A 67,270-nucleotide genomic window follows, 5' to 3' on the forward strand; every position below is an offset into this window, starting at 1 on the left:
GGGTTCTCTCCCCAGCTCTGGGAGAGGAGTGGTGTGGAGTGGATCTAGTGTTTAGAAGTGGGGGGAGGGCTGGGAGCCAGGACTCCTGGGTTCTATCCACAGAGCTGGGAAATGAGTGGGGTCTAGTGGTTAGATCAGAGGGGAGCCAGGACTCCTGGGTTCTCTCCCCAGCTTGGGGAGGGGCGTGGGTCTAGTGTTTAGAAGCAGGGGAGGGCTGGGATCCAGGACTCCTGGGTTCTATCCCCAGCTCTGGGAAGGGTGTGCGGTCTAGTGGTTAGAGTGGAGGGAAGCCAGGCTTCCTGGGTTCTATTCCTATGACTGGGAGTCTGTTTGGGGGGATGTGTTGGGCATGGGGGGAGGTGAGTGCGACTCAGCAGCTAGGTTGACACTAGGTTTGTAGGGTGTGTGGCTCCAGTTGTTAATGGGGTAGCTGCATCTCCCACCAGGGCTGCCCACGGCTGGTGCTAGAGGGGTCTGGTGGTTTTGGCACTGGAGGATCTGAGCAGGATGAGTTGGGCCTTCTGCTCTTCTCATCCATAGATCTCAAAGTGTTGTACAAAGGGGGAAATGCAGACCTAGGTTGCCGAGATTTGTCTCAGATCAAACAGCGAGTCCCATTACGCCCATTCTCACCTCTTCCTGTGCTAGTTGCTGGACCGTGCTTCCTACCAAAGACAGGATGAGAACCCAGGAGTCCTTATTCCCCACCCCCAACCACTAGACCCTACTTTCCTCCCCAAGTTGGGACCAGAATCCAGGAGTCCTGACTCCCAGCATGTCCTCCCTACTCCAACCACTAGTCCTCACCCTGCTCTAATCCACAAACTCCCTCTTCCCTCCCAGAGGTGGGGATAGAACCCAGGTGTCCTGACTCCCAGGCCACGCTCCCCCACTCAGAGCTGAGAGTAGAACCAAGACCCCTCAAAAGCTCGCTCCCTTTTATCACATTCCCTTCTAGAACTGGGACTAGACCCCAACAGGGGCTAGGCCCACCGTACGTCTGTATTTTCCCGGACATGTCCGGCTTTTTGGTTTTTAAATCGCCGTCGGAGAGGAATTTGTAAATATCTAAAAACATCCAGGATTTTGCCACGTTGGTTGGGACACGTTTTTTCCTGATATTGGGGGCCGCTCACCTCACCGCGTGCATCAAAGTCCCAGGGCTGGCGGTGCTTCCTGAGGCAGCTCCCAGCGCCCCCCCGCTGGCAGGAGCCTGCAGCGTGGGGGCCCCCTAGGCACAGAGGTGGAGGGGTTCTCCATGTGCTCCCACCGCACCCCCCACCCGTCCTGCCCAGGCTATGGCCTGGCACCTCCCCCTGGGGGCTCCTGCAGTGGATGCATGCGGGCGGCAGCCTCCATGAGCCCCCCGGCTCTCCCCTTGCCACACTTGGGCTCTGCGGCTCCTGGGTGTGTGAGCCGCTGTTGCTGCCACGGCCTCTCCTAGAGCAGGCTCAGGGTCCCAGGCCCCAGCAGTGGTGGCGGCTCACACACCCAGGAGCCGCAGAGCCTGAGCGTGGTGAGGGAGGAGCCGGAGGGCACACGGGGGTCTCTGCCCACATGCATCTGCTGCAGCCTGCAGGCACCCCTGCGGGAGGGGGGGCACTGGGCCGCAGCCTGGACAGGAGGGGCAGGGGGTGCGGCAGCTCCCTGCTAGCAGCGTCACCACCTTTGCAGGGCTGCTGCCCCCCTGCGCCGCACCGGCTCCTCCATGGCTGGGGCTCGCTGCTGCCGCAAGCAGGATCCTCTGGCTCTCCGGTGCCTCCAGAAGGCGGCTCCTCCCTGCCGAGCCAGGGCACCACTTTTTGGCGCCCCCAACCACTTGGCGCCCTAGGTGACCACCTAGTGGTTGCACTGGCCCTGGCCCCAGGTAAGCACTGCCGGGACTCCCTACCTCGCCCCCCGGCAGGGTCGGGTCAGGTCAGGTGGGGTGGGGGCTCTCTGCATGGGTCACTGTTTCTGTCCCTGTAACGTCACTTTGAGCAACCCTCCCGTTTTCCAACTAGCTTCAGTTTCTGCCACATAAGGAAACCATCTGTGCTCCTGCTCAAGAATTGCTGCCGCCTGGTCCATGAGGTTGCAAATCGGGAGGGATGGAGTTTGTGGTCTGCAAGCCCCGCTCCATGGCTCTGGCAGCTTCCACAGGCGCTTTTCCCCGGCCAATGGGAGCCACGGAGCTCGCGCTTGTGGGGGACGCAGCATATGGAGACCCCTCGGCTGCCCCTGATCCTAGGAACCAGGGGGAGCTGCGACAAGAGGGTGAGTCGGTGAGCGGGGCGGCGTGAAGAGGGGAGCGGTGAGCCAGCAGCGGGTAGAGGGGCAAGTAGGCAGGTGGGGCGGGATGGTGAAGAGGTGAGCGGCGAGGGAGCCAGCAGCGGGCGGGAGGGCAAGGCCATATCACTTTTTCTTATATATACTCAATATAGCCGACGTAGCGCACAGCATAGCTAGCAGTATAATACGTTAATGCAACGCGAGTTGGGAGATACTGGTGCAAATACCCACCCCGTGGAGTGTCCTCTTTTTTGAATGTTCAAATATGGCCACACTAACAGGGGCGGCAGAAACTTCCTCAAAGTGTGTGTGTCTGTGTGCGGGCTCTGGCACCTGAACCATGGTCCTGCCCCATCCTTCTCCCTAAGGCCCACCTCATCACACCCCTTCTCCCTGAGGTCCCATCCCCACACCGCCTCTTCCCGTGAGGGCCCATCCCCATGCTCCCCCTTCTCCCTGACCGCCCCCAGCCTCGCCCCACTCCTTCCTGACTCCTGCCCCGCCTCTTCCCCCCAAACCCCACTCCCTGCACACTCTACTTCGCCCCTCCTCTGGCCGGTAAAAGGTGGGAGGGCCATGGCTCCCTGACCCGCTCTGTTCCGGTGGCCCTGGAACCCAGGTGTCCTGCTGGAGCATACTGCCCCCTAGTGGTACACACACCACATGCGGACACTCACATCCCATGCCGCTAAGCCACGGAAGTTCTTCCAACTTGGATGCATACAGTGGTGGTCTGATTCAGGCGACCAGATAGCAAGTGTGAAAAATCAGGACACTTCCCCGGGGTACAGGTGCATATATAAGACAAAGCCCCAAATATCAGGACGTCTGGTTACCCTAGATCCGATCGTGTTACAGTTTATTCATATGACAGCAGTTTATTCATATACAGCAGCTGCTACTTATTAAAAGAAAACATTAGAATCCTCCTATAATCAAACCTCAATAGACAGATTTCCACCCTCCTCGGATACACCAATAGCTGCTCAGGGACCACCCCATCCCTCAGCAGAAATCCAGCTCTTCAGAGTGGATGGAGAAAGCACAGACCAGTGGAGAGACAGACAGACAGGGATCCTGTGTAGACAGGATTACAGGTGGTGGGGAGTCTATGACCTCAGTTCTAACTGCTGGGGTTCTGGGCACATGATGGAATATCGTAGGATCAGCCTGTGCTGGATGCTAGATGAACCCACAGCCTCTGCCCCAAGGAGCTCACAGTCTAAACAGACAAAGGGAGAGAGGGGAAACTGAGGCATGGGGCAGGGTACGTGTCTTGCCCAGGTCTCCTGATTTACAGGCCAGTCCCTGACCTGCTAGGCCACACTGTTCTCTAAGAGGCAACAGTGCAAACGCTTAGAGAAAGTGGAGTTCAGTGATCCAATTGCTAGTGGCACCAGATAGTGCAGCATTAACCCCTTCTCTGCCAGCAGGTGGCCTCATCAGCAGGGGGCAAATCACAGCAGCCTCTGGGTCTCCAATCCCAGCTGAGGCTTTTATCCCCCCGGGGCAGGTTAGTGGGGGTGAATGGGACACAGATAGTCTCTGTCATCCCCACCCAGGACAGGTGACCAGCTGTGCTAAGTGACGGGACCCAGCCTAGATTCAGGACCCACTAAGGGGCGTCATCTCCCCCCGACTTCCTTCTCAGTCCCGCTCAGGGTCATCCCCTAAGGATTATGGGATTACTCCTCCCAGGATGGTCTCCCAGCCCTTCCCACACTGCAGCCGGCCCCGGAGGAATCTCCTGCCTCTCACCTGTGCACTGAGTTAACAGTTCTCAGTCACCTGGTCCCCAAGAACAAACCTGGCGGTGTCCCTATGTCATCCACTCGGTGAGTGTTCATTCCCAGTCCCCCTCTCTGCCAATCCACAAGGCATGAGTTGTGACAGAGCCAGACTCAACGCTTTAACTCAAGCTGTAGCAGCTACTCACACTTTTAACTCTGGCTGTCCCTGGTTCAATCCCAGCATTTCGACCAGCTCTTGCCTCCCTCCTCCTCCTACCTTTCCTCCTGACGGCATCAGGAACCACTAAAGGGATCAGGGTCTTGCTTTCTTCCCCCCATTTCAGCCTCTTTTCTCCTAGTCTTGACTACCAACGTCGGCATCGGCGTAAATCCTGGATCCTGCTTTGAAACGTGCCCTGACACAGCAGCTCTAAGAATCGGTCAGCTAACGGGGAACGGTATAAAATGTGGTGTTCCGGCTAACAGGGAATGGTGTAAACGCAACACTCCGGCTAATGGGGAATGGTATAAATGTGACACTCCAGCTAATGGCATAAATGTGACATTCTGGCTAATGGGGAGTGGTATAAATGTGATGCTGCGGCTAAGGGGGGATGATGTAAATGTGGCATGCAGCCCCGATTGCTCCTGGGACTTCGAGCTCTTTGCCTGTGAACCCTTGCAGGAAACCATCCCGACATGCGCCCTTATCCTGCAGCACTGAGTCCCCTGGGTCCGATCTGCCTCCCAGTTCCAGGGGTTCTCCGTTTCGACCTTTGCAGCCTGGCCTCCTCTCCTCCAGAGTGCATGAGTGCTGGGTGCTGCCTGCTGAGAAGCGGCACCTCTGCCTTTCCCCGCCTCCCATCTCGTGCCTCCTCTGAAACCACCACTGGGTCCCGGATTGTTCTGTGCGACAAGCTTCTCTCTCGAGCCTTTATTTCATCCACGGACGAGCAGGAGGAGGCCCTGATGCCTGCCCGGTGGAGGGGAGATAAAGACAGGGGAGAGGGCCTGCGTGAGGGTGGACGTCAGGGGCAGGGCTGCCCAGAGGTGGGGGCAAGTGGGGCAATTTGCCCCAGGCTGTGGGTCCCACACGGGCCCCCACGAGAATATAATATTCTATAGTATTGCAACTTTCTTTTTATGGAAGGGGCCCCGAAACCGCTTTGCCCCAGGCCCCCTGAATCCTCTGGTGACCTGGGTCAGAGGTCGATGTGCGGTAGGGAAAGTGACAGCACCTCCCCCATCTCCCTCCCTGCCCGTGCTGCTTCCCATCCAACTTGGGTGAGAGGAGGAGATCCCACTTCATGGCATGCCGGCCACCAGGGATCACTGATCAGCGGCTGGGGGCAGCCGAACACGCGTGATGGAGGAGTGTTATCCCTGGTTAGCGCGTGGATTGGATTTCTTAGCCCTGAAAGGCTTCCCCGATGCCTAATACGGCTCAGACTCAAAGGGGTTCCTCTCCCAGGTGGACTCCTTGTTATCTCATCCCTGGCAGACACCTTGCCCCTTTGGCAGAAGGGTTCCTGGGGTTGGTTCCCCTGTTGTCTCATTAGGGTCCCTTCCTGATGGTCACGTTCCCCTTTACTCAGCCCCTTGGGAGGAGGGTTTCTCTCCGGGGTGGTTCCTCTGATGCCGGTAGAGATGGGAGCTACGGCCGAAGCATTTCCCACAGTCGGCGCACTGGAAAGGCTTTTCACCGGTGTGGATGCGCCGGTGCCGCTCCCAGTGGGAACTCCAGGCAAATCTCTTCCCACAGTCGGCGCAGTGGAAGGGTTTCCCCCCAGTGGCGTGAAGCCGCCGGTGCCTGGCCAGTGCTGGTGTCTGGCTGAAGCTTTTCCCACAGTCCCCGCACTGGTAGGGTTTCTCCGCCGCGTGGGAAGGCTGGTGCCGGTTGAGGTCCGTGATGCAGCTGAAACTTTTCCCACAGTCGCCACAGCGGTGAGATGTGTCCTCTTTGCCAGCCCAGTGCTTGCCCAGTGCCGAGCTGTCCCCGAAGCTCTTCCGCTGGCCTGCGTGCACCCGCTTGTGTTTCACCAGGTGAGCGCTCTGGCTAAAGGCCTCCCCGCACTCGTCGCAGGTGTGGGGCCGCTCGCCGGTGTGGATGTGCCGGTGCCGCTCCAGGTGCGAGCTCCAGGCGAAGGCTTTCCCGCAGTCCCCACATCGGAAGGGTCTGTCACCCCGGCGATGCTTGGCCAGCGCTGTGCTCTGTGGGCACCGGTGGGGCTGACCCGCTGTGTGGAGGAGACGCCGGTGTCTGTCCAGCTGGGAGCCTCGAGGGAAGTTTTTCCTGCAGTCGGGGCAGGGATGGGAGGAGTTCTCCCCCGTGGGGCTTGTCTGGGCGGAGCTCACCCCATCGTCGGGTTGCCTCTCCGCGTGGCTTTTCCGGTGCCTCACCAGCGCCGCGCTCCGAGCAAAACTTTTCCCGCAGTCGCCGCACCGATGGGGTCTCTCTGCCGTCAGGCTTTTCGCAGCCAGGTGGCGTCTCTCCTCACGGGCATGGCACCCCCGGTGTTTGGCCAGCGCTGAGCTGTCCCCAAAGTTCTTCCCGCAGTCTGGGCACCCGTAGGGCCTCTCGCCCGTGTGCACCCGCTTGTGTTTCACCAGGTGGGCGCTCTGGCTGAAAGCCTCCCCGCACTCGCCGCAGGTGTGGGGCCGCTCGCCGGTGTGGACGCGCCGGTGCCGCTCCAGGTGGGAGCTCCAGGCAAAGCCTTTCCCGCAGTCCCCGCACTGGAAGGGTTTGTCGCCCCGGTGGCTCCGGCGGTGCCGGGCGAGAGCGGTGCTGCGGGGGAAGCTCTCCCCGCACTCGGGGCAGCGGTGGGGCTGCCGGGGGGCGGCGTGGGCCCGCTGGTGCTTGTGGAAGAAGGCGCTACTGTTGAAAGCCTTGCCGCAGTCCGGGCACTCCAGGGGCTTCCCGCCAGCGTGGGCCCGCTGGTGCCGGTAGAGGTGGGAGCTGCGCCCGAAACATTTCCCGCAGTCGGTGCACTGGAAGGGCCGCTCGCCGGTGTGCAGCCGCCGGTGCCGGGCATAGTGCGAGCCCCAGTCGAAGCCCTTCCCGCAGTCGGCGCATTGGAAGGGCTTGATCCCAGTGTGGAGGCGCAGGTGGGTGGCCAGGTGGGAGCTGACCCGGAAGCGCTCCCCGCACTCCGAGCAGCGGTAACGCTTCCCGCCGGGGGCCTGGGGCCGGCGCCGTGGGCTGGGTTCCTGCCCCGCGTGGGACTGCTGGTGCGTAAGGAGGGCGGAGCTCTCGATGAAGCTCTCCCCACACTCCAGGCATGGGTAGGAGCCCTGCCCCACGTGGGATCTCTGGTGGGTAAGGAGGGCGGAGCTCTCCGTAAAGCTCTCACCGCACTCCGGGCACAGAGACGGCTCCTCTCCAGCAGGAAGTTGCCTACTGTCCACACTGAGCCTGGCTTGGGAGCTCTCCCCCAATCGGCCTCTCCGCGGGGCCGCCCCATCCCGGACTTTCTTGAAGCCTCCATTGCATGGAGCTTCTCTGCCCTGTCTCTTCCCCGGCGGCTTTCCCTGCTGGCCTCCGGACCTGCCGGCTTTGCCCCCTTTGGGATTGTGGCCCATCTTCCCCCAGCTGCTTCCCGATGATGCCGTCTCGGGGCCTTCTGGCCGTGGAGCTTCCCCCTCAGTCTCGCTCGCGGTCCCTGGGGTAAGGAGAGAGTCTGGACGTAAGCCACGCTGTGTGCCGCGGGGAGTGTGTGGGGGCAAGCAGGACGCTGGAGTGAACCAAACCCATAGGGGGCCCTGGGTGAATGTCTCTGGCCTGGGCTAGGCAGGAGGTCAGATGACAGGGTTAGGATGGTCCCTTCTGGCCTTACACCAAGACAATGTCTGGGGGAGGCTGGACAAAATCAGGAGCTGAACCCCTCTCTGCCCTGCCCATCAAGCCCTTCCCCAGGGAGGCGAGAAGAGGGGACCCCTCGTGCTTCCCTCTCCTGCCTCAGCCACCAGAGGGCAGGTGGAGGGAGGGGGGTGCCAGGCAGGAGCGGCTCCGTCCTCCAGGAGGAGATGACTGGAGGGTCTCATGCTTTGCTGCTCCTGTCGGCTGGGCTCCTTGCATGCCCAAGGGGCTCCTGGCCTCTCCCTACCTCCATCGCAGAGACTCCTCACCCCCTGTCCTCACTCTTCCCTTCCCTCCATACTCCCTGTTCCCACTGTGGCAAGGGCTCTGTGTGCACCCCCAATCTCGCTGTGCCCTCTTTTCTAGGGGCTGTGAATGCCCCTTTTCTTTCTGTCTGAGAGAGAAGTCATTCTGGGGGCCAGTGGGAGGATGGGCAGAGAGGAGACCAGGCAGCAGTTATGCTAGAAAGCGCCCACAGCACCATCAACCAGCGGCTTGATCTACACACAATTGCAGAGATGCTGGAATCCGTGGCTGGCTGCACAGCTGGCAGGGGCTCCGTGTGTGTGTGCCCCGCCCCATCCCCCTGCTCCCCCCATTTTCGGTTGTCTGATTTTCCCAAAAGTCGATCGGGTTCTGACCGCTCGTGCCGAGAACACGCCCCGAAACTTTGGAATTGGGGGGACGTGGCGTCCCAAAGGTGTTGCAAACGCCATCGTGTTGAGTGGAAGGGCCCCTCAGAAAGCTTGGCCGTCAAGCCAAGGGGCTGAGCCGGAAAGGGGAGAGCTCCCGGGGGGCTTCCTCGCGAAAGCTCCCAGATGGTTTCGGAGCCGGTCGAACGGGTTTCCTCACCTGGGTTGGCGCCTCTCAGGAGGGCCCGTCCCCCAGAGCCCTGGAGATCCGGGGGGACCCACGGCTCTTCTCCTTGCTCCAGCCGGGAGATCACATCCGGCTTAGGGATGGGATATTCTGCACACGGGTAGGGGACAGAAGCAGGGAGAGATTAGGGTTTTTCAAGCCATTCACCCGGCAGCCTCCTTAGCCACCTCTCAGCGAGCAGGGGCTTTCCCAGTCCCACCCCACCCCCAGCCTGTCTCTCCTGCCTTCTCACCAGCTGGGCCTGGCGTGGTGTGTGAGTGTGTCTCTCCCTATTGGCTGGCCCCGGTACTACTACTGGGTCAATCCCTCGGGATTTCCTGAGGCAAGCTGAGTTCCTTAGACGCGTGAGCAGGGCACCCACCGGCTGCTCCCTGTGGCCCCGCCCCCCTGCTCCAGCTCACCTCTGTCTCCTCCACAAACGCCCTGCCATGTCCTGCTTCTCCTCCCTCCCTGCCAGCGCTTGCTCTGCGAAACAGCTGCTTCCCAGGAGCACAGAGGTCCATGAGAAGCAAAGAGTAACTTAGAGCAGCCTGGGAGCTGCTCTTACGCACGCTGACCAGCAGACAGTTCCTTACTGAGGGACATCAGGGTCTCGTAGCTCTCCTGCATGACATCTCTGTACAGGGCCCTCTGCCGAGGATCTAGGAAGAGCCACTTCTCCATCGGGAACACGCGGGCGGCTCCTTTAAAGCACCTGAAAGAACAGGAGAGCCCCGCTCAGCACCTGCTGCTCCTGGGGCGATCCCAGCCTCCCCCTAAACCCCATATGCTGTTCCCAGGAGTGCTGATTGCAGGCCTCTTATGTTCCAGGTTAGACGCCCCCTCCTGAATGGAACTGAGTGCTTTGGGGAGCAGCTCCCCTGTCCCACGGATGGGGAAATTCCCGCCTCCTCCAGCTTTTGTCTCTTCCAAACAATACGGCCTCAGATGACCTGAGTCACAGAAAGTTTGTCCCCAAAAGAGTGGGAGGAGCGGGCAGAAAAGGGTGACTGGGGAGCAGAACGGGCTTGAGTCCATGTCATACCTCAATCTCCCCCTGCCCTCTCCCTGCGGGCAGATGGACTGGGCTGGGCTGGGCAAACACTGGGTCGCTTTATCCCAGCGCAGACCCGGCCCCTCCCAGCAGCATTAAACCCACCCAGTGACAGTGTCTTGGAACCAAACGCTAGCAAAGAACAGAGTCAAAGGGGCCGCTTTGGGGGACACCCCCCCCCACTGTCCCCCAGGACTCAGGCGAGACAGGACTTGGCTTTTCCTCCCCCGGCTCCTCACCTGGGTCCCAGGAAAGGCAGCTCTGCCCAGGGATGGATTTGGCCAAAGCTGGAAGCCGGGAACCTCCTTCCCTATTTACTGTTCCTGCTGCCCCTCCCCCCCGCCGCATTTCTGCCTCCTTCCCCCTCTGCCTGGGAGACGGTCCTGCCTCTTGTTCCCGAGGGCGATCGCTCTCCAAGCGCTGGATCAGCTGCTGAGAGCCGGGGTGGCGGGGGAGCAGCTCTGGGACTCTCAGACCTCCTCCCCCCCGGGAGCAGAGCTGGAGCGAGAGGGGCCCTGGGTGCAGAGTCACTTTCCTGCCCGGCCCTGGCCCCCGGCCCCGGCCCTTCCCCCTGGTGCCCCCTCACCTGCAGGCTCCGGCTCGGGGCTGGTGCGGGCAGAGCCCGGGGCTGGCTGCAGCCGCAGCAGACGGTCCCCACCCGGGCTAGGCACAGCGGGGGCCTGGCTCTGCGCTACGGAAGCAGCAGCCGCTAACCTGGGAAGTTCAGCCCCCTGATCTGCTGATCACAGGAAACACACTGCCCGGGGAGGGGGAGAGCGCTGCCGCCTCTCCTCCCTGAGCCAGACCCAGAGCCCTCTAGCGGGGACAGCGCCGGGCACCCCCTTCCCAAGCTTCCAGAGGGGCTGGATTAACGGCTGCTGCTGCCCCACCGGGCTTGAAGCGGTTCCCAGCATCTGCAGGGTTTGCAGTTTGGTTCAATGGGTCTCAGCCCCCCCCAGTGCAGATTGTTCCTGCTCCCCTGTAGGACTGAAAGTCTCTATCCAGGGAAAATAGGGCCTGGCTGGGGCCAACCCTCGGCCCAGCAACCCCATGTGGAGGAGAGACCCCCCCACTCCTGCACCCCGTGCTCTGTCACAAGTTACTACCCTGCCTCCAGCTGCTTGACCCCCCAGCCAGTCAATTTCTGCCCCCTGGCCTCCCACCCCCTCCAGTTTGCCCCCTTTTAGCCCAGTCCGAAGAATCTGATGCCAAGTAAGGGCAGGGTGAGGGCAGCGGCTTCAGCAGATGTTACCGATCATGCGCAGTTCATGTGAGCGTGCTCAGTACACACCCTAAGTAGCAAATGATGTCAGATAGCAATTTGGGACCCTACATCCCTATCTAATTCTCCTTTCCACCGAGCGCTGGCCAGCCTGGGGCATAGGTCGGTTTAACGATGACGCTCAGGGGAGTGGATTTTTCACACCCCTGAGTTATATCGACCAATTTCCTGGCGTAGACCAGCCCTTTGTCTACCCGCCACATTAACCCCGGGGCAACGACCGAGGGTTGAGTCCAAGCCCCCTTTTCTGTCCACACACAAATCAGTCTGTCTCGGTTTAGCAAGCACTCTGGACTCAGGTCCTAGGACCTCACAGTAGGGGTGGGTAGGAGCCCCAGTACTGCTGTGATTCGGCTTCAAGCCCTGTCATTTGGCAGTGTGGACTTGGCTCAAGCCGTAAATCCGAGTCAGAAGGCCTGCGTGTTGCCATTAGCAGGGCAGGGAGACCCGGGTCTGGCAATCGTAAGGCCAGGTTTACAATGCAGTGTGGACGCTCCAATCCCGGGTGCCACCAGTCCACAAGCAAGTCCACAAACACCAAGTCCACAAGCCCAGGCTTAATGCGCCGCTGTGTAGACGTAACCTGGCCTAGCACTGTCAATGTCTGGGGCTATGTCAGGAGAACCGTGTTGCTCAGGGAGGGGGATTTTTCACACCCTTGAGCAAAGTATCTGAGTCGACCAGGCCTAAAACTCATGAGCTGCAAAGGGTTACACTGAGCCTGACCATGTGCAGACAGAGGTGCCTACTCGACGTAGGGAGTTTTAACTGCAGCTGCAACTGTGAAAATGTAAAGAGAGAAAACTGCTTACAGATAAACACGGGTAATTATCCGTTGAAACTGTAAACCAATAAAACCCCAATTCTGCCAAGCCGGGATTGAGCAGTTTGGTGCACTCCCGTGCTGAATAATTACACAACACCCAGATCTGTCTGTTGGTCCACTGATCCCGCAGATGACTCTAGCCCCGCATGGCCCCAGCTACCCATTGCCATTCATATAGACCTGAGCTCATCTAGGCCAGTGGTTCTCAAACTTCATTGCACTGTGGACCCCTCTGCTGACAACAAAAATTACTACACAACCCCGGGGAGGGGGATCAAAGCCTGAGCCCACCCCAGTCCCGCTGCCCCGGGGGGCAGGGGTGGGAGGCAAAGCTGAAGTCCTTCTGCCCTGGTCTACACGGCTCAGGCTTTGGCTTTGGCCCTGGTCGCAACAAGTCTAACACCGGCCTTGGTGACCCCATTGAAAGGGTCTTTTAAGGTTTGAAAGCCCCTAATCTTGGCCAGTATGTCCTGCCTTGCGCTGAGCTGTGCGCTCTGCGGTGTTCCCCAGTCCCGAGGCAGGGCTCTGGGAAGCCCGTCTCTCTCCCCAACAGAAGCTGGTCCAGTCAAAGCTCTCACCTCCCCTACCTGGGCTATCATCTAGCTAGGGCATCTCTCCGGCTGCCCAAGGGGGAAGTCCCTGGGAGCAGGGCCGCCCAGAAGGGGGGGGGCAAGTGGGGCAATTTGCCCCAGGCCCCGCAGGGGCTCCCACGAGAGTTTCTCGGAGGCCCTGGAGCGGGATCCTTCACCCGCTCGGTGGGTCCTGGAAAAGTCTGACGGGTCCCCGGCCCCCGGAGCTTCCTCTGCTCGGAGTCCGTGGTGGTAATTCAGCAGCGGAGGCCCCCCCACGGCCGAAGACCCCAGGCCCCCTGAATCCTCTGGGCGGCCCCGCCTGGCGCTGGGGCCTGGGGGTGCTTTCCCACCAGCCAGCCCCGCTTGCTTTGCCCCTGTTGGCTGCGGTGGTGGGGCGAGGGGTCTGCAGCTGTGCCCTCCAGAGGGCTCTGGTGTATCGCTCGGGGCTGGGATCCTGCTGCCTCTCTGCCTTTCTCCCATTTCCTGTGAGCCGCGGATCGGCGGCTGAACTGCCCGGGTTAGCAGGGAGCCGCTTCGGGAGCGACCCCGGGGGGAGCCGGAGAAACCGCTCCGCAGAGCCCCCTCTGTGCCCAGCCGGGTGGGGGCTCTGGAGCCAGCCCCAGGCTCTGCAGGGGGGCGACTGAGAGGGGAGGGGCGGCCGGAGCAAGGAAAGGGGACGGAGGTTCCCAGCTCCCAGCCCTGCCCGGATCCATCGCTGCAGCGGCCCTGGGCAGACTGGCTCGCCTGGGCTCGAGGTAAGGAGCGGAGAGAGGCGAAGCCAGTTGCTGGCCCTGCCCGCTGAGTCCCCGGCGGGGTGCTGGGGGGGGCAGGGGGCAATGTCAGGGGGCTTCCCTCCTAGGCGCTGGGACTATGGGGCTGCCCGCACCCCCTGGCTCGAAGGGGTTCTCATCATCTGCAGGGTTTGCTGTTTGCTTGTACAAATTATTCCCGCACCCCTGTAAGGTGGAAAGTCTCTATCCAGGGAAAATAGGGCCCATCTGGGGCCAACTCTTAGCCCAGCAACCCCATGTGGAGAAGAGCCCCCCCTACTCTGAGGGCACTAGGCTACGTTGCAGGTAGGGGCCACCTAGTTGCCAGTCTCTTGGGGAGGTGGAATTATTATGCGGACACCTTTGAAATGCCCCCCCCCCATAAAATATCCAGCACGCAGCCCCCAACCATGAGGCAACTCCACAACCCCCACCCCCCTTCAAGGGTCACTTAGAGTGACTCATGCCTTGAGACCTACCAGATTCATGATCCATTTTGGTCAATTTCACAGTCATAGGATTTTTAAAATTCTAAATTTAGTGATTTCAGCTATTTCAATCTGAAATTTCATGGTGCTGTAGTTGTAGGGGCCCTGACCCAAAAAGGAGCTGTTGGGGGCGGGGGGTGGGACTGCTACCTTACTTCTGCGCTGCTGCTGGCAGGATGCTGCATTCAGAGCTGGGAGGCTGGAGACAGTGGCTGCAGGCTGGGAACCCAGCTCTGACAGCAGAGTTGCCGCCAGCAGCAAGGACGGCGTGGTATGGTATTGCCACCTTACTTCTGCGCTGCTGCTGGTAGGGTGCTGCCTTCAGAGCTGGGCACCCAGCCAGCAGCCGCTGCTTCCTGGCCATCCAGCTCTGAAAGCAGCAGTGCAAAAGTAAGGGTGGTAATACCGCACCCCCCCTAAAATAACCTTGTGACCCCTCCCCCGCAACTCCCTTTTGGGTCAGGACCCCCAATTTGAAAAATGCTGGTGTCCACCGTGAAATCTGTATAGCATAGGGTAAAAGCACACCAAAGCCCAGATTCCATGGTCCGTGCTGCGTTTTTCATGGCTGTGAATTTGGTAGGGCCCCGCTCATACCCTCTCTCTCACACTTCTGCAGCGTGCTTGTGTCTGCATGGCCAGACAGGTGCCGTATTTTCCACAGTTTTGATCTGTTGTTGCTTAAACTGCGGGAAAATACAGATGGGAACATTGCTGCACCTTTAGCTGGACACAGAAACTTTTAACAGTGGATAGCCGAGTGTACTGTGAAAATAAAATGAAAATCTTTAGACCCATGTTAAAAAGAAAGAAACAAACAAAAAGCCTGGCAGATTAAATTATTTTTCTGGCAACTAGCAAATCCATAAAAAAACTGGCCAGGCCAGTCAATTATGAGCCTGGTGGTAACTCTATGCCAACAGAAGAGTTCTCTCTCCCGTCGGCACAGAGTGTCTTGACCTAGCCCTCCGAGAACTTTTGGCATCTGCACTAGGACTTTCTCTGCCCTGTGCTGCTGGCTGTTTGCACCAATCCTCCCACTCCCCTCCTGCCTGGTCTACACTGAAAAAATGTCACTCCCTCAGTACCGTACTGAGCTTGAAGTAACTCCCGGTGCGGACGCGGCTAGGCTGATGGAAGGATTAATCCCCCAATTTAGCTGCCGCCTCTCGGAGAGATGGAGGGACGACCGCGATTGGGGGGGGGGGGACACACCAAAACAAAGATAACGTTCCAGGGATGTAGGAAGCGGCAGCCTAGCTGCAATGCAACAGCTGGATGTAGTGTAGCCGTACTAGGGATATAAATATTGGTTTAAAAAGTTAACCAGTTAAACTATTAAAATTATATCATTTAACTGGTTAACCTTTAACTGAGCTAGCTCAGGGGGCTAGCGCAGGGGAGGGAGAGGGACACTTGGGGCTCGCTCTGACCCGGCTGGGGCTGGGGTCCTGCCAGCGCAACCGGGGCTGGGGTCCGTCTGGCTGGCCAGCCCGACGCAGCTGGGGCTGCTCCAGCCAGCACGGCTGGGGCTGTGATCCCTCCTGCCAGCCCTGCATAGGGCCACCTTGGTTAATGGTTAAGGTTGGTTAACCAGTTAACCTTTTATATCCCTAAGCCATACACACAGTCTCTTCATCTCAGCATCGCTCCACGCCCCTCTATTCCTCACCACCTTCCCTTTTCTTCCTTTTCCATTTAGCCGATCCCCACCTAACTGACTCCTCCTCTGCAAAAAAACCCAGCAACCCATTTGCCGCCACCACGTTGTTGCTCCGCTTGTGTGTTGTACCCCTTCCGCACACTGTGTCTGTCTGGTCTTTTTGGACAGGAAGGTCTGTGGGGTAGGGAGTAGCCTTTGGTTCTGTGGTTGGACAGCACCAAGCCCAGTGGGGGCCCCAGTCCATGCCTGGAGTGGATTTATTTTGGAGCATTTGAGGCTAAACTTCTTAGGCTTTGTTTTGAGCAGGGGCCATGGAGATGAGGAGAATCACATTTTGCCATTTTAAAACTGTTAGAGTTTGACCAATTCCAGCACCTTTGGGACTGGAAATTTTACATTTGACAGAGAGAATTCCTAGGTCAGGTGCTTTCCTCTCCGTCGTCTGGTGAAACTCTGTTTGGACTCAGATATGTTATGAGAGTTGAGTCGGTGTCTCTTGTGCGGGAACACAGATTATTTCCCTCTTTGATAAGGTTTGTTTCCTCACAGAGGAGCTGGGCCCGGTAACGTGCACACATTTGTTTGGGATTGTGTGAATGGTCCCATTAACATTGTTTAATTTAATGAGAGAGTTTGAAAATATCTCAGGCCTGGTGTGGGAACGGCGTTGTGCTGGAATAAAAAGACAAAGGCCGGGATCTTTAAATTTAGGAGCCTAAATTTAGGCTCCTGAATCCATATTCAGGCACCTGGGTAAGTGGCCTATTATCAAAAGCTTGGGGCACTGAGAACTGAAATCCAGTGATGCCCGCTCAGGACTTGCAAAAACAAGGATTCGTATTCAGGATACGGCTCAAGGAGGTGAACTTTTGATGGTATTTTTTAAAATCACGTCTTGCGCGTTACGTCCGAGTCTTGAGTTTCCGTCTGCAGGGAGCGCGAAAGGGAAATCAGTGCAAAATGGACTAAAGCTGCTGCTTAAACATCCCCATTTCTGCTTCTCGTCTGACAGGCTGCAGAAGAACGTCCGTGTTTCGCTCCAGGATGTTCCGTCCTCCCAGAGGGCAGGAAAAGGGAATGGCTGCAGCAAAGGCAGTGACCTTTGAGGAGGTGGCTGTGTATTTCACCGCGGAAGAGTGGGCTCTGCTGGACCCCGCTCAGAGAGCCCTCTACAGGGACGTCATGCAGGAGAATTATGAGAATGTGACCTGGCTGGGTAAGTCACTATGGGCGTTTCCCATCTACTTGGGTTGCAGGTCCTCGCTGGCAAACATAGGGCTGGGATCTTCCCAGCAGCTTCTGTGTAACGAGGAAAGTGGGACTCTGTAACCAGCCCTGATCGCTCCTGTTCTCTCTTCCCCGTGGCAGGATTCCGCATCCCTAAGCCTGACCTGATCTCCCATATGGAGCAAGGGGAACAGCTGTGGGTGCACCAAGCAGGTATTCCCTCCCTTTCCCCATCCCCTGTGCCATGGTGTCGATGCTGAAGCTTCTTAGTTGCCAGTTGTGGGGAGGAGTTTGAGGAAGATTCAGCTACTGAGTATTCAGCTGATCCTAAAGCTTCTGCCTATGTGACAAACCCTTTGCCGATCCCCTTTCCCCAGGGCCTCTCCCTCCCCAGTGCAGGGAGTAACTCATGCTGGGTTCTCTCCTTCCCCCGGCAGGTGATGAGATAGCCAGTGAGAACAAGGAGGAGAATTCCCAGCAGGGAGGCCCTGAGTTGGCAGAACCACATGGGAGGTTCACGGGAAGGTCCCAGGGGAACATTTGCCACGGAGAAGCTAGTGAGAGTCAAGGCAGGTTGGAGGAGCAGTGGGGAAGCCTGCCCGCGGAGAGAGAGGGTAAATCCTCTCCTGGAGAGGAATGTTTCAAGAAACTCAAACAGCTATTGGACCTTAAGGGGAAGCACAACAGAGGATCGGGAAATGCAAGCGCTGAACGTGGGCAGGGCTCACGAGAGATGCTCTTTCCGGGAACCCTCCCAGAAGATGCATCCCACGGGTGCGGGCGAAGCCTCCAGCAGAGCTTGGTGCCTCCAGAACATCTGAGCAGGACCCCCCATCGATGTCTGCACTGTGGGAAAAGCTTCCACTGGAGATCACATCTTCTGAGACATCAGACGGTGCACAAGGATGGGAAAAGCTCCAGCCCCGGTGCAGCCCACGCCATCCAGCAGAGAATCCTCTCGGGGCAGAAACCCTGCCAGTGCCCCGACTGCGGGAGAAGCTTTGGTCGGCGGTCGACCCTCATGGCACATCAAAGCCTCCACACAGGAGAGAGACCTTACAAGTGCCCCGACTGCGGGAAGAGCTTTGTCAAGACCTGGAACCTGAGCAAACACCAGCGCTGCCACTCGGGGCAGAGACCTCATCGAAGTGCTGAGTGTAGGGAAAGCGTCCATCTGCGCTCACACCTGTCTCACCAGGAGGGACCTGATGGCACGACCTTGCCGGAATGCCACAGAGCAAAGAGACTCTACCGCTGCCTCGACTGCGGCAGGACGTTTAGCCGGAGCACGGACCTTCTGGTCCACCAGAGCACCCACACAGGTGAGCAACCCTACAAGTGCCCAGACTGTGGGAAGGGCTTCATCTGGAGCTCCAGCCTCACGGCTCACCGCAGAGTCCACACGGGTGAGCGTCCCTACCCGTGTCCTGACTGCGGGAAGGGCTTCAGCCGGAGCTCCAACCTCAAATCGCACCGGAGAGTCCACACAGGTGAGCGACCCTACCCATGTCCTGACTGCGGGAAGGGCTTCACGACCAAAACGGCCCTGAGCACTCACCGCCGGAGCCACACGGGTGAGAGACCCTACAAATGCGCCGAGTGCGGGAAAAGCTTCAGCCAGAAGGTGCATCTGGTGCAGCATGAGAGGACCCACCTGCAAGGCAGACACTATGAATGTGCTGAATGCGGGAAAAGCTTCCGCCAGAACGTCTACCTGGCCAAGCACAGCCGGATCCACTGCAGGGAACGGCCCTGCATCTGCACGTACTGCGGGAAGGACTTTGGTGACATCTCCGCCCTGCTCCAACACAGGCGCACCCACACAGGGGAGCGGCCTTACCAGTGCGCCGAGTGTGGGAAAAGCTTCAGATGGCGGGCGCACCTGGTGCAGCACCAGAGGACGCACTCCGGGGAAAAGCCCTACGTCTGTGCCAACTGTGGGAGAAGATTCACGGAGAACTCCACCTTGATCAAGCACCGGCGGATCCACACCGGGGAGAGACCCTACAAATGTGAGGTGTGTGGGAAAAGCTTCCGCCAGCACTCCAACCTGGCCCAGCATGCCTGGGTCCACTCAGGAGAGAGACTCGGCCAAGACCACGGCGGCAGCCGCATGGACAGCACGGCCCTGCCGGAGCGCCACGCAGCAGAGAGACCCTACTGCTGCCTTGACTGCGGAAGGACTTTCAGCCGGAGCACGGATCTGCTGGCCCACCGGAGTAACCACACGGGTGAGCAGCCCTACAAGTGCCCAGACTGTGGGAAGGGCTTCAGCCAGAGCTCCAGCCTCACGGCTCACCAGAGAGTCCACACGGGTGAGCGACCCTACCTGTGTCCCGACTGTGGGAAGGGCTTCAGCCAGAGCTCCCACCTCAAATCGCACCAGAGAATCCACACAGGTGAGCGAGCCTACCCGTGTCCTGACTGCGGGAAGGGCTTCAGCCGGAGCTCCCACCTCAAATCACACCAGAGAGTCCACACGGGTGAGCGACCCTACCCGTGTCCCGACTGCGGGAAGAGCTTCAGCTGGAGGTCCAGTCTCACAGCTCACCAGAGAGTCCACACTGGGCCAGCTGATTAAGGGCTGGGCAATACCTTTGGCTGTTACCCTTGGATACAGGTGAGACAATTACGGCGACAACCTGTGAAATCCCGGACAAACCTTACTGAATTTCGGTTTAACACCTCTGGGGTTCATGCAAATGGAGTTAAAAAATGCAAATGTTTCTGTGCCCAGTGGAGTTGTTTGGAACTCCATTGTCAAGAAGACCAGAATAATACAACTGCTGGGACATACACGGCCCTTGGAAGGAACTTTTTGCAATGAGGGTAAAGCGGATTTTCTAGGAAATCTCTGCGGGTGAGGAGAATGCATGCCACCCTTTGGAAGGGAAGCCCTGGGGAAAGAAACCAGTTGTCTGCTAATTACCTGCACCTGGAAACTCCAGCTCAGCAACCCCTGGACTGTATGAAGGGTGAGCTAAACGTGTCAGAGGCGGGCTTGTGAGCTGAAGCTATGATGAGCTTGAAGGCACGAGCCCCCTTTGGTGGGGGCTCTGAAGGATTTCTCCTACCAGAGCCCACATGAGGGTCGGGGTCAAATCTGGAGAGCTTATTTGCAGGCGTGTAGGCTCTGTGATCAGTTTGACTGTTTCTCTGCAGTGGAATAAAATAGGCTTACACAGGAAGTGCTGTCTGGTACCTTTATAACTGGGCAATTCCATTGGGTACAATCCCGGAACGGGAAAGCAAGTGGGCCCGTTTAGGCAACACAGGTGACGGATGGAGCCTCCCTCTGCTCCTTCCGCCCATGGCCTGAGTGCCCACACTCCCCCACCTGGAGCAGCCGAGTCCCCTCCCTGCTCAGAGGAGCCCCAGGCCAGCCGGAGTCTCCCAAGCTGCGCTGCACCTCCCCAGACCCCAAGTCGCTCTGTGGGAAAAACTCTTGCCTCTTCTCTTCTGGAAGAAGAACCTGAGCTTTTGATATGCACCATGTAGGTTCCCGGGGCGGCTGAGCGGGTGGTATGTGTTACTCAGCTTCCCGGGTTCATCAGTAATCTCTCTGGAGTCAAGGAGATTACTGATGAATCCAGGAAGCTGAATAGCACATACCATCGCCTCCTCGGCCGCCCCGGAACCTGCATGGGGCATAATAATAAGCAAAAACTTCCCATGCCAAACCCCGTAACTGGCGTTCGTCGGCAACCTCCCCTCACGTATTATACCCACCACCCATGTTAGGCAGTCTGTCTGTTCTGGGAATTACACAGGGTAGCGTTTGGCCTGGGAACACAGGCTCGGACTTTTGGTTTTGCCGGTGGATGCTTCTCTCTGCCCCTCCCATCCTGTGTGAGCAGTGGGCTGGGCCTGCAGGGGAAGAGGCTGAGCAGGGTGGGACCTTGGGGGGGAAGAGATGAGGCAGGGCAGGGCCTCAGGGGGAAGGGGCGGAGTGGGGTGCAGCAGGGCCTTTGGGGGAAGGGGCAGAGTAGGGGTGGGTCCTCAGGAGAAGGGGCAGAACAGGGGCAGAGTGCCAGGGCCCACAAAAGATTAATCCGGCCCTGGGTGCTGAGGCATTCCCTATTTTTTTTCAGGGGGTGCTTGAGTCTTGAAGCACCCACACAGTTGGCATCTATGCCTGGGAACACCCCAGTTAGAAGGGAGAGAGACCCAGAGCCAAGACAGGTGCTGGCCACGGAGGGTGGAAGGTTGAAAGTGGGTGTCCTCGCTGAGTTGCTAAGGGGCAAGAGAGGTGCAGTTCATAGAATATCAGGGTTGGAAGAGACCTCAGGAGGTATCTAGTCCAACCCCCTGCTCAAAGCAGGACCAATCTGACAGATTTTTACCCCAGTTCCCTAAATGGCCCCCTCAAGGATTGAGCTCCCAAACCTGGGATTTGCAGGCCAATGCTCAGACCACCAAGCTATTCCTACCCCTGAGCTGCGACAACTGGCTCTTTGACTGCTGTCCCTTTGGGGGTAGGGGATGTTTGTTTTGTGCCTGTACAGCACCTAGCGCAGTGCGGTGCTACGCCATCAGAAGGGCTCCTCGGTGCTCTAATTAACTTCTCTGGGAGGTGGTGGGCAGCAGCAGGGATCAGGGAGGGGATGGATAACCAAGTGGGGAAGATGGGACGTCACATTGAGGACTAAGCAGCAGGGTCCGGCAGTCAAGGCGGTGGGTTGGGCCCAGGACAGCTGGGCTCTGTTCGTGTTCTGCTGCTGCTGACGTCCATGTTGTCCAGCCCAGGTGGGTCATTAATTGGCTGAGCACAGCATGGTCTAACATTTGACTGGATGGCATTTGTCTCTCTATGGGAATGGTGTGGGGGTGGAGAGCCTACCCAGGATGGGGGGTGCATACAGATTTCCTGGCAACGGGGAATGAGGGCACACAAACATCGAGCATGAGGAGGATGGGAGCTCATGGGGAGCTTGGAGCTATGCAAGGAGCCTGCAGTGGGTGCTTTTCACTTGGCCTAGAGGAGCAACGAAACATGCAACCAAATGGATCCCTAGTGCGGTGTCTACACAGTGGAAGCCCAGGTGCAGACTCAGGTTTGAGTCCAACCCCCCCGTCCATCTACACACAAATATCTGGGGCTCGGACCTGGGGTCCTAGGGCCCTGCAGGGCTGGAAGGGCCAAGCCCAGCCAAGATCCAGGGTTCAAGACTCCGATCCCAGAGAGACTTTCCCAGAGGCCCTGTTTCAGCCCAATCCAGGCCCATTGGGGTGACTCCTCTTCCTTCAGGGCACAGGACTCTGGGAGTGGGAGGACCCCAATGACCCATCACGCCCCCGCAACTCGCAGCCCAGAGCCTGGCCTGTTTCAGGCAGAACTAAGCCCATGGGGCCACCGCAGCTGTTCTAAGGGGATGGAAAAGCACGAAGACACTATGACCCCACTACTCAAGAAATCCCAGGGTCAGGGTTTAGCGGGAGTTAAGAAATCAGCTGTTGTGGTTACAGGGTGTCATCGTGTTAACCCCTTCTCTGCTAGGGTGACCAGATGTCCCGATTTTATAGGGACAGTCCCAATATTTGTGGCTTTATTACCCCCCACCCCCATCCTGATTTTTCACACTTACTATCTGGTCACCCTATTCTCTGCTGGCAACTGCTATCTCAGGAAAAGGCTGGTTTCTGCAGGGTTAGGGATGCTGATCCCAGCTGAGACTTTAATTATCCTCTGGGAGGTGGTGCATGGTGGAGGGGGGCAGACAGTCTGTCATCTCCATGCAAGATAAGGCAGATAAAGAGGATGCCTGGGGAGGTAACAGAGTCCTTGTCACTCTCTGGCTTCAGTGCTGGAGACTGAGGGGGCATCTGGATTCCCAGCCCATCGGGTGGGGCTTGTCTCATGCAGGTTCCTTCCTTCGGAGGGGGCCGATTCAAATGTATCTGTGCAGTCAATCCAACTCGTCCAACCTGGGAGTGAGCCGGGTGAGGTTCCACCTCGTGACACACAAGCCAAGGTTTAATACCCATTCCTGCTGTATCAGTCAGTGGAACCCCCGGGGGGTATTAACAGCCAGCCCCTGAATTTCTCCCTGAAAGGGAGAAAATTCTCTTAATTGTGCTTGGTCTCCGGCCACTCCTCGCAAGTGGGGGAAAGTTCCCAGGCTTCATCTGCAAAGCCACTGGCTCATGCCTCTCCTCTGCAGTGGTGGAGACAGGCGACTGCAGACTTGCAGCTGTGTGGTCTGCTCCCAGCTGGCTGAGGACCATGCACATCCCATTAGATTTCCCCACCTCCCATCCAACCTGCTGGTTTGCCTCATCCACCTGTTACCCTGTCATGGTATAACCCCCACTCTGAACCTTAGCGTCCAAAAGATGGGGTACCAGCATGAATTTTACCAGCTTAATTACCAGCTTAGATCTTGTAGTGCTGCCACCAACCAGGACTTGCAGTGCCTGGTACACTCTGGTCCCCCCAAAACCTTCCCAGAGGACCCCAAGACCCAGACCCCCTGGATCTTACACAAGGAAAGTAAACCCTTTCCCCCACCGTTGCCTCTCCCAGGCTTTCCCTCCCTGGGTTACCCTGGAAGATCACTGTGATTCAAACTCCTTGAGTCTTAAAATAGAGAGGAATGCACCTTCCCCCCCTCCTCTTTTCCCCTCCCTAAGAGGTAATACAGATTCAAGCTCTGTGAATCTAAAACCAGAGGAATTCCACCTTCCCCCTCCCTTCTCTCTCCCTGTCTCCCACCAATTCCCTAGTGAGTACAGACTCAATGCCCTTGAGCCTTAACAAGGGGGAAAAATCAATCAGGTCTTACAAAAAGAAAAGCTTTTAATAAAAGAAAGAAAAAAGTAAAAGTTGTCTCTGTAATTAAGATGGTAAATGTTATAGGGTCTTTCAGCTTATAGACACTAGAGAGAAGCCTTCCCCCCAGCACAAATACAAGTTAAAATCCTTCCAGCAAAATACACATTTGCAAATAAAGAAAACAATCAAAAAGACTAAATGGCTTTTCTACTTGTACTTACTACCTGAACAGAAAATTAGAGAGCCTGTAGGTACGTATGGTCACTCTCAGAACCCAGAGAGAACAACAGACAAACAAACAACACAAAACAAAGACTTCCCTCCACCGAGATTTGAAAGTATCTTGTCTTCTGATTGGTCCTCTGGTCAGGTGGTCCAGGTTCACTGCTTGTAACCCTTTACAGGTAAAAGAGATATTAACCCTTAACTATCTGTTTATGACATACCCCTTGTCTTTTGAATTGTAAACTCTTTGACTGTCAGCCACTAAGGACCTCAAGATACAGATTGTGGTGCATCAAGGACTGCGTTGGGAGGGCAAGCTAGCACTTCAGGTGTGGTGGGGGTTTCTGGTCCTGCGAGCAGGCTAGGGGCTCTAGGGAAGCTTCCAGTCAGAGTCAGGCCGCAGAAAGCCAGCTTAGTGCAAGGGTGAGCTGTTCCTCTCGGTCTCAGAGAGCAGCCTGCTTTGTCTCTCTCTCTGTTTTTGGTTTGTTCTGTGTAAGCCCTACTGAATTCTACGAAATGAAGTTGTGTTACAAGGCAACCTTCCACTGGGAGGATTTATGCTTTTATTGAATGTATCAGCATGTATGCCCAGAATATAACACAGAGAAGTGCCTAAGTCCCATTGAAATCAAGAGCAGAGACCGTAGTGTATCATGGGCGAGGCAGGCTGACCAGGGAGACGGGCCTAGAGAGGAGAATGGGAGCATGTGTGAACTACAACTCTGATGAGGCACTGCAGCAAAGATTTCCGTTGTTGGCCAAAATGTTTCTGCATTAGAAATTTCCTTGAAAAGTTAAAATTTTCCATGGAGGAGGGAAAAAAAGCCCAAAAGAGAACCCTATTTTCCAACCTGCTCCTCTGAAGACTGATTGACGTGGAGTCTCAAGTGCACCATGAGGTAGGACCTCTGGTTGAAGCTGCTGCCTGAGTTGGAGCATGGATTGCGCTGCTTGCCAGCATGGACTCTCCCATGCATCGCAAGGTTGAAATGCAGGCTAAAGCTCTTCCCGCAGTATGAGCACCTGTAGGGCTGCTCGTCAGTGTAGCCACACCCGTGGGAGAGCAGATTGGTGCGTCTGCTGAAGGTCCTGCCGCAGTCGAGGCAGCGGTAGGGTCTCTCTGCTGCCCGATGTTTTGGCAGGCCTGTGCCTTTGCAGCAGGGCCCCTCCTCTGGGGCTGGAGAGCGCTGGGCCAGGTTGGAGCACTGGCTAAAGCTTTTCTCCCCCTCGTGGTGTTTGTCAGGCCTCTCTCCCATGTGGCCCCTCTGGTGCTCAATCAGAGCAAAGGAATTGATGAATCTTTTCCTAGAGCTGGTGCAGACACGAGGCTTTCCCCCGCATGCGCTCTCCCAGGCTGCTCCAGGGGTGCTCACCGGCTGAAGCTTTTAGTGCAGTTGGGTCGCTCCCCCACATGGGCCCTCTGGTGCATGGTGAGCTTGGCTCTCAGGTTGAAGCCCATTCCACAGTCAGGACACAAAAAGGGACGCCTGCTCGTGTGGACCCTCCGATGCATCGCGAGGTTGAAGCGTAGGCTGAATCCTTTCCCGCAGTCTGGACATGCATAGGGGCTCTCTCCCGGGTGGAACTGCTGGTGTTTTGTCTGGGCCGAATTCTCGGCAAAGTGTTTCCTGGATTCTGGATGCGGGAAAGGTTTCCTGTGCAGGTCAGGGCATTTGTAGGGCTTCCTTCCCGTGTGGAGCCTCTGATGTGCCCTGAGGGTCGACCTCCGAACAACGCTTCTCCCGCAGTCGGGGCACTGGCAGGGTTTCTGCTCTGAGCGGATTCTCTGCTGGATAGTGAGGGCTGCGCTCTGATGTTGTGGAGGCACCGAGTTCTGCCAGGGGCTTTCCCCGCATCCGTGGGATGCCTCTTCCAGGGGGGTTCCCAGATGGAACATCTCTCGTGAGCTCTGCCCACGCTCAGCGCCTGCTTTTCCCGATCCTCTGTTGTACTTCCTCTTAAGGTCCAGGAGCTGTGTGAGTTTCTTGAAACATCCCTCTTCAGGAGAGGATTTATCCTCTCTCTCCCCGGGCAGGTTTCCCCACTGCTTCTCCGACCTGCCCTGACTCTCGCTAGCTTCTCCGTGGCAAACGTTCCCCTTGGACCTTCCCACGAACCTCACAGGTGGTTCTGCCAACTCAGGACCTCCCTGCTGGGGATTCTCCTCCTCGTTCTCACTGGTTGTCCCATCACCTGCTGGGGAAAGGAGAAAACCCAGTATGAGTCACTCCCTGGGAAAAGGGGATCAGCAAAGGGTTTGTCACATAGGCAGAGGCTTTTGGATCAACTGAACAGTCAATAGCTGAATCTTCCCCAAACTCCTCCCCACAGCTGGCAACTCAGGAGCTTCAGCATTGATACCATGGCACAGGGGATGGGGAAAGGGAGGGAATATCTGCTTGGTGCACCCACAGCTGTTTCCCTTGCTCCATATGGGAGATCAGGTCAGGTTAAGGGATGCGGAATCCTGCCATGGGGAAGAGAGAACAGGAGAGATCAGGGCTGGTTACAGAGTCCCGGTTTCCTTGTTACACAGAAGATGCTGGGAAGATCCCAGCCCTATGTTTGCCAGCGAGGATCTGCATCCCGCGTAGATTGGAAATGTCCATAGTGACTTACCCAGCCAGGTCACATTCTCATAATTCTCCTGCATGATGTCCCAGTAGAGGGCTCTCTGAGCGGGGTCCAGCAGAGCCCACTCTTCTGCGGTGAAATACACAGCCACCTCCTCGAAGGTCACTGCCTTTGCTGCAGCCGTTCCCTTTTCCTGCCCTCTGGGAGGACAGGACGACCTGGAGTGAAACATGGATGTTCTTCTGCAGCCTGTCAGGCGAGAAGCGGAAATGGGGATGTTTCAGCAGCAGCTTTAGTCCATTTTGCACTGATTTCCCCTTTGCGTGCTCCCTGCAAATGGAAACTCAAGACTCAATTTGGATGTAACACACAAAATGTGATTTTTTAAAAACAGCATCCTCCTCGAGCCGTATCCTGAATAAGAATCCCGGTTTTTATAAGTCTCGAGCGGGTGTCACTGGATTTCATTTCTGACTTCCCAGAACTTTTTGACGATAGGCCACTTACCCAGGTGCCTGAGTATGGATTCAGGAGCCTAAATTTAGGCTCCTGAATCTAAAGATCCTGGCCTTTGTCTTTTTATTCCAGCACAACACCACTCCCACACCAGGCCTGAGATATTTTCAAACTCTCTCATTAAATTAAACAATGTTAATGGGACCGTTCACACAGTCCCAAACAAGTGGGTGTGCGTATTACCGGGCTCAGCTCCTCCGTAAGGAAACAAACCTTATCAAAGGGGGAAATAATCCGTGTTCCCGCACAAGAGACATTGACTCAACTCTCATAACATATCGGTGTCCAAACAGAGTTTCACCAAACGACGGAGGGGAAAGCGCCTGACCTAGGAATTCTCTCTGTCAAATGTAAAATTTCCAGCCCCAAAGGTGCTGGAATTGATCAAACTCTGACAACACTTTTAAAATGGCAAAACGTGATTCTCCTCATCTCCACGGCCCCTGTTCAAAACAAAGGCTAAGAAGTTTAGCCTGCATGTGGGACCCTTGACACGCTGAGAATCAATCTGTTTGTGAGTGTCCACGAAACTGACCCCCTAAGTGAGGAAACAATTCTGATCAAAGAGGGAAAAAAATTCAGTGTGTCTGCACAACAATCTTTTATTCAGCTCTGACAGCAAAGCTACAGCAGAACAGGTATTTATGAGCCAACAGAGAGCAGGTGTCTCACTTGGTAATTCTCTTAGTGCCAAACATAAAATTTTTTGTCCCAAGGTGACGGAAGTGTTGAAATACTGACGCAGGTTGTAACTTGACCCGCTACCCCGGCTGCTTCTCAGGAAAAGGCTCAGAGGTTTTATCCTGAAACTTTGCCAAACTAAATTCACGCCCTGGGCAGAGACTTTCAGCCTGAAAGATGAACCTAAGCAGTGCCAGGCTGGATCAGAGTTGAGTCCCAGCAAGTAGCATTGAGTGTGGTGTAAACCAGTGGCTCTCAACCTTTCCTGACTCCTGTCCCCCTTTCAGGAGTCTGATTTGCCTTGTGTACCCCGAGTTTCACCTCACTGAAAAATGACTTGCTTACAAAATCAGACATAAAAATACGAAAGTGTCACAGCCACTAGTACTGAAAAATTGCCGCCTTTCTCATTTCTACCATGTAGTTATAAAATGAATGGATTGGAATATAAATATTGTGCTTACATTTCAGTGTATAGTCTATAGAGCAGTGTAAACAAGTACATTGTCTGTCTGCAATTTTAGTTTGCACTGACTTTGCTAGTGCTTTCAATGTAGCCTGTTGTAAAACTAGGCAAATATCTAGAGGAGTTGATGTGCCCCCTGGAAGATCTCTGAGTACCCCCATGGGAGGGGGGGAGGCACGTACCCCCGTTGAGACCCACTGTTGTGAGCAACTGGACAACTGGCTTCACAATTTCAGCCCAAAGTTATCCGTCCGTGCGGCAGTGCACTCCAGCTAGAGCAGGTTCCAAGGAGTGGCTGTGGAGGAATTGGGCCATTTCAGGAACTGGGGTAAAAATCTGTCTGGAGATTGGTTCTGCATTGAGCAGGGGGTTGTACTAGATGACCTTCTAAGGTTCCTTCCAACCCTAATCTTCTAAAAAAATGGGGGGAGGGATAACTCAGTGGTTTGAGCATTGGCCTGCTAAACCCAGGGTTGTGAGTTCAATCCTTGAGGGGGCCATTTAGGGAAGTGGGGATTGGTCCTGCTTTGAACAAGGGTTTGGACTAGATGATTTCTTGAAGTCCCTTCTAACCCTAATATTCTGTGACTTTCTTTCCCTGAGGCTGACCTGTGACTAACGAGAGGCAGACCTGGTTTGTCCTCTCTCTACACTGACACCTTGTCCCCAGGAAAGCCAATCAGGCCAGGGATGATGCAGGGAGCAGATCAGGGTGGGTTTGGCAGCTGGGAACCACCCTCTCCACTTATTATTCCTGTGGCCCAGTGGGATCTCTCCCCCTTTCCCCTCTAGCTCAGAGATATGATCCCTGGCCTATGCCCTTGGGGCATTTGCTCTCCAGTAGCCAAGACCCAGAGTGGGTCAGGTAGGGAAGCAGTTCTGGGACTTGCCGGAGAGGGGTGCAGAGATGGGGTAGTTGGTGCAGAGTCACTTTCCTGCCCAGCCCCAGCACTTCCCCCCGGGTCTCCCCATCACCTGCGGTTGTTCCAAGGCTGCCCTAAGAGGCCAGTTCCCACTCTCAGCTGTAGGGCTCCTTCAGTCTCCCTCCAGCTGTGCCAGCCCTGTCCAATCCAGGAAGTCCGGTCATCTCTTGATCAGATCATAGCAGGAAACTCGTGGCCAAGGGAGAGAAAGAGCAAGTAGCCCAGCCTTGCTTTGTGCTGTAACTCAGAGCCCTCTAGTGGGGGCAGATCAGGAAACCCTCTTCCCTAGCTCCTCCTGGGGTTACCACATGTCCTGGTTTTATAGGGAAAGTCTCAATATTTGTGGCTTTGTCTTATAGAGGCACCTATTACCCCACCCTCATCCCCACTTTTCACACTTGCTATCTGCTCACCCTATGCCCTCCCCGGGACAGACCCACGACCCAGAAAGGATCCGTCCATGAGTGTTAACAGCTCCGTGCCCCCGCGTTGACTTCCTTTCAACACAGATGTGGTCCCAGCCCCTGCCCTGGAGCCAGCCGGCAGGTGCAAACTCTCAGATTGCTGCAACTCTTGACTTTGGGGAGGCCCACATGGTGCAGGCCCCATCACCCACCTGTTCCATTCGCAAACCATCTCCTGGGTTAGTGCGTTCACCCTGTTAACACTCACTTAGCCTCCTGCAAAACCCTCCTTAAGCCTCTCATGTGCCCTGGGACCTGCAAAATGCTTGACAGCAATGAGGCTGCAGGTGTGTGGAGACCACATCCTATCGTGCTGGGCAGTGGCGTTCCCATGGGCTCCCTGGTCTGCCTGTCATGGATACGGATACAGAGATCAAGAGTAGCCAGTGTTATGATGGTTCTGGCTAAGAAATACGGTGATCATATTTTCCCAAAGGGAAAACTGGACACCCCCTGGGGTCAGCCCGACGGCCCCCTCCCTCCTGTGTGCGGGGCTGCTCTGAGCACCCGTCAACCCCTGCAAGTGGGGCTGGCCCAAGGCCCCCTCTCCCTTTCCCCACATGCAGGGCCAGCCTGAGATCCCCTGCCAGCCGCCTGCACATGGGGCCATCCCATCTCAAGCTGCTCTCCTGAGCTCTCCCTGCCACGCGGGGGTGGTGCTGCTGCTTTCCCCCTCCCCCCATCATGTTCCTCCACACCCCGCTAGGGATTGCACCCCGTTTTTTTTGGCCAAACCATGCATTTGTCCCGTTTGTTCTTGCCAACTGATGGCAAATGCCAAGTCCCCCCCGCCCCCCCAAAAGTGTCAGGATGGCTGGGACAGGGCCTCTAACTATTAGAGCCCAAGCTGACAGGCAATGGAAAAGAGCGGTTTAAACGCATGGTATTATTTGTTATTACCTCACATCTGCTACTGCAGGTTTCTGAGCCCTTCCTCTGCCTCGTCTGGGACCGATCACTAGCAGAGACTGAACTGGAAGGACCTCAAGGCTGAGCCAGTCTGGCGATGCCTGTGCTCCTCATGGAAAAAGCATCACCTGTTGGCTCAGAAGGACGTGCCCTGCCATTCAGCGGTGGCTTCAATACAGTCCCTACTTCCAGCGTTAGGTTTTTCTGGCTGCAGCTCCGAAGCTGTCCCCACCAGAGGGCTCTGGCTGTGCTAAGGGGAGGCGGCTCCCTCGCTCCGTGTCTCTCTTTCTCTTCGGTTCAGCACAAATTTCCTGGCTGAGACGGATGCAGCTGCGGCTGAGCAGCTGCTGCGCCCTCAGTGGGGTGTGAACCAAGGGAGACCTTCGTCCAAGCCCCCTCTGTGCCCACCCCAGCTGGGGACTTTCTCCGGTGGCTGGAAGCAGCCCCCTGGGGCTCCCCGGGCTCTGCCGACACCAGCTTCTGAGCCGGAGCCTGCAGGTGATGGGGAGACCTGGGGGAAAGAGCTGGGGCTGGGCAGGAAAGTGACTCCCAATCTCATCCCCCCACCCCACTCTGCTTTCCATGTCTCTGCCAGTCCCAGAGCTGCGGCCATCCCCGGCAGACATTCCCGGTCCCGCAAGCGAAGAGCCATGGGAATGGGTCAGCCAGTGGGCAGTTCAGAGCCCTGACAGGGCACCTCTGGGCTGGGTAGTTCAGAGCCCTGACAGGGCACCTCTGGGCCAAGCAGTTCAGAGCCCCAGCACCTCTGGGCCAAGCAGTTCAGAGCCCCAGCACCTCTGGGGTTGGCAGTTCAGAGCCCCAGCACCTCTGGGCCAGGCAGTTCAGAGCCCTGACAGGGCACCTCTGGGCCAAGCAGTTCAGAGCCCCGGCACCTCTGGGCTGGGCAGTTCAGAGCCCTGACAGGGCACCTCTGGGCCAGGCAGTTCAGAGCCCCAGCACCTCTGGGCCGGGTAGTTCAGAGCCCCGGCACCTCTGGGGTTGGCAGTTCAGAGCCCCGGCACCTCTGGGCCGGGCAGTTCAGAGCCCCAGCACCTCTGGGCCGGGCAGTTCAGAGCCCCAGCACCTCTGGGGTTGGCAGTTCAGAGCCCCGGCACCTCTTTCATTACAAATTAGCCTCCCAGGCCAAGCGGGAGAGACCAGAGCAGGAGCCATAAATGGGAAGAGAGGTTCCCAACTCCTAGATCCATTCACTTGGTTCTTTCTCTTGATCCTTATTGATCGATGATGGATCCCTCGCTCTAATTATTTTCCATTGATTCTAGTCTGCTAATTTATCTGTTTACCATCCCTCTAGAGCAGTGGATCTCAACTCGTTTACCATTGTGGGCTGCACATGCAGCTCTCTGTATGTTAAGTGGGCCCCATCCACACAATACATATACTACCCCATGGCACTGAGGATGGCACATAGGCCACAGCTGTGTGCTGATTCGCCACCAGCAGCCCACAGGTTGAGACCCACTGCTCTCGAGTGATTATCTCCTCAGTGTCCAAGCACTGCACATCAGGTGACCAGCTAGCAAGTGTGAAGAATTGGGACGGGAATGTGTGGGTAAGAGGTGCCTGTATAAGAGAAAAACCCCAAAATTGGGACTGTCCCTATAAAATTGGGACATCTGGTTACCCTACCTGCACAAATGCATAAAACATCAGAGAAAATGTCCTTTTTCTCTCTCCTCCTAATGCCCAGTGGCGAGGGAATGGTAAGCCAATTTGAATTATTTGTGCTACGGCCGTGGCTCTCAAACTTTTATACTGGTGACCCCTTTCACGTAGCAAGCCTCTGAGTGCAACCCTCCTTATAAACTAAAAAACACTTTTTTGTATATTTAACCCCATTATAAATGCTGGAGGCAAAGCAGGGTTTGGGGTGGAGGGTGACAGCTCGTGACCCCTCCATGTAATAACCTCATGACCCCCAGTTTGAGAACCCCTGTGTCACGGTCAATAAGACTCCGTTGTGGGAGGCACTGCATAACTCCAGCCCTACTCCTGCAAAGACTCACGTAAAGTTAACAGATGCTGGGGCTAGAGTCTTTGCAGGAGTAGGGGTGGAGTTTGTACCGTGCCTAGCGTACAGGCCCCTCCAATATTGTGTGGCGCAAATCATTGCCCCAGTGAGTTAGCAGTCGGAGAGGAAGACAGGCAGGAGACAGATGAACGGAGGCCGTGAAGTACGTACAGGCAGAGTTGTGTCACATATGGCTAGATGGTTTTGTCAAAGAGCTGATTTTTCCAAGTGCTCTAAAATCCACACAGGTGCTCAGGTTGTCTTTAAAATTGCTGTGCGTAATGAGGGCTGAGGGTAGGGTTAGCAGTGTGAATTTGGGGACATTTGATCCCGTGGTTCCTGAGATTAGGGGGAGCAGAGAGAGGAGAATTAGGACACAAGAAGGGTGGCCCAGTTTGGGTCAGCACCAGTTTGAGGCTCAGGAGTTCCCTGCTCCATCATAGGCTGCATGTGACTTTGGGAATTAGATGCCAAAATTCCTTTACAAATCTTGCCCACTTCCGAGAGGTGTAGCAATGGGAAATACACAGGGCTTAAATTCTCCCTGAGTTTTTCCCAGGGCCCCTGCCCCACAAAAGATGCTGGGACTCCCTCCGATTTGAAAATAATTACCAGAGCTCTGTTCCAGTCAGCTCCAGCTGAATTTAAGCCCTGGCAATGCACTGAAGTTTGTGAGGTGCTTATATACTAGGGTCACGGGACTCTATTAATAACTAAGAGTCACTCCAAGTGCTGGGGGAAGAAGGGAAGTTGCAGAGGAGCTGAATCAAATCACTGTAACTTTTTTGCAGCCCCTGATTTTTCAACCTGATTTCTCCAACCTTTTCCTCAGATGCAGAGATCAATTCTGCATCGACGTGGAGAGAAAAGAAGGGGGGATAGATACATGGCCAGGTGGTGACTTGTACTAGGTATGCACCTGCCTTGGAACATCAGCTTGTCCTTTGAGGGTTCTTGACAAGGAAACTCTTAGTCCAGTGCATGATCTGGCTTGGTCTGGAGAGATCCCTCAGAAGCCCTCCGAGCTTGTCTTAGGGCACTGTTAGAACATGATCTTGGACTACTCTGTAGTCAGTGCAGACAGGGACAGGCTGTGATCAGTATCAGGTCAGCAGGCTGTGGTTAAGGGTTTGTCTACATGAGGAATTTGACCAGAATGGATACCCCACAATAGCTTCCTGTGTGGACACGCTTATCCTGGAAGAATTCTTCCAGTGTAGACTAGGCCTACGTATAAGACGAGACAGATGAACACAAGAAAACAATGAAGTAAAAGCAGTCAGCGTGATAGGTGGTGTTCTCAGCACACCAGCAGCCTAAACCATGCCAAGTTTGTATCCTGGGAAATGCCCCTAAGGGACAGCCTTTACAACATGTTAATAATGTTGTGCTAATTAGCAGTCAATTAACTAACTAATATAGACAAGTCCTTTACACAGGCTGGGCCTGTGTAGCAGTTGGGGCCTGATTCTGATCTCAACTGCACTGATGTAAACTGGGGATACGTCTCGACTACGTCGTCGTAACTACACAGGCATAACCCTGTAGCGTAGATGCAGCCTGCAATAACGGAAGGGGGTTTTGTCAGTGTAGGAATTCCCCAAGTTGCATTCTTCCATTGACAGCTGTGTCTACACAGGGCCTTAGGTTGGCATAAGGTTTTTTTCACACCCCTGACTGACATAGCTACACCAAGCTAACTCTTAAGTGTAACCAGGCCTTGGAGTGGTTCCATTACAGAGAGCAAAGGGAGAAGCAAATCATGGCATTAGAGTGTCGGGGGTGGGGGCAAATCCTTTTTAATAACCTGAGGCAATGTCTCCCATGGAAGAGAGTTGTGTTCTTAATTTAGATTCATTCTCAATTTCAAATGACCTTGAAAATTCAATTAGAACCCAACCACCTCTCTCTGTCTGTGATACTTTTGGGTTAACTGGGTAGCTACAGGGTGTTATACACTTTGAGAACATGAAAGTGAAACCTGTTTTCAAGCATGACCCTAATCAAACACAGCTTGTTTACCATTGCTACTGGTAACAGCTACAGAGAACATTCTGTTCCTAAAGCCTGGGGTGCCACTTGAACTGTTAACCACAGTCAAAAGCCGAGTTGCTGTTTGCAGCTGTTTTCACCCAAGTTAAGAACACATCTCTTTCTTTGTTCTGAGGACATACCCAGGGAGAGCAGTAGGCCAGGCTTCTAGGGCTCTCTAGTCAGTGGGCGGGAGGGGAGGGGGATAGAAATGGCCAAGAGATTTAATCCTTGTGCTGGGCTGAATCACTAACTCCCACCTGTGTGGAGATCTCTGAATCCCTTACTTGGACCACTGCACATCAGCTCCCACATGCTGGGCTTTGCGAAAGGGCATCTCCATGTGTGTTTCCCATCTGCTTCATGTTACATATCCTCTCTGGCAACCATAGGGGCAGGGTTTAAAATCCCACTGCCTGTGTAACAGGGACTCCAGGCATCTGTAGCCAACCCTGATCTCACCTGTTCTCTCTCCACTGAGCAGGATTCCCCATCCTTAAACCTGACCTGCATGGATCCGGGGAAGAGCTACGGGCACTGGATCTCCAGGGGAGGCACCAGCCCAGGTGAAGAACCAGTTAAACCAGCTCAGAGACCATCTGGGAGAGAAGCCCAGCACCTGGATTTGCATTGAGCCCTTGTGAGCTTTCCCAGGTCTGCCCTTCTCAGGTAGCTCATCACCGAACTGGAAGGGACCTCGAGAAATCATCTAGTCCAGTCCCCTGCACTCAGGGAAGGCCTAAGTACTATCTAGACCATCCCTGAGAGGTGTTGCAAATGTCTGTCCTAGTTTCAGGGCAAATGTTGCCTAGGGCTTTTTACCCTTTCTGCCTGAAAGCAGCTACCAACCCTTGTTCTGCCTGTTGAGATGGGAAGGGAAGCAAAGCAGGATGGGTCCCCTGTGGTGAAGGACTGGGGGGAACCTGGCCAAAACCATCCCAATACATTATCTTGGTATAATAGATTCTAAAGCCAGAAGGGATCATCTAACCTGACCTGCATAACACGGGGCAGAGAATTCCACACAGGAATTTTTTATTTTTGCCCTCTTCCTCCCCCCGATTGGGGGGGGAAATGTCTTATATGTGGAGTCTCTCCGTAAACCAGGGATGGCAACAAGTGTGAACGAGGAGGCAAACCTGCTGTGGGGAAGCCCTGAGTCAGCAGAAGCCGAGAAAGCAGAGGGGCACATTTGCCCGAGAGAAGCCAGTGAGTGTCAGGGTGGGTGGGGGAAAGAGGAGGAAGGAAATCTTCCAGGGGGGAGAGAGGATAAATCTTTTCTCCAAGGAGGAGATGTAAGGCAACTCTGGGTGCAGTGGAGAGAAGGGGAAGGTAATGGGTCCAGGGAAGGATTCACTGAGAGTGCCCAGCCTGATGCCCAGTGGAGCACCCACAAGGCAGAGAAATGCCACCAGTGCCCTGACTGTGGGAAAAGCTTCAGCCGGAGCTCGACCCTTAGTGCCCACCTGAGGATCCACACTGGGGAGCGCCCCTACATATGCCCTCACTGTGGGAGAGGCTTCAGGCAGCTGGCTCACCTGACCCAGCATCAGGGGACACACTCAGGAGAGGAACCCTATCGCTGCGCTGACTGCGGAAAGGGCTTTGGGGTCAGCTCCCGCCTGGTGGCACATCAGAGGAGCCACACAGGCGAGCGCCCCTACAAATGCCCCGAATGTGGGAAGAGCTTCCGGGTCAGCTCAGTCCTGGTGGTGCATCAGCGAATCCACTCCGGAGAGAGACCCTATAAATGCACCGATTGCGGGAAGAGCTTTAATGTCAGCTCCAACCTCATTAAACATCAGAGGATCCACACAGGGCAGAAGCCCTACAAATGCACGGAGTGTGGGAGGAGCTTCAATGAGAGCTCAGCCCTGATTGCCCACCAGCGGCTGCACAAAGGGGAGCGACCCTACAAATGCCCTGACTGCGGGAAAAGCTTCAATGTCAGCTCCAACCTCCTGGAGCATCAGGGCACCCACAGGGGCCAGAAACCCTACAAATGCCTTGAATGTGGGAAAGGATTCGCCCGCAGCGCCCACCTCTCACAGCACAGCCGGACTCACACGGGTGAGCGACCCTACAAATGTGCCGAGTGTGGGAAAGGATTTGCTGTGAGGTCCCATCTGGCCCAGCACTGCCGGGTCCACACCGGGGAGAGACCCTACAAGTGTGCTGACTGTGGGAAGGGCTTCACGGCCCGTTCATCCCTGACCACCCATCGCCGGACTCATACAGGAGAGCGACCCTATAAATGCCCCGAGTGTGGGAAAAGCTTCAATCAGAACTCACACCTGGCTCAGCACTGGAGAACCCACTCGGGAGAACGACCCTACCGCTGCCCTGACTGCGGGAGAAGCTTTGGGGACAGCTCTGCCCTCATTAAGCATCAGAGGATCCACCTGCAAGAGAAAGCTCGTTAATGCCACCCTGCGGCTACCGGAAAAGCTTTGCTTGGAGCTCAGTGCTTATTATTAGAACTGGGCAGGTAAGGGCTTTCTCAGTGAGGTGGTAATTCAAAGAGAAAAAAAGTCATCTTGAGTTGACCCCAAAACAAGATGTTCCAACATTTTGGGGGTGGTGGGGGGGAATGGAAAAGTTGAAAATAAAAATCCTTTCAAATTGAACTCTTGTGCTACATGAAACATTTCATTAGGATTTTGAGTGGCTTTAATGTCTTTTTTAAAATTAAATTGAAAAAATTTCAAACCCCAAAATAATTTTGATTTGAAAATGTTGAATATTTTGGTTTTCAGATTATTTTTTTTTGGAAGGGGTCAGTTGAAACAATTCAATGAAACAAAGTTTGCACAAAACATTTGGAAGTGAGTGGATCTGCATTTTTCCACACAGAAAAGATGTTTCCAACAAAGTTTGCTCAGGTCAGTGTATTACACTTCAGAGAATCCGTGCGGTGCTAACCCTGACTGATGGGAGTAATATCGGTGACATTCAGCTCCTCCCACTGGGAGCAGGCCACCTCTAGCCGATCCGTGACTCTGGTCTGGCTGCTGAGACCTTGTTGCAGCTCTGCAGGCTGAGCATAGAATGGGGAAGAGAAAATACCTGCAACCTTGGTTGTTCTCTCTTCTGGGACTCAAGATTCTCCTCCTCCCCAGGCAAGATTCATTCCCTGCGCTGCCCACATTGGTATCAGAGGTGGGTAGGAAATTAGGTCCAATTCCATCCCCAGCACTGCCTCCCCACTGCAGAAATTGGATGCTTAATCAGTGCTCCAGGTCTCATGCCCCTTCAGGCAACCTTAAAACTGACTGTGCCCTAGACTCCCTCCATTAGGGGGAGCAATTTCCTGGGGCGAGGGACTCACCTGCTTTACTAATCCCACCCACCATCACCACCAGCTAGCCCCAGCTCTCTCCTCATCCCAGGTCTTCTCAGGGCACATCTACACAGCCGCTACACACCCAGATCAGGCTCATGGGACTGTTTCATTGCTGTGTAGCCTTCTGGACTCAGGCTGGGGCCGGAGCTCTGGGCCCCTCCCACTCATCAGGGTCTTAAAGCCCAGGCTCCATCCTGAGCCCAGACATCTACACAGCAATGAACTAGCCCTGCAGTCCAAACCAGCTAGCACAGGCCAGCCATGGGTGTTGAGCTGCTGTGTAGACATACCCGCAGAATTCTGGCCCCCTAGTCTGATCCGTCACTTTGCTGCATTGGGGTGGGGAATGGTGAAGGGTGGGGCTGGCTAATACAGAGTGTAGCATGATTAATTTGTGATTGGCCTCAGCAGTAGAAGTACAGAACTGGGTCTTCCACCTGTCCAGAGTCCTTTGCTGGGGGAGAGGACAAGTGAAATGAAGTGGGAGGCACTCTATGCCTCCATTTGTGATACGAGAACCTGAATAGGATAGAATTTAAAGCCAGAATTTGACAGAGATTGAAGATTGGGATGGCTCGGTGTAGGGCTTTCCTACAGTTGGAGTTATTCTAAAACTGCTATGCTTGAATTACTTCATGTGTGGACATGCTGAATCTGGAAGAAGAGCGCCTTTTTCTGGTTTAGTTTAATCCACTTTCAAGGGGGATTTGAATTAGCGTAATCCATTTTGGAAGTAGATTAAAATAAACCTAAAAAAGATACTCGTCTTCTGGAATAAGTGTCCACACAGAGCTATTCGGGAACAGCTATTACATTTTAAAATTCACTCCCCACCTTATGCCAGAGTAACTTTATCATGTAGACAAAATCTTAAGAGGAAAATAAGAGGGAACATGACAATATATAGAAATATGACAAAAATGGAGAAGGGAGAGAGCAAGGGCACACCGAGGGCACATCTACATTTCAAACATTGCATGCATGCAGCTGTAGCATCCAGTGAAGCTGTTCCTATGCCAATAGGAGAGAGGGCTCCTGTTGGTGTAGTTAATCCACCTCCCTAAGAGGTGGTAGCGATGTCAATGGGAGATGCTCTCCCACTGATAACAGCACTGTCTATATACAGGGTTAGGTCAGTATAACTATGTTACTCAGCTAGTATGGCTTGTTCATACCCCTGAGCAATGCCGTTGAACTGCTATAGGTCTGTAGTGCAGACTAGACGTCAGGGCTGGTCTGCGTGAACCATTTAATTCACAGTAAGGCGTGTGCGTGAATGTACCCCACACTAACCTGCTAGGAACTCTCTCCATGTAGACATTGCTGATGTGCATTAAGTTTGTTAATGTCTTTTCAACTAGTCTTCTTTGAAACAAGACGAATCAAAGCCCATTAACTACTAATGCACATCAGTGGGGTCCACATAGACAGTCCATGGCAGGTTAGCATGGGGTAGAATCACACACACCCCTTACTGTGCACTAAATATTAATGCCCTCAGTAAAAATAAAATGTAGGAAATCCAAAACTGATCAAAGGAAATTCTTTTAATTGTACGTGAAAGACTGGGGAACTCATTGCCACAGGAAGTAATTCAGGCCAAAACTTAGCAAGAGTCCCATCTCATCCTTTAGGTTAGGGGTCAGCATACCTTGCCTGTGAATTACAGCTAAGAGCTTTCATTCCAGCATCCCTATTCCCATATTATAGAAAGGGGGTGACTTGTCCAAGGTTATGCAGCAAGTCCCTGGAAGACCTGGCTCTGCCAGTCCTGAATCGTATCTACTGGACAATTCTGTTTTCATGAAGGTTCTTAACTCTTCACTGGCTACACACAACATTATGCAGCAGGGCTCACTGATGTAATGGGCTTAGACTACAGAACTTAAAAAATGCAATTTTCAGCAGTTATGTTTAGCTGGACTTTTTACCTTAGGGTTTGTCTGGACAGGAAGTTACATTGGTATCATTAAATTGGTGCAACTGCCAGTATGGACATTTATTCTGGTAACAAAAAGTGTCCACACAGGGATTTATACCAATTTAACTATTCTGGTTTAAATTCACACCTTACCGTATAGTGCCGTAGCTTCCCAAACAAGCAAATCTTAAGTGTCACATACCCCAACTGATGCCACAACTACTTCTACCCAAACTCTCCCCCATCACTGGAAGTGGGGTTGCCTCCTGTTTGTAGGAATTGCAGAGAAGCAGGGGTGTTGCACCCCAAGAATCTAGTTTGCTTGCTATGAAGCACGAAAGAGAAATCACAAATGACTCAATTCCACCCCCCAATCCCCACCCCCCTCAATCAGCTAAACATTTACTAAGGTGCAGTGAATGTGATTATGGTCCAGTTTAGTTATGCAAATGTAAAACAAAGACCACTTTCTGTCCAAAAGCATCAGAACAGCAGAAAGGGAATAAATACATTCAGATAAATAGAAAAGTGCAGACTTTCCTGCCAGGGAACCCTCCCCCCCGCCCCTCTGAACCACCCAGCCCAAACTTTCTCTTAGAGAAACCAGAGATTTGGGGCTTGTGTCTGAAACAAGCCTTTTTTTAAGCATGTGTTCTTAAGACACTAGGGCAGATCCTCAGCTAGTATAGGCTATCAGAGCTACATTAAGCCATGAAAATTTACACCAGCTGATCTGTACCACTAGCCCTCATTAAATATGATTTACTAATAGAGCAATCAATTTATCTCATATATTTTATTGCTTTGAATTCATCGGCTACTTCTGTCCCCGGCCTAATATCAATGGACCGGCATGTTTTACAAATTCCCAAAAATCAGTTGTTGACCAAGCAATTTTAACTAGCATTTGACCAGTTATATATAAACAGTTCAGGTTACCAGAAGCAGAGTAGGTATTAGTGGAAATACAGACTAAAACATGTAGTAGCAGTGAAAATCAGTGTTACACTGGTATATGCCAAAGCTGCTTGAACTGATTTATTGTAAAACAAAAAGAAATAATCCAGCCTTCCAATCCAGAACAGTTAAATATTCCACCTCCATAAGCATTTCAGGTGCATCTGCATTCCACGCTGGAATGCTAAAAAACTGAACAGAGCCCCAGATCAAATAAAGATTAACGGCCAATGCTTTCTTTTCAGTTATGCATCTGCAGGGATCTTTAAACGAATATGAAAGTGGTGGATAGAACCGGAATGTGCACAAATCCCTAGTGTTATTTGTTCTTGATAGGAGAACAAAAGCTTGCTTTATTATAACTACAACCACAATCTGCAGAAGTTCATGAGACAATAAATATATTTGTTCTTTAATGCAGCCCGTTGTTTCTTCATTGTGCATCAGGCTATTTAGACAGAGGCAGCATTCCAAGAGACCAGATTGGTTGATGCCAATGTGAGAGGAAGAATAATCTACCCAGTTAGGGAATGCTTTTGCTTTGGGGACAACAAGCTTTGTCAGGGAACCCATCAATATCTTGTCAACTAGGGAAAAGGAGAAGCGACTGACTCCAAAGCGCTACAACTTAGCGCTTTTGGTCTACCAGTGCAGAGAATGGAGATTTCAGCATTTTTGAGACCTGCATACATCTTAAAAAAGAACCAATTAATCTGTTCAGGTAAGTGCTTTTGCAAAAATTACTCTACATCTTAGCTGCCTCATTCCCATAAGAGCTAAACGGGAGTTGGATGGTTAACAACTTCTCTAGATGCGTCACAAAATCTCAACCCTCACATACAGACTGAAGAGTCAATAAAGAACTATTATACCCCAGATCAACGGCCATGGGGGCTGCAGTGAAATGTGGAACAAGGCAGTTAGTTTTGTACCTGACCCGGGACAAGCCATGAGCACCTTCAAGTCCAGTTGTCTTCACCCAATTCATTTAGCTCCTGGGTGAATCTAGTGATCAGCCCCATCTCTTGCTCTATATTACGGATCCTCTGCTCCACAGCACCCATGCTTTGCACCAGCTCAGCCATCAGCGACCTCATTGCCTCCTGGTTTTTCACAATAGTTTCTAAACAAAAAAGGAAAACACTCATATCTAATAGAACACAAGTTTCCCCTTCGCCAAAGAAAATCTAGTACAATATGTTACTGTTCAGTGAAAGAAACACACAGGCCTTGGAAAGCTCATTGGAAAACAGGCTCCTCCCTCCTTGAAAACGTTGACAAATACAGTCAAGAATCAAACTGTTTTGATTTAGAAATGCTGCCAGTGCCTCAACAGAGCTGTACTTCAGTTTCCTCATGTCCCTATTCTCCTCTATGAGCCAAGCTACTTTTCCCATTATGCACTACAGCACGGGACTCCCACGATGGAAGACTAGTGCATCACGGGAAAAAGTAGTTTGGCCAGAGATCCTGGCCCACGCTGATCATAATCCTCTCAGCTTGTCGTCACTTCTTTCCATTGCTTTGTGCCCCACCATCAATCTTCTCCTCTACTTAATTTGAAAGCACCTAGAGGCAGGAACCATCTTTTTGTTGTTTGTATAGCAACTAGCAAATAATCATAAGGTCATAATCAGTGTCTCTAGTCTAGGGACTACAGATAGAGAATGAGTTCTCACTTTGCTTTCAGCAGACAGGAGTCGCTGCACTTCCTCTCCCTCCTTCCATTAATCTGAACCCCTTTAAACAGCGTAAATTCAGTTTTCGTGCAGCTCACCTAGTGCCAACATGCCCATCTCTTGGTTCATGTCCTGCTGGGTGGTAGAGGGATCCTCCAAGGCAAACACCTCCTCCCATTGCTGGGGTGCAGGAGTGGTTGCTGGGACAACTTCCTCTTGGGACTCGCTTTTATCATCTTCCTGTTTAGCAGATCTGTGGGCTGCAAGGACACTCAAGCTGAGACACTTGTTAGAAAATCCACAGCAGTCAAAACAAGTTTCATACAGCAGCCAAAACTGTTTGTTTTTTTTAAGGCGCAACTACTACAGAGCAAATCACATACTGAAGGGTATTGTATCTTGGAGTACCCCAGACTCTCACTGATCAGATGCTGAGCTGCTAATTCCTCCCAGTTCTCCTGGGCGGCAACATAAACTCAGATTTTTCTCCCCTACAAAAAAATTCTATATTCTATCTAGGTAGGATCCCTCATGGCCCATTTTAATTGAAAGTGTGACTTAACAGCAATATATGCTTCTATTACAAACAGAAACCTCTGCAAAGCAAAAATGGGAGACAGGAATAAGGTACTAAACTCCTGAACACCAGCCATACCAATCCACAGAGCTGGAACAGCTCTTGTCCTTCAATCTCCACCCCACAGCTCAGAACCTACAGTCCCAGATTTTGAGAACTGCTGAGCTAGACACTTTGGGTCATGACCCAATTTTAAGAGTGTTGCTAGAGCTGATTTAGGCTTGCTGGGGCATAGGATCAAAGCCCAATCCCCACTACTAGGGTTGCCAATTTTGGTTGAATATATTCCTGGTAGGATGACCAGATGTCCCGATTTCTGGGTCTTTTTCTTATATAGGCTCCTATTACTCCCCAGCCCCGTCCTGATTTTTCACACTTGCAGTCTGGTCACCTTAATTCCTGGAGATGTTATCACATGACAATCTTTAATTCCTGGAGACACCAGGCCAGACCTGGTGGGTTGGCAACTCTACCCACTCTCTGGAGCCAAAGCAGAAGCCTGAGGGCTTCAGACCTAGGTAGTAGGGCTCAGTTTACAGGCACCCTGGGGCCCTCACAGGTCCTCCAACGGCAGCAGAGCTCAGGTGGGCTCAGGCTTCAGTCCCCATTCCTGGGGTTACAGAAATTTTGTTGTCAGAAAAGGGTTGTGGTGCAATGAAGTTCAAGAACCCCCTAGTCTACCATCAATACATTTGTATTTAACACCTGAAAAGTGCTTTAATGAAACCCCACCTAGGCTATAAATCCCTAGGAGCAGAAAGATTAGGATTTTTCTTCACAAAACAATGTTAAAGAACAAACTTCTCTAGCCAAAAACAAAGAGAAAAACACACAGAATTAAGACTGGTGTTTGGCAAAGGGCAGATCCTAACTGCAAAAAAATAGAAGCCAGAAACAGCCAGAGAAAAATCAAACACTAAACCCAAGATGACAATCTATTTAGAATGGTATTGGAGAGCAGAACAAAACGGAAGCCTTTTACATGCAGGAAGCACTAACACCAAACCACATTTTCTTTAAAACTCCCGTAGCAATCTACACAGAACTACCCTACTAAATGACCTCGGTTGTGTATTGTATCATTGTACCCTGATCGTCAGGAGAAAACCCCTAATTATCCCGACCCCCTTGAAGTACCTAGGCACCGCTCTGCACCCCCACTCCTCAGCGGTTTCAGCCTGAGCTCACCCAGCCTAACCAACAGGGACGAGCTCGCCCCAATCTTCTCCGGCTGCAGCGCCTGGCCGCCTTGGGGCTCCGCCGCTGTAGCTACCGCCGCTAGTTCTTCCTGCAACACGGCTCGTAGCTCCACTCCCGCAGCCGCGGCGCTGCGGGCAATAGCCGCCAGCCGCTCCCCGACGGCTGTCAAGCGACCCCACCGCTCCCCACTCATCGTAACTACTACGCTCGTTTCCCCGCTCACCGGGGCTTTATATAAAGAAGAGCCGGACGACACCGAATCAACCTGCTCTCCGCCAGACCTCAGCGGAGCAGTTTTCACACAGGTCCGCTCCAGCTAACATTCTAACCCCCCCCCCCATGTTAATAGCAGCGTCTAGTCCAGCTTCATCAGTTCTGTTTTGATTCACCTGTTTTTCCCCCATTGCGTTTTTAGCCCAGCCGGAGTAGTTCCCTTTTCAGTCACGTCATCTGCTCACAAACTTCTCTCGCTCTGGTCCCAGAACAAAGGAACCTGGGCCTGTTGTTTCCCTTCGCCACCCAGCAGGGCTGCCCAGAGGATTCAGGGGGCCTGGGGCAAAGCCATTTTGGGGGCCCCTTCCATAAAAAAAGCTGCAATACTCTAGAATACTATATTCTCATGGAGGCCTGGGGCAAATTGCCCCACTTGCCCCCCACCCCCCCCCGGGGCAGTCCTGCCACCCAGCAAACCTACTGGAAATTCAGGTAACCTTGTTTGCTGAGTGGCGTCATGTTTATTGAGAGCATTGATAGGAAAGAAGTGTGAGCTACCCAAAATTATCCCCTAAATTATTCTACCAAATATGCTCTAGGAATTATTCCAGAATACTCTGGCCTGTGGTATACAGGAGGTCAGATTAGATTGTCACAATGGTCCCTTCTGGCCAGAGAAGCTATGAATCTGTATTTATTTGTAGGGGAATACACCCAGGTATAGATTTACACACCACACGTCTATACTTGATGTCATAGTTTGATACCCTACGATGGCATCTTATTCTCATCAGGAATCAAAAATCTGAGTTAACATCAAGTCAAAGTTGCTCCTTCCTGTTAAAAAAACCTCAGCGGCCAGTTAAAACATAGCGATTTAAAACAACGGCATGGAAGGATGAAAAGAAAAGCAGCTAAACAGAGAAATAGCCACATGGCTCAGAGTCACTCAAATCAAATATCGCATATTGGATGTTGAAACTAGCAAGCCACCTTACCTCTGACCTCAGCAGGAGAAAAATTAACTCTGACCTTAGTAACTCAAAGAGGAGAAAAGAAAAAAGATCTTAATCCTGGCCTCAGAATGTCCAAGAGGAGATAAAAAATAGAACCTTTACTCAAATGAGGTTTTTCCTTATGAAACTTTTCTCATTGTCTAACTGAAATAAAATGACTATCATTGATTATATTATTATAGTGCCTGCGAATCTCAGTCACAGACCACAATCCTGTGCCAGCCACCATATAAAACACAAACTAGACAGTCCCTGCCTCAAGGAGTTTACAATCTAAGTATAAAGTCTTGACTTTTTGGGAGACTCCTGCACCCCATCTAAGGCCCATTGTGACTCATGTTTTTTTCAGAACAGAGGACTCCGGACTCTGGGAATGTTGGAAATGTAAGCACTACTTTATTACAACTAGTGAAAAGCAAGAAACAAAATGAAAGAACCCTTCTGCCCACCTCGAATGCACTGATCCTGATCCAGGTGGCTGCATTTACAGGGAAAAGGTATCAGAGTCCATGGCTGATTCCTGGTCCCGTCACCCCAAACAGAAAATAGCCTTCCTAAGTTAAAAGGAAATTACAAGCAAGCAAACAGACAGACAGATGAATCCAGTTCTAAAAGCAATGACCTAGCCCCAGGAAATCCCAGGATCGGGGTTTAATGGGAGGTAAGGAATCAGTTATTACAGTTATAGGATATTGTAATGTTAACTCCTTCTCTGTTGGCAGGGTCCAGGGTCCAGCAGGGCCTCTGTCTCCAATCCGTTCTATTCTCTTGGTGCTAGTGTACCTGTGGGGGTGAGTGTGACAGTGGACAGGCTGGGCTGTCAGGCTTCTCTGCCTGTGGCTTCAGTGGAGGGGATTGGCCTGGGTTCTGATGCAACCTGGACTATTATCTCTCCTGGCTTCCTTCTCAGCTCAGATTCGCCCTCTTGAGGCACTGGGGGGAGAAACCCCCCTTTACTTCTGCAGCATCATTTGTAGCCACAGGGATCGGCACCTGCCGCCTCAGATATTTCAGTCTTCTCACCCGTGCAGCGAGTTCTCAGACATGGCTTCCCAAGACCAAACCTGGCCGTGTCCCAGATCCACCCCCCACCCTCCTTTCACTCCTGATGATCTCATGTTGCTAATGGGATCGGGGTCTCGCTTCCTTCCCCCGTGGGGGTCTCTGCCTCCCATGCTCGACTGTTAGTGCTGGTGTTGGCAAAAATCCTGGAGTCTCCTGTGAAACGTCCCTGAATCAGAAATGTGAATAATCACTTGCCTAACAGTACAAATGTGACACCACCGGGGGCTATTGGGGAACAGTATAAATGTACCATTCAGGCTGGGAGGCTGTTGGGGGATCATATAAACGTGGCACTCAGGTTGGAGGCTGGTTGATGGGGAATGGTATAAATGTGACACCCAGAGGAGCAATATGAATGTGATGCTGAAGCGAGTGTGGAGATGAGATTCTTCCTTCCCACAATGCTCAGTCAGAGGCAGAGTCTTCTTAGCCCTGCCAGCACCCCGATCGCCTGCACCCATCAGCCATCCCCACCCAGTTCCCCAAACACAGGTCCCCACCTCTGCCAGCCCCCCAGATAGGTTGGCTGCCTTTCGAATGGCTGGTAACCAGAGCCCTGAAGCCCCATCCCTTGCTCTGTTTCCTCCAGGCCCCGCCTCTTCTCTGCCTCTTCCCCAAGGCCCCGCCCCATTCACCGCCTCTTCCTCAAGGCCCCGCCCCTTCTCCACCTCTTCCCCCAAGGCCCCATCCCATTCACTGCCTCTTCCCCAAGGCCCCGCCCCATTCACCGCCTCTTCCCCAAGGCCCCGCCCCCTTCTCCACCTCTTTCCTTGAGGCCCCACATCCCTGCTCCGCCTCTTCCTCTTTCCCTCCATTAAAAAAAATGGACATCAGGGCTTGTTAAATGGCACCCAGACACACAAGCCAAAACCCAGACGGTCTGGGTGAAAACCAGATGAGTGGCAACCCTACCTCCCAAGCACTCAATCCAGCCCCCTCCCAGCACCTCATCCTCACCTCCTCCTTTGTGCTCCCGGTGCTTAATTCACCCCCTTCCCCTGATAATTCTCATCCCCCCCATACCTCCCCGATACACAAGTGACCTCCTCCCCTCTGGTTCCCATCCCCCTCGGGCGTGGGATCCGGGGGTGAGCCTGGTGCTCTCGGGGGTGACACATCCTCAGGCCAGTGGTGGCCGCGGGACAGGGAACAGATGGGTGCATGCGTGGCAGGAGACCACCTCTCGTTGGTCAGGACATATCCCTGCCAGGTGGGGTGGCTGGGTTAGCACCCGACAGCTGCCAGGAGCACCCACTGTCTGTCCCCACCCTGCCAGTCTAGAGAGGAGAGCCTGCTGCCTGTCCCCCGTTCTGGGAATGGGGCAGGGGGCCACTGGCCCCAGTAAACAGCTCCAGAGAAAGATGGGAGGCTGGTTAGGAAGTGGGTGGCAGCTGGGGCCAGGCCTCCTGGGGCAGGGTGGATGCCCAGCCTGAGCTACCATCCCCCAGCCGCCATGGGGTGGGAGTCACGTCTGGGGCAGGGAAGGTTTTCATGCCCCATCCCCGTAGCCCCCCGGCAGTGTGTGGGAAGGGAACGGCTGCTGCTGTGGCGTCCTCTGCCCAGGCCGGGGGCTGGCTGCTCCTCCTCTCCCCTTCCCCCCACCAGGTTGGCAGGAGGGAGAGGGCAGCCTCGGCGGTGGCAGCGGCAGGTCCTCTCTGTGGTTTGGCTGGGCCAGAGGGAGTGGAGTCTTTCTCCACCTCAGCCCCGCCCCCTCCCTTAAAGGGCCGGTGTTGGGTGGCAGTGGCGGCGTGGGCTCTCTGGTGGCGGTTGCGGTGGGAGCTGCGGCTGAAGGCCTTGCCACAGTCAGGGCACTTGTACGGCTTCTCGCCCGTGTGGACGCGCCGGTGCCGCTCCAAGTGGGAGATGAAGCCAAAGCTCTTGCCGCAGACGCTGCAGGGGTAGGGCTTTTCGCCCCGGTGGGCCCGCTGGTGGGCCAGCAGCTGGGCCCCTGCTGCGAACCGCTTCCCACAGTCCTTGCAGCGGTGGGGCCGGCCGCTGGAGTGGACCCGCTGGTGCTGGGCCAGGGTGGAGCTGACGGCAAAGGCTTTGCCGCACTCGTCGCATTTGTAGGGCCGCTCACCGGTGTGGACGCGCCGGTGCCGCTCCAGGTGGGAGCTGACGCTGAAGCCTTTCCCGCAGTCTCCGCACTCGTAGGGCCGCTCGCCGGTGTGGATGCGCCGGTGCCGCTCCAGGTGGGAGCTCCAAGCAAAGCCCTTCCCGCAGTCCCCGCACTGGAAGGGCTTCCCGGCGGCGTGGGATTTCTGGTGCTTGGCCAGCGCCGCCGGCTCGCCGTAGCCCTTCCCGCACTCAGGGCAGCGGTGCGGCTTGTCGCCGGCGTGGACGCGCTGGTGCCGGTCCAGGTGGGAGCTGACGCTGAAGGCCTTCCCGCAGTCGTCGCAGCGGTACGGCCGCTCCCCGGTGTGGATGCGTCGGTGCTTGATGAGGGCCGAGCACCAGCCGAAGCATTTGCCGCACTCGCCGCACTGGAAGGGCCGCTCGCCGGTGTGAATCCGCTGGTGCTTCACGAGCGAGGAGCTCTGTCCGAAGCCCTTCCCGCACTCGGGGCACTTGTGGGGCTTATCCGCACAGCCCAAAGGCGCCGGGGCAGGCTCCGGTATGGCGGCTGGTGGTGGCACGCGCCGGCGGCCGCAGTCGGCACACTTGGTGGGATCCCTTGCGCTGCCAGCAGGTGCGGCCTGGAGCTGGGCTACGGTGGCGGCGCTGAGGTGGTAGCTCTTCCCGCAGTCGGCGCATTTCCGTGGCTTCTCCCCGGTGTGGACCCGCCGGTGCCGGTAGAGGTGGGAGCTGCGGCTGAAGCTCTTCCCGCAGTCATCGCACTGGAAGGGCCGCTCTCCAGTGTGGACGCGCCGGTGCCGCTCCAGGTGGGAGGTGAAGCCGAAGGCTTTGCCGCACTCGGGGCACTGGAAAGGCTTTTCCCCCCGGTGCTTCCGCTGGTGGGCCAGGAGGGCGGCGCCCAGCCCGAACGCTTTGCCGCAGTCTTGGCACCGGTGGGGCTTGTCAGCAGCGTGGACCCGCTGGTGCTGGGCCAGGGTGGAGCTGACAGCAAAGGCTTTGCCGCACTCGTCGCATTTGTAGGGCCGCTCGCCGGTGTGGACGCGCCGGTGCCGCTCCAGGTGGGAGCTGACGCTGAAGCCTTTCCCGCAGTCTCCGCACTCATAGGGCCGCTCGCCAGTGTGGATGCGCCGGTGCCGCTCCAGGTGGGAGCTCCAGTTGAAGCCCTTCCCGCAGTCCCCGCACTGGAAGGGCTTTCCGGCTGCGTGGGACTTCTGGTGCCGGGCCAGCGCCGCCGACTCGCCGAAGCTCTTCTCGCATTCGGGGCACTTGTGGGGCTTGTCGGTGGTGTGGAGGCGCTGGTGCCGGATCAGGTTGGAGCGCTGGCTGAAGGTCTTCCCACATTCGGCACAGCGGAACGCCTTGTCCACCCCTGCAGGCGCCGGCGGCTGCTTGAGGGCTTCTGTCTGGCCTGCAGGTTTGTCTTCATTCTTCCCTTCCGAGCTCTGCAGTTTCCCATCCGGCCCTGCGCTGGGATTCTCCACCTCCTCTTTGTCTGGTGATGTCTCCTGCAGCTCTGTTTTCCCAGGAGATCCCGGTGGCTGCTCCTCCTCTTCCTCTTCTTCCTCTTCCTCTTCCTCTTCCTCCTCCTCCTCCTCCTCCTCTTCACTCGCTGACCCTTCGCCTGCAGGGAAAGAGAATCCAGATGTGAGTCATGAGGGAGGAGGGTCTCCCCACTGCAGCATGTTGTACTGGGGGTGAAATGATGCTGAACCTAAGGGTGTGAAAGGAATCGTCATCATTCCCTGTACTGGGAGTGCAAGAGAAACTGAGAGACATCAGGGCCCCGTTGTGCTGGGCGCTGCACAGACACACAGGGAGAGACAGGCCCTACCCCAGCTGAGATCAGGGCCTCGTTGTGCCGGGCGCTGCACAGACACACAGCAAGAGACAATCTCTGCCCCTAAAAGCTCACAGTCTAAATATTTCACTCATATATGGTTTTCTCCTGGGCTTTACTCCTGCTCACCTGGGCTGCTGCTTCTTGGGATCTCTCTGTCCTCAGAGGCCTGGAGATCTGGGACCCACGGTTCTTCCCCTTGTTCCATCCAGGAGAGCAGGTCAGGCTTAGAAATCGGAAATCCCGCTGGCAGGAGAGAAGAGGACAGATTATGTGTTGATGAGACACTAATCAGGCTAGGCTGATTGTTTTACAGTAGCACATAGAGGCTCTAACTGAGATCAGGGCCCCACTGTGCTGGGCGCTGCACAGCCACACAGGGAGAGACAGGCCCTGCCCCAGCTGAGATCAGGGCCCCAGTGTGCCAGGCGCGGCACAGACACACAGGGAGAGACAGGCCCTGCCCCAGCTGAGATCAGGGCCCCATTGTGCCAGGCGTGGCACAGACACACAGGGAGAGACAGTCCCTGCCCCAGCTGAGATCAGGAACCTGTTGTGCCGGGCGCTGCACAGACACACAGCGAGAGACAGTCCCTACCCTAGCTGAGATCAGGGCCCTGTTGTGCCAGGCGCTGCACAGACACACAGGGAGAGACAGTTCCTGCCCCAGCTGAGATCGGGACCCTGTTGTGCCGGGCGATGCACAGAGACACAGTGAGAGACAGTCCCTGCCCTAGCTGAGATCAGGGCCCTGTTGTGCCAGGCGCTGCACAGACACACAGGGAGAGACATGGATTGACTCCAGCACATGGTCCGTGATTAAGAAAGGGCTGGACCATCTCCACGACATGCATTTCACCTTGTCCTAGGTAGACAGATCAGAAAGACAAACCCAGTATCTTTCCCCAAACTCCCTTTCAAAGCCCAAGGTGATGGATTATCATTGTGGGCCCAAATCCCACGGGATTTGGACACAGGAATCCATCAGGGTGTTTTGGAAATTCCAGCCTGAATTATTCAACTGGGCGAATGCTTTCCCCATGGAAGCGCCTCAGCCAACAGATCAAGTACAAAATCCCGTTGGCTTCAAGTAGCAAGAACCACTGGTCATTCTATTTCTGGGACAACCACAAGCTGGCATCCCTTAGAGGGACCTGGGTGGGCATAGGGTGGCTGGGTGAGTAACAGATGTTTTGGTTCACCAGCCGTTCCAAGGAAATTGAAGGGGAGGGGGAACATTGTTTCAGGTGGAACCAAAAATGACTTCCTTTTTTTAAAAAAAATTTAGGAAACCCCAAAAGGTAAAAAAACCATTCATTTGGGGCCGGACGCAACATTTCCTTTTGACAAAACACCAACCGTTGTGTTTGGATTTTGACCGTTCTGGAACGTTTTTTCCTGGCTCATTGGTTCACTTAAAGAAAAGGAGACTTTTGAAACAAAATGTCCTCTTGAAGCGGAAAATTGAACTGTTTTGTTTGAGAAGAGGTTGAAACACTTCAGTTTTCCAGAACTTTTTTTTAGAGTTTTATTCGACTGCAACAGGCACCAATTTGCACAACACTTCGGGGTCGCTGCTGCTGTAGTTTTCGTCCACAAAAAGGTTCCTCCAAAACATTTAATCCACCTCTGCTCGGGGCTTCCAGGCCTCCTTGAGAGGTGGCTCAAATAGCCCCCTCCGCCCCCCCCCGGGTCACTAATGGCTTTTGCAAATCTCTCGTCACCTCCAACTCGCAGGGACTTACCCGACACCAGCTCCCTGCGGTGGGATTCGGCCATCGCGGTGATCCGCGGCATGCTGATGGCCATCTCTTCTGCTAACAAGAAACGGATGAGACGGCGATTAGACACACTGCAGGCCGGGACGGTCTTGCCCGGGACAACCACCAGCCCAGCTCCCCCTCGCTTAGCAAAAGCAGTGCAAGGCAAAAGAAGGCAGATCAACAGTGCAAGGTCTGCTCCATAACCGTTGGCTTTCCATTGACTTCAGATCTCTCTTACAGGGCTCCCTATTGCCACAGTATCTGAGTGTCTCATTAGGCTTTGGGAGAATTCAATTTTTATTTCGGTCTCATTTGGATGGAGAACATCCATGTTTATTTTTAAGCTTTTCTTAAAATCATCATCAATTTCAGTGCTCACGGTTGTGGGAAATCATGAGGGGCGACCCCTGACAATAATTCTCTAATGACAGTAGACCAGGGGTCGGCAACCTTTCAGAAATGGTGTGCCGAGTCTTCATTCATTCACTCTGATTTAAGGTTTTGCGTGCCAGTAATACATTTTAACATTTTTAGAAGGTCTCTTTCTCTAAGTCTAAAATATATAACTAAACTATTGTTGTATGTAAAGTAAATAAGGTTTTTAAAATGTTTACGAATCTTCTTTTAAAATTAAATTAAAATGCAGAGCCCCCCCCAGCTGGTGGCCAGGACCCAGGCACTGTGGGTGCCGCTGAAAATCAGCTTGCGTGTCACCTTCGGCACCCGTGCCATAGGTTTCCTACCCCTGGAGTAGACAGTGCGATTCAGAAAGTTAAAGCTTTATAATGGTTAACACACAAATGGTCAACCTCCCATCAGCTCTCGCTCTAGGAATTATTTTGGGGCAGTTCTCTGGCCTGTATTAGCCAGGAGGTCAGACAAAATGGATACAGTGGTCCCATCTGGGCTAGGAATTTACGAAGTAAATTGCCTTAAATGAAACTCTACTAAATTCTCCAGCAGCATTTTCCTTGCTTTGTCCAGCCATGAATTTTGACACTTATCACTGGAAACACTCCGTTTGCCAGAAGCTGGGAATGGGCGACAGGGGATGGATCACTTGATGATTCCCTGTTCTGTTCATTCCCTCTGGGGCACCTGGCATTGGCCACTGTCAGAGGACAGGACACTGGGCTAGATGGACCTTTGGTCTGACCCAGTATGGCCGTCATACGTTCTTATGAAATAGTTTTTCCTTGCTTTGTGCATGTGTGATGGAATTGATGTTTCCCGGCATTCACCAACAGCAGTCGAATCCTGTCTGTAACATATTGTCCTCTATCTAGGTAGAGCCCTGCCAAATTCATGGTCCATTTTCGTAAATTTCATAGCATTTTCAAAATCTTGACTGTCACGGTTTCAGATATTTAAATCTTAAATTTCACGGTGCTGTAACAAAACATGAACAGGTATTTAAAAATGGCAAAATCTAGACAAGCAAAGCCCTTAAGACTCAGCGTTTCTCAAACTCGGGGTCCCAACCCAAAAGGGGGTCGCAAATCTATTGTAGGGGGGTCACGGCATTGCCACCCTCACGTCTGTGCTGCTTTCAGAGCTGGGCAGCCGGAGAGCAGCAACTGCTGGCCGGGTGCCCAACTCTGAAGGCAGCACTGCTGCTAGCAGCAGCACAGAAGTAAGGGTGGCAATACCGTAACCCCCCCCCAGATAGCTCTTTGACTTCCTTTTGGGTTGAGACCCCCAGTTTGAGAAACGTTGTGTACTTTTGTATACTTTTACCCTAGAGTATAGAGTAAAAGCACATCAAAGGCCAGATTTCATGGTCCGTGACACGTGAATTTGGTAGGGCCCTAAATAAAGGCCGAGCTGTTATCCCCATGTTATAGACCAGAACCTGAGGCCCAGAAACACTAAGGGTGCGTCTACACAGCAAGTGGCAGTCTGCGGCACTGAGTCCCAGAGCCCAGGCTGACAGACTCAGCTCCAGCGCTGAAAACAGCCATGTAGACGTTCAGGTGGGAGCTTGGGCTCTGAAGCTAAGGGATGGGGGCGGGCTGTCATTGGCCGTGTAGCTGTTCCCTAAGTGATTTATCCAAGATCAAGCACACGCAGTCTGTGGCAGAACAGGGAATCGAAGGCTGGTCTCCCCCACCCGAAGAAGACCCTCACCACTGCACCAGACTTGCTCGAACAGCAAGAGCCCACGGCATGTCTCCATTACACCGTCAATCTGGATCCTGGCTTGTGAACAGAGTGTTTCCAAGTCCGCATGTGAGCGTCCACACTGCATTGTAAATCTGGGCTGATAACTGCTAGCCCCAGGTCTCACAGCCAGGGCAACGTGTCCACACTGCACTCGGGTTCACGGCTTGAGCTGTGTCCACACTGCAAAATGACAGGGCTTGGACCTGAGCCACAGCGGGACTCGGCCTCTCACCCATCTAAGTCCTGAGGGCTCACCGACCCGAGTCAGAATGATTTGTGTGCAGACAGAAGAGGGGCTTGGGCTGAAACCAGAGTCAGAGCCCATGCTGAATGCGCAGTGTAGACACACCCTAAAAGGACGCCGCAGGGGAAAGATCTCTGGCTTGGATTCTCCAGGTGCAGAGACAAGGGGAAATCTGTAAGGAGGCAAGGCTGGGAAAAACTGAGCAGATACTTGCTAGCCAGAGGTGCAAACCTACTAGCCACTGTGAAGGACAAGTACCTACAGCCCTTCTGTCCTCACTGAAGTCTCTAGGGAGGTTAGCAACTTGGCTGTTTCTGAATGTCCCTCAGGGAGAAAAAGGGTGTGTGGTGTGGAAAACGGTCTCTCTCTCTCTCTATCTCTCATGAGATCTCTAGGGGATGATCTTCTCCCTGCAAAAATCCAAGGCCCTCACATTCCTTCAGGCCTATCAGACAAACCACTAAGTGAGGGAGAGTGAATCCTTACCCAGAGATATCAGCGTCTCATAATTCTCCTGCATGGCGTCCCTGCGGAGGGCTCTCCGCCAGCCCGCTGCACCCTGCAGAGAGGCGCAGACTCCTCATGGAAAGCCACCAGCTCCTGGGGAAAAAAAGCACCCGCCCATTCAGTACCAACTGCTCCCTGGAAAATCCCACCAGCTCAGGGTGGGAGTCTGACTCCTCTGCTCTGGAATCTGGTGATGGTTCCTGAAATCAGCTATTCCTCAGTTTTTAGGGGGGACTAAGGCTCCATCCCAACTCGAGCTGGGTGGCCACCAGAATTTCCGTTCCTAGGGATTTTGAAATTGGCTTTCATTCCGAAAGGAGAAAAATGTCCAAAGGTCCTGTTAAAAAAACAAAACAAAAACTGCCCTCTGTCGGGGCAACCAAAATGTTTTATTTCAATAAACCTGCAATGTTTCATTTGGATTTGGGCTCTTTAAAATGGTACGGTCTATTGTACTTTATAACAGAACAGAAAACAAAATAAACTTGGGGAAAAGTTCAGTCCTTCCGAAAAGAAATTTTTGCAGAATTCGACATATTCCTGCAGAATGTTTTGATGTCGACTAAATGGCATTTTCTGGTGGGAAAACGTTCTCTTGGAAATTGTTTTGGAACCACTCTGTTCCCATCCTCCGGCTCTAGGATGTCTAACCCAGGAGAACACGAGGTGGGGTTTCTATCTCCCTCTAGTGGCTGCACTGTGCAACAGCCAATGCTACGGCGTACCCAAGGCTAACAGCGTGTGCGTTTTTGTCTCCCTCTAGTGACTGCACCGTGGAACAGCCAATGCCTCAAACAGTATATATTGCAGGCTAATAGGTGATTTTGCTCCACCCCCCTTACTAGCTTCACAGTGTCCGCCACAGATTATGAGCTACAGAAATTGGGTTTTTAGGTTTATGCTGTCAGATCCAGCCGTCCAGACTTCAATCCTTGTAATATCATATGTGCATTTTTATACAACGTGGAAGGATGACCGACATAAGCCAATGGATAGGAAGGGATTGAACTCCGAATCCTTCAGGACGTACACTAACCCCTGGCTAAGAGGCTTAGAGAGGGACCTGAATCCACCATTGTCTGCTAGGCCAGTAGTTCTCAGCTGGTGGTCCGGAGATCCCTGGGGCTTCACAGACTATGTTTAAGGAGTCTGCGAAAAGTTGTCATTACCATAGGCCACTGGTTCTCAGCCTGTGCTCCGCAGACCCCTTGGGGTCCGCAGACTATGTTTAAGATTTCCAAAGGGATCCACACCTGCATTCGAAGTTTTGTAGGGGTCCGCAAATGAAGGCAAGGGTCGAGAACCCACTGCACTGGGCGGTTTTCTGGAGCGGCTGACGCCACCATAAAGGCCCTGCTCTGGCTCAGCCTGGCAGTTCCTAGTCTGTTCCTTGCTGGACGTTTTTAGGACCCCAACACCGACAACGCTGGGTCTCTTTCTTCCCGCGCAGACTTGGCCCCTCCCAGCAGGACTGAACCCACCGGGGACCCCGTGCCAAGGAACAGTGTCTCCGTGCTGAACGCTAGGAAAAGGCCCCATCAAAGGGGTTGTCGGGGGGGGGGGGGTTTCCCTGACACTGTCCCCCCAAAGCGGCGCGTCCTCTCCCCCCAGATTGGGCTGGGGGCAGGAACTGGCTTTTCTTCTCTCGGCACCACAGCTTGTCCCCAGGAAAGTCACGTCTGCCCAGGGTGATGCCAATTAGGGTGACCAGACAGCAAATGTGAAAAATTGGGACGGGGATAGGGAGAAATATAAGAAGGAGCCTATATAAGAAAAAGACCCCAAAATCGGGACTGTCCCTATAAAATCAGGACATCTGGTCACCCTAATGCCAATGGATCGGGGCAGATTTGGTGGGCGGGGGCTGGGAACCTCTTGTCCCCTTTCTGACTCCGCCTCTCCCTTTCTGTCCCCCACTCCTCTCCCCGTCTCCTTCCCCCTCTGCCTGGGAGATTTGGCCTTTGATTCCTGGGCGGGTTTGCTCCCCCCCCTTTCCTGCCCGGCCCCAGCGCTTCCCCCCAGGTCTCCCCATCACCTGCAGGCTCCGGCTCAGCAGCTGGTGCGGGCAGAGCCCGGGGCCGGTTCCAGCCCCCGGAGAAAGTGCCCCCCACCAGGGCTGGGCGTGGAGGGGGCTTGGATCCAGGTCTCTCCCCCAGGTCAGCAGCGGCTCAACCCCCGGCTGGCTCCCGGAACTGCAGCTGCATCCGTCTCGCCCAGGAAACTCAACCCCCGGAGGTAGCAGCGAGTGCAAGGAAGAAACGCAGCAGCCCGTGCAATCAGCAGGGCCCTCTAGTGGGGACAGCCAAGGGGGGGCCCCGCGCCCCCAGGCTCCCCAACCCCGGGGACAGAGCTGCCAGCCAGGCAGGCGCCCAGTGCCTGGAGCTTTCCCCACACCACGAGATCTTTCATGAGCCACGAATCTTCAAATCCTGGAGATGCCAGGGCCATCCTGGGCCATCCCACCCTGCAGCCTCCCCCGGGGCCACGTCGCCTCCCGGCCACGGAGAGCAATTGGGGGCAAAGGGCAGTGGCTTGCCCTGGGGTCCTGGCAGCAGCCTGGGCGAAGAGAGATCCAAACGCGGCATCTTGCCGGCAAATCTTTGGGCCTGCGCTGGGGCTTCGTTCGAGGGCTTCGCCCGCCCGGAGGTTCCCGCCTCCCCCAAACGGGAAGAGGGGAGACGCAGGGCCGGGAGAAGTCAGTGTCCAGGGCCTGCTTGAGGGGCGCTGGCATTAGACTCGCTGAGGCCCAGGGCAGGAAGCCGAAACCCCACCGCCTGGGGCCAGTGCTGCGTTTACAATGGTGCCAGTGGTGCCATCAAGCCGGCCCATGCTCTGAAGGGGTCCCAGCCTGCTCTGCTTGCACTGGGTCCCGAGACCCACTTGCTTCCCCCCGCTCCACTTTCTCCTCTTGTCTGGCCAGCCAAGGCTCCTCTCCGCTCCCTGGCTCCACCCGCCGGCTCCTATCTGCCCCTTGGGCAGTCTCTGTTTCCCACCGCCTGTGGGGCCCCACCTGTCTCCCTGGAGCTGAGTCACCTGGGACTGGTGCAGAAGCCTGGTCAGGCTCTGGCAGTGGGGGAGGGGTCAGTGTGGGGGGCTTGGCTGGGCCCCTTCAGGCAAGTGGGCCCTGAGGGAGCCCGGCTGGGGCAGGCCCTGGCCTGGCTGATCTCACCACTCCCAAGGGGCCACAGCGATTCCTGGCCCTGGGACCAGCCTTGGCTGCACTACCAGCTCAGCCCGACAGACACAGTCACCTCCCAGCAGGGCTGGTGAGCACGTCCAGGAGGCAGGGCATGGGGGAGGGGGTGTTTGGGGGCTGTTGGAGTGGGGGTGCTGGATTGTGAGGGGGCGAAAAGATCTGTGTGTGTCAGGGAACTAGGGAGTGGGGGTTCTGTGGGGGGTGCTGGGCAGTTGTGGTGAGGCGTTGGGCAGGGGTGGTGTGGTATGCAGGATGCTGTGCATTTGTGAGAGGGTCTGAGGGAGATGCTTGGCATAGTGGGTCGGGGGGGGGGTCTGGCCGTGTGTAGTCAGGGGAGCGGTGTTGGGCGGGGGGACTGTGTGCCGTAGCATAGACCTACCTTCAAGGGCAAGGAGCGCGCTGGCAGCACAGGGCTGAGTGGGCCACCGGATTCCAACTGAGGCCTCCCCAGTACAGAGCAGAGCAGGACAATGACCTCCCATGTCTTACGTACAACACTCCTGTTAATACACCCCAGAAGGACATTAGCCTTCCAAACAAACAAGAGGCAGTATTTCTTCATACAATGCACAATCAACCTGTGGAACTCCTTGCCAGAGGATGTTGTGAAGGCCAAGACTATAACAGGGTTCAAAAGAGAACTAGATAAATTCATGGAAGATAGCTCCATCGATGGCTATTAGCCAGGACGGGCAAGAATGGTGTCCCTAGCCTCTGTTTGCCAGAAGCTGGGAATGGGCAACAGAGGATGCATCACTTGATGATCACCTGTTCTGGTCATTCCCTCTGGGACACCTGGCATTGGCCACTGTCAGAAGACAGGACACTGGGCTAGATGGACCTTTGGTCTGACCCAGTGTGGCCATGCTTATGTTAAGATAATATAATATATTATAATATAATTAATATAAATGAACATAATGTTTTTATTGGCTTGAAACAATTTTTCCATTTGGCAGGAAATGTTGAAATTTTTTATTTTGTTTTCATTTCAGAATAGAAACAAATTTCAAAATCACAGCATTTCCCCTGAAACATTGGGTTCCCACCCAGCTAATTCATCAGCCAGCCCCTTCCATTGCATTATGCACTGCAGCCACTAGGGGGTGCCACTTTCACATGTATTCACCAGTGTTTCACAGAGATGAACGAATTTGAGGAGAAATTGGGACGGAAAATCGCCCCCGGATCAAGCTGAGCTCTGGGTTTGGGTCAGTTCTAATGAGCTCTGATCAGCATATGAAAGATTCCTTTTATAAGAAATCCCACAGCATGGGTTATCACCGTTGTTTGAACCTACGATCATTAGCAATGCGGCACCAACCTCTGCCACTCCAGCTAAAGGCTAGGCTCTGTTAGGTGGTAGTAGTAATAGGCTGTTATCCTGCATGTGTAGCCATCACTAGCGGAGAGGGATGCAGCACAAGCATGTTTTTGACAATATCTTACACTGGAAATTCTGTGTGGTGTACCCACCGCCCCCGTTTCTCCCTCCTCCACCTACAGAATTGTTTGGAAGTATGTCAGAACACTTGGCCTGGCATTGAACCATTACTCTGACAGGAATGGCGAGGCCTGGTACCTGGTGAATAACGTCTGGGTCAGGGTCAGCGAAGTGGAGAGGAACCCGGACATTCTGGGCCATCGTGTGCGACTCTCAGAGGGAAGGAAATCCTCCGTGGAGCTGTTCTACGAGGCTCTCAGAGATGTGAGGCCTTCATCCTCTTATACAACACAGTGCTGCCCCATTCTCCAGGGTCTCTGACGCGCTCCCTTTTCCTGCTCTCTGAGCACCCCTGGGAGGGCGGGCAGCACCATTATCCAGAAGTGGAAACAGAGAGGCTTAAGTGACTTACCCAAGGTCATCTGTGGCGGCGCAGGAATTGAACCCACATCCCCAAACGTAACTGTAAATGGAATGATCATTGCCCGGGGGTGTTTCCAATGGGGTCCTGCTGGGATTGGTTCTTGGGCCTACTCTAAATTTAAGACTTTTACCAATGACCTGGAAGAAAACATAGATCAGGTTTACAGATGACACAAACATTGGGGGTATGGTAAATGATGAAGAGGAGAGGTCACTGACATGGAGTGATTTGGTAGACAAGGCCCAAGCAAACAGCATCTATTTTAATACAGCTAAATGTTAACATCTATAAACGGATGCAGGCCGTACCTACTGGATGGGGGACTCTAAGCCGGGAAGCAGGGACTGAAAAAGATGAAGGGGTCATGGTGGATAACCAGCTGAACACCAGCTCAGTGCGACATTATGACCAAAAGGGATAATGTGATCCTAGGATGTGTAAACAAGGAAATCTTGAGTACAGTTCTATCTCCAGCGCTGGGAGGGGAGTGGGATCTACTGGTTGGAGCAGGGGGCAGGGGCAGGGCTGGGATCCAGGACTCCTTGGCTCTGTATCTAGCTCTGGGAGGGGAGGGGAGCGGAGGTGGGGTGGGAGGGGCTAGGAGGCAGGACTCCTGGATCATATTCCCAACGCTCTCATTCAATTAACATCTCAGTTTCCCCATCCTGAGCCCATCCCTCCCTGACAGTGCTGCACTGTACTAATTGGCTTAATGAGCATTTGTAAAACTATGGGCGATCCCAAGATTAAAAGGTCCCACAGCAGCACAAGGTGTTATTATTATTATTAATCAGCATAATTGCTCCCTGAACCACATGAGTGTCTGGGGTGTGGGACACCTGGCAGCCCGGGAGACGAAGCCAGGATGGAGGACGCGCAGTCCTGAGCTGGAGACACGGCCCTGTGACCGCAGCCAGGGCCGTCCCGGTCTGTCGGGCCCATCGTTCCGGTTCCTCTAGGGCTCCATTGATTTCCTCTGGACGCTTGTGGTGGAAGATGGCGCTGGGCGGGGAAGGAGGCTGAAGAGAATACTCAAGTGGGAACGAGGCCAGATGGCCCCAGGCCTGCTATTGCTAGAAGGAGACTTGGGGTAATTTATGTACCTTCAGTGTTTAGGGTCCAGTGCGTGGATAGTTCAGTATTTTTTGTCAAGGTCCAAATTTTTTGGTCGAGGTGCAGGCAAGGGCCAGGCCTCAGAGAAAATAATACAAAAATAACAACAAAAATGGTACTAATGGTAAATGAAAAGATTTTGCCATCCATTCTAAAGCATCTGACGGTCTGGATTTGGCCCACGGGCAGGCTACTGAGTACCCCTGGTCAAGTGTTACGTGTGTTACAGTAGCGCGTAGACTGGGCCATGCGCTGGGAGTGGGGTCTAGTGGTTGGAGGGCTGGGAGTCAGGACTTGGGGTTCTATCCTCAGGGCACTGCACGGACCCTGACCGAGATCGGCGTTGCCGCTGGGCTGGCATTGCATGCACCCTAACTGAGATCAGGGTCCCAGTTGGGCTAGGCATTGCATGGACCCTGACTGAGATCAGGGCCCCAGTTGGGCCAGGCATTGCATGGACCCCGAATGAGATTGGGGTCCCAGTTGGGCCAGGCATTGCACAGACCCCAACCAAGACTGGGGTCCCCGTTGGGCTAAGTGCTGCACAGATCTTGGCTGAAATCAGCATCCCCCCCCAACCTTTTGTTTTCATCACACACAAAAACAAATTAACCCCTGCAAACCAATAACAACAACAAAAAAACCCACAACTTTTTAGCCTCGTTAAAAATTTTTTTTAGTTGCTGAAAAGCTAAACAACGGTTGGCATTTGGGGTTTCAATGTAGACGTTTCCATGAAATCAGACATTTCCCTCCTGTGTGGCAAACCGCCCCCCCCCCCCCCCCCCCGTTTTCAAACCACTCTGCGGCAGACATGACCCTGCTCTCACATATGGCCTGACATTGCTCCTGCAACTCCCATCCTGATGGCAAATGGGCAAGCCAGGGAAAGGTTGCGCACCCCTTCTGGAGTGGGGAGCTAGCTAGTGGGCCTTGGTCTCGGGGAGGGGTCTGGTTTGTCACTCTGCTACTTCACTGAGATGGGATTAGTTTTTGAGTAGCTCCCTAATGCAAACTGGATGTAGAGCCGCAGATGGTGGAGAGAGCAAGCAGACCAGATAGCAAATGAGACAAAGTGGGACACCTTTGGGGCGGGGAGGGGGATAGTTGTATATATAAGACAAAGCCCCTAATATTGAGACAGTCCTGATAATATCAGGATGCCAGGTCACGGGGAGGTGGGGGGAATCTCCCCAGAGTAGGGCAAAGAGGGGTGGGGATGAGTCCCAGGCAGGGGTCCCCTCCAAACTGGTGGCCGAGGGCTGGTTATGTCTGAAAGCCGCTCTGTGTGTGTTTCCTGGCCCTGCCCCGGGGGTCGCTTGGGAGGAAGAATTCAAGGAACGTGTGGGGAGCTGGCACTGTCGGAATGGAATGTCCTGGGCCAGATGCCCCTGTGCCCTTCATCACCCTCCGGGACTGATTACGAAATCGGTCCTGGCACCACCTAGTGATTTACAACATCCCTGCTGGATGCCTGGCGCAGGGTGCTGCTAATGAGGAATGACAGGGTTGGGTCGAGGGGGCGCTGGCTCTGTTCTGGCCCCAGGGCCGAGCGACTGGCTGGGTGGCAGGGGGGTGTGGGGGAGATGGGATGGGGGGTCTTTCCCCTCTAGGGGGCGCTGGCTCTATCTGTATCAGCAAATGTGTGTGTGTTGCTGTCTAGCACGCTCGTGTGCACACACACTGACACAGTCACTGCAGTGTCTGTGTGTGTATTGTGGTCACTTTGTGTGTCATTGTGTCTGTGCCAGCATGTCTATGTGTAGTGCCAGATCTATGTGTGTGAGGGCGAATGGCTGTGCATTACTGTGTGTGTGTGTGTGTGTTGCTGCCTGAGTGTGTGTTGGCAGATCCGTGCCCAGTGTGTGTGGCTAGTGGGCTCTGTCTCTCTGCGGGAATGAAGGTTTGTGTGTGTGCCACCATGGCTGCATATTGCCATCTCTGTGCCAACATGTGTTGCTATTTGTGTGTGTATCAGTGTGTGCATTGCTTTGTGTGTGTCAGTGTGTGCATTGCTCTGTATGTATTACTCTATCAGTGCGTGCGTTGCTCTGTGTGTCAGTGTGTGTGTGTCAGTGTATGCATTAACGTGTGTCAGTCTGTGCATTGCTCTGTGTGTGTCAATGTGTGTATTGCTCTGTGTCAGTGTTTGTGTGTCAGTGTATGCGTTGCTCTGTGTGTGTCAGTGTGTGCATTGCTGTGTGTGTATTGCTCTGTGTATGTGTCAGTGTGTTTCTCAGTGTGGGCATTGCTTTGTGTGTGCGTTGGTATTTGTGTGTCAGTGTGTGCGTTGCTGTGTGAGTCAGTGCATGCATTGCTCTGTGTGTCAGTGTGTGCATTGCTCTCTGTGTATGTCAGTGTATATGTCAGTAGGTGCGCGGTTCTGTGTGTGTGTGTGAGTATTGCCACCTCTGTGCGTTGCTGTCTTGGTGTGTGTGGCAGCGACACCAGGTATGTTACCATCCCTCTGCCAGCGTCTGCGCATGCGCTGCTCTGGCTCTGGCGCTGTGCACGGGTGGCTCTGCCTGTGTTTGCATCCAGCTCCCCCTTCCTCACCCCCCTACCCCCGCTATCCCGCTGGAGTCAGGGTCTCCCCGCAGCCACGTCACCAAAATAAAAACCCTTCTCTCCTCCGAGCCGGAATCGAACCAGCGACCTAAGGATGACTTCAGCAGTGACCTACAGTCCTCCGCTCTACCAGCTGAGCTATCGAAGGGAGGTGTCTGTAGTTTTGAGTCACGCGGTGACGCTGGCAGGGCTGCCCAGGAGAGGCTGTGTTTGGGGCCAAGGTGCAGATCAGACGGGGCAGCTGGGCTTGTGTGTGTCACCATCTGTTTCTCTCTCCCATCTGGTTTGTCTCCTTCCCTCTATTTCCTCTGCCCTTCGCTCTCTAGGGTGACCAGGGAGCATGTGCGAAAAATCAGGACACTTTTTTCACTGTGGGGGGGTTAGGGTGACCAGATATCCCGATTTTATAGGGACAGCCCCGATTTTTGGGTCTCTTTCTTATATAGGCTCCTATTACCCCCGTCCCCTGTCCCGATTTCTCCCATTTGCTGTCTGGTCACCCTAGGGGGGGTATAGTTGCAAATATAAGACAAAGCCCCTGATATGGGGACATCTGGGCACCCTACTCTCGTTCTGCCTGTTTCACTCTCTCTTTCACCATCTTCTGCCTGCTGAGGGACCGGACACCTTTTCGACCTTGCTTTGTAATTTGGGTGCATCCGTCAGGAGGAGGTGGAGTTGTGGGGACCAGATGCAGTGCGCCCGGTGTGTTGAGTTCATCCTTGCGGTGGTGGGTGTTTTCCATTGCAGACCCCTCAATCATTTCGAATCAAGGGGCGGGGACCCCTTTGGAAATCTTAGACACCGTCCACAGGCAGCAGATTGGAAACCACAGTTCTATGGTCATGACAACCATTCGCAGACCCCTTAGACATTACCAGGGTCCGTGGACGACAGGTTGAAAATGGACCATGTCTAAATCATGTCCCGCTGTGTTAGACGGGATTCGATGGGGAAGGAAGGTGTTTCTTTGTCACATCTTGACCTGGGAAATATGTTATTTTTATACAATGAGAGGACAACGGGAAGGGACCTCGACGGGTCATCTAGTCCAGTCCCCTGCACTCAGGGCAGGACTAAGTATTATCTAGACCATCCCTGATGGATGTTTGTCTAACCTGCTCTTAAAAATCTCCAGTGATGGAGATTCCATCACCTCCCTGGGCAATTTATTCCAGTGCTTAATCACCCTGACAGGAAGTTTTTCCTAACATCCAACCTAAATCTCCCTTGCTGCAATTTAAGCCCATTGCTTCCTGTCTTATACTCAGAGGTTAAGGAGAACAATTTATCTCCCTCCTCCTTGTAACAACCTTTTATGTACTTGAACACTGTGATCATTTTCTTTCTTTCTCTCTGCCTCCTTCTATCTTCCCTGCCTCCACCTGGCCAGTGCAGTACCTTGCATCACACCCTCTGTGTCTGCCTCTATGTCTCCCACGGGGTGGAGGGAAGAAAGAGAGACAGGTGAGGAGGAGCAGGATCTGAGCAAAAAGCCAGGCAGGGAAAAGAGGTTAGTACCAAGGCAGACAGGCAGACATCCCTGAAAAGAGTGACATCAGCACTACTTCCTATACCTTCGATAGCTCAGCTGGTAGAGCGGAGGACTGTAGAGTGCTAAGAGTCATCCTTAGGTCGCTGGTTCGATTCCGGCTCGAAGGACAGCACTTTTCCTGCCTGTTTTGAATACGATATCATCTAAGCGTGTCGGGATCGGGGGAGGGCAATAGCCCCTCTGCCAAAGGATGGGTGTGTTTCTCTTCCCACATCGCCCTGCTCTCTGGACACCTCTCATGTCACCCCCCTCAATTTCAGGTGCTTGCGTTAGGTGGGAAGATCTTTGCTGTCTGCACAGCGCCTGGCACAACGGGGCCCTGATCTCAGCTGGGGCAGGGCCTGTCTCTCACTGTGTATCTGTGCAGCGCCTGGCACAACGGGGCCCTGATCTCAGCTGGGGCAGGGCCTGTCTCTCACTGTGTATCTGTGCAGCGCCTGGCACAACGGGGCCCTGATCTCAGCTGAAATAGCAGCTAGTCCTAATAGGGACAAAAGAAGGGTAATAATCTATCTCTCTGTGCGTCTTTAAAATTTGTCTCCCAAGACTGGATTATGAAGAACAGAGAATGGTTGCAGCAAGGGGGCAGGGGTTGGATGTCAGGACAGCTGGGTTTTATTCCCCGCTCTGGCAGGAGAATGGAGGTCTCGTGACTAGAGCTGGTCAAGATTCCTGGGTTCTATCCCCAGTTTTAGCAGGGGCAAGCTGGTCTAGTGCTTAGAGCATGGTGGCAGATGGGAGTCAGGACTCTTGGGTTCAACTTCCCCTCCTCACTGTTTAACAAGCAGCTAGACATCTGTGACTCAGTTTCTCCTTTGGTACAGTGGGGCAAACGCTCCCCTCCCTCTTGGGGAATGTCAGTAACAAGCATCTGCAGAGAGAAGGTGCCTTTCACAAGCTCTGCCTCGCTGTCAAGCTTTGATGTGTCTCTTCCTCTCCAGGGTTGGCTGGAGCTTGATGGATTCTCCCCAGGTCTTTGCCCGGCATGGCGTTTCCTGGCCTGGAGGCTTGGTCCTTCTACTAGTTATAGTGGTGACCTGCGGGCTCATTGGCCTGCCTCTGCCCCTGACTGTCACTGTATGTTTGGGCCAGGCGTAGCCCATCCCCATGATCAGAGCAGCGCCTCCCCACTACGCAGGGCAGCATCATGGTAGGCCTCTTTTCACTGGGGAAACTGAGGCATCGGAACTTGCCTAAAGTCACACAGGAGTTAGCGGCACAGCCAAAGATAGAGCCCGGGAGTCCTGACTCCCAACCCCGTGCCACTTCTATCCCACTAGATCACACTCCCTTCTCGGGGCTGGGGACAGAAACCAGGAGTCCTGGCTTCCAGCCCTGCCTCCGCTCCGACTCGCTAAACCCCACCCCTCTCCCAGAGGTGGGCACAAAACCCAGGAGTCCTGGCTCCTAGTAGTCTGCCGGTGAGAGTCTCGTGGCTAGAGCTGGTGGGGGGCTGAGTGTCAGGACTCCTGGGTTCTATCCCCAGTTCTAGCAGGGGCAAGCTGGTCTAGTGGTTAGAGCATGGTGGCAGATGGGAGTCAGGACCCTTGGGTTCTACTTCCCCTCCTCACTGTTTACCAAGCATCTAGGCACCCATGACTCAGTTTCTCATCTATCCCACTAGATCGCACTCTCTTCTCAGAGCTGAGCACAGAACCCAGGAGTTCTGACTCCCAGGCTCCCCTGCTCCAACCCACTAGACCCCCCTCCCTGAGCTGGGGAGTAAACCCAAGAATCCTGGCTCCCAACCCGCCCCCCGAGATCACAAGACCTTTGCAGAACCAGTCAAACCCACATTCTACCTGTGCCGCATTCCTGCCAGGGAGAGAAGCTGGCGGAGTGGAAGAACCAGACAGTTAAGCAAGAGAAGAGGATGTTTACTTGGACCCTCTCCAGCCCCTGGGGGATGCTCCTCCCTCTCCACCCACGCCCTGCGTAAAGGAGAAGGAGTTGCCTGAGCAAAGAGAAAGGAGCCATGGAAGGCCGGGGACCGGTGGCAGAGTTGCAGCGCTCCATCATCTGCCCTATCTGCGGGTGTCCCTTCAAGGACCCGGTGCTGCTGGACTGTGACCACAGCTATTGCCGAGCCTGCATCACGGGCCAGTGGGAGCGGGAGGGGGCGGGGGTGTTGTCCTGCCCCCAGTGCCAGCAGGTCTTCGAGCGGCGCAGCCTGCGTACCCACGTCAAACTGGCCGTGGAGGTCAAGATCGCCCAGAACC

At 54.2% G+C, this 67,270-nt stretch overlaps 5 protein-coding genes and 2 non-coding genes across 18 annotated transcripts in view; 3 read left to right on the plus strand and 4 right to left on the minus strand.

Moving 5' to 3' along the window:
• Window positions 1–3,252: 3,252 nt before the first annotated feature.
• LOC127033416 (zinc finger protein 436-like) lies at window positions 3,253–10,851 on the minus strand. Of its 2 annotated transcripts, none has more exons than XM_050921454.1 (4): window positions 10,356–10,851; window positions 9,312–9,430; window positions 8,710–8,826; window positions 3,253–7,660 (listed from the first exon to the last, which is right to left on the minus strand). In XM_050921454.1, exons 2-4 carry the CDS (start codon window positions 9,397–9,399, stop codon window positions 5,589–5,591), a joined length of 2,277 nt encoding a protein of 758 aa, XP_050777411.1. In that variant the 5' UTR covers window positions 9,400–9,430; window positions 10,356–10,851; the 3' UTR covers window positions 3,253–5,588. The 2 variants fall into 2 exon arrangements, with proteins under 2 accessions (XP_050777411.1, XP_050777412.1); XM_050921455.1 differs by lacking the exon at window positions 10,356–10,851 and adding an exon at window positions 10,009–10,112.
• A 2,275-nt stretch (window positions 10,852–13,126) lies between these two features.
• Window positions 13,127–36,984, plus strand: LOC127033373 (zinc finger protein 585A-like). Its single transcript, XM_050921410.1, has 5 exons — window positions 13,127–13,204; window positions 16,383–16,586; window positions 16,739–16,810; window positions 17,035–19,129; window positions 35,638–36,984. The coding sequence occupies exons 2-5, from the start codon at window positions 16,415–16,417 to the stop codon at window positions 36,611–36,613; spliced, it is 3,315 nt and encodes a 1,104-aa protein (XP_050777367.1). The 5' UTR covers window positions 13,127–13,204; window positions 16,383–16,414; the 3' UTR covers window positions 36,614–36,984.
• On the minus strand, window positions 19,996–33,682 carry LOC127033331 (zinc finger protein 3-like). 9 transcript variants are annotated; one of them, XR_007769055.1, is made up of 4 exons: window positions 28,807–28,956; window positions 26,214–26,498; window positions 24,446–25,790; window positions 19,996–22,549 (listed from the first exon to the last, which is right to left on the minus strand). XR_007769055.1 is itself a non-coding variant. In XM_050921348.1 (3 exons), exons 2-3 carry the CDS (start codon window positions 26,398–26,400, stop codon window positions 24,964–24,966), a joined length of 1,014 nt encoding a protein of 337 aa, XP_050777305.1. In that variant the 5' UTR covers window positions 26,401–26,498; window positions 33,079–33,682; the 3' UTR covers window positions 24,135–24,963. The 9 variants fall into 9 exon arrangements, 4 of the variants coding, with proteins under 4 accessions (XP_050777305.1, XP_050777306.1, XP_050777304.1 ...); XR_007769054.1 differs by lacking the exon at window positions 19,996–22,549 and adding an exon at window positions 22,620–22,644; XR_007769053.1 differs by lacking the exon at window positions 19,996–22,549 and adding an exon at window positions 23,433–23,765.
• Window positions 36,985–46,617: 9,633 nt separating the features above from the next.
• On the minus strand, window positions 46,618–56,944 carry LOC127033275 (zinc finger protein 345-like). Of its 3 annotated transcripts, none has more exons than XR_007769045.1 (6): window positions 56,787–56,944; window positions 54,731–54,844; window positions 51,820–51,888; window positions 50,204–50,320; window positions 46,924–49,858; window positions 46,618–46,892 (listed from the first exon to the last, which is right to left on the minus strand). XR_007769045.1 is itself a non-coding variant. In XM_050921179.1 (5 exons), exons 2-5 carry the CDS (start codon window positions 54,762–54,764, stop codon window positions 47,535–47,537), a joined length of 2,547 nt encoding a protein of 848 aa, XP_050777136.1. In that variant the 5' UTR covers window positions 54,765–54,844; window positions 56,787–56,944; the 3' UTR covers window positions 46,901–47,534. The 3 variants fall into 3 exon arrangements, 1 of the variants encoding a protein (XP_050777136.1); XR_007769044.1 differs by having other exon boundaries at window positions 51,820–51,891; XM_050921179.1 differs by lacking the exon at window positions 46,618–46,892 and having other exon boundaries at window positions 46,901–49,858; window positions 51,820–51,891.
• Window positions 56,945–63,556: 6,612 nt separating this feature from the next.
• On the minus strand, window positions 63,557–63,644 carry TRNAY-GUA (transfer RNA tyrosine (anticodon GUA)). Its single transcript is given in 2 exon segments — window positions 63,557–63,592; window positions 63,608–63,644. It is a non-coding gene; the product is annotated as a tRNA-Tyr (tRNA).
• A 1,428-nt stretch (window positions 63,645–65,072) lies between these two features.
• Window positions 65,073–65,158, plus strand: TRNAY-GUA (transfer RNA tyrosine (anticodon GUA)). Its single transcript is given in 2 exon segments — window positions 65,073–65,109; window positions 65,123–65,158. It is a non-coding gene; the product is annotated as a tRNA-Tyr (tRNA).
• Window positions 65,159–66,748: 1,590 nt separating this feature from the next.
• Window positions 66,749–67,270, plus strand: part of LOC127033365 (RING finger protein 39-like) — a 6,084-nt gene continuing 5,562 nt past the window's right edge. Inside the window, exon 1 of the mRNA XM_050921405.1 lies at window positions 66,749–67,270. This exon is cut by the window's right edge and continues 92 nt beyond it. Within this exon, the coding sequence (XP_050777362.1) occupies window positions 67,027–67,270 (244 nt within the window). The 5' untranslated portion in view covers window positions 66,749–67,026.

The sequence above is a fragment of the Gopherus flavomarginatus genome, chromosome 12 (assembly GCF_025201925.1).
Source record: "Gopherus flavomarginatus isolate rGopFla2 chromosome 12, rGopFla2.mat.asm, whole genome shotgun sequence".
Classification (NCBI taxonomy): Eukaryota; Metazoa; Chordata; order Testudines; family Testudinidae; genus Gopherus; species Gopherus flavomarginatus.

Excerpts from the sequence above, each read along its gene's own strand:
- LOC127033275 (XM_050921179.1), bottom strand. The coding sequence starts at position 54,764 with ATGCAGGAGAATTATGAGACGCTGATATCTCTGG. Across the intron at positions 51,892-54,730 it reads TGAGACGCTGATATCTCTGG|CAGAAGAGATGGCCATCAGC; the intron begins GTAAGGATTCAC and ends GTTTCTTGTTAG. Across the intron at positions 50,321-51,819 it reads CCGCAGGGAGCTGGTGTCGG|CGGGATTTCCGATTTCTAAG; the intron begins GTAAGTCCCTGC and ends CTCTCCTGCCAG.
- LOC127033416 (XM_050921454.1), bottom strand. The coding sequence starts at position 9,399 with ATGGAGAAGTGGCTCTTCCTAGATCCTCGGCAGAGGGCCCTGTACAGA. Across the intron at positions 8,827-9,311 it reads CGAGACCCTGATGTCCCTCA|AATATCCCATCCCTAAGCCG; the intron begins GTAAGGAACTGT and ends ACCCGTGTGCAG. Across the intron at positions 7,661-8,709 it reads CCTGAGAGGCGCCAACCCAG|GGACCGCGAGCGAGACTGAG; the intron begins GTGAGGAAACCC and ends TCCTTACCCCAG.
- LOC127033331 (XM_050921348.1), bottom strand. The coding sequence starts at position 26,400 with ATGTTTCACTCCAGGTCGTCCTGTCCTCCCAGAGGGCAGGAAAAGGGA. Across the intron at positions 25,791-26,213 it reads TGAGAATGTGACCTGGCTGG|CAGGTGATGGGACAACCAGT; the intron begins GTAAGTCACTAT and ends TCCTTTCCCCAG.
- LOC127033373 (XM_050921410.1), top strand. The coding sequence starts at position 16,415 with ATGTTCCGTCCTCCCAGAGGGCAGGAAAAGGGAATGGCTGCAGCAAAG. Across the intron at positions 16,587-16,738 it reads TGAGAATGTGACCTGGCTGG|GATTCCGCATCCCTAAGCCT; the intron begins GTAAGTCACTAT and ends TCCCCGTGGCAG. Across the intron at positions 16,811-17,034 it reads GCTGTGGGTGCACCAAGCAG|GTGATGAGATAGCCAGTGAG; the intron begins GTATTCCCTCCC and ends TTCCCCCGGCAG.